Below are 71,270 nucleotides of genomic sequence, written 5' to 3' on the forward strand. Positions count from 1 at the left end.
TAGCTATATATAATCATTGGTTGGATATAACAAAAAATAATAATAATAATTTAAAAAATATAGTCCAAATAAAAAATGCCATAGCATGCAGTTGATAGCACATAAGCAAAGCATAAGTACACCAAAAATAAAGTATTATACAATTACTCAATTTTTTTCCTGTTTACTTTTTTTTTTCTTATTTTTTACTGTTTACTCCCATGTACCATGTGTCAGCCATGTCCAAAGGTAATTTAAACACAGTTTTCAATTAAGTGAATGAGCATCAGTTACCATAATCCGAGCCTTAACCAGCATGAAATGAAAGACATGACTGCATTTTAAATGCATTAATTACAAGCTGGGGTCATGGGACCTTCATAAGAACTTGAGATTTTACTGTGAACAGGTCAGTGGCTGCAGTAATTCTTAAGTACAATAACTGTTTATTTTCTTTGGAAAATGTATCAGGAGAACTTTGTGCAGTTTGCTAAGGATACACAGTAAATTCAGAACAAAAAGTACTGTGTTTAAAGTGGATAAAGTCCCATTTAATGACAGCATCAGAAGCAGTACACAAGTATGAAATGAGGACCATCTGGCTTTTAGGATGAATTATATATACAATATGTATATTATGTACAGTATGTATAATTGCTGCCATGCTCGTAGCCTTAATTATTTGTCAAAGGAACATTTTTCACCCAACCTTCTCTCTGTCACCTACAATTTATATATAAGTCTATAAGCATTGCTTCCCTCTATAAAAATATTGTATATATTGTATATATAGAGACATATATAATAAAAAATTTACCTTCCTTAAATTGCAGAAAATACTTACAGATTGCCTAAACTGTCGCAGGCACATGATACCTGATCAGGCATACAGGCATTCCTCTGGACGGACCTATAATAACAGGTGATTAAGACCCACATGTGTCTTATTGCTTTGAGCACCAAGGGTGTAGAGAAGAAGAGAAAAACAGAGGGGGGTGGATTATCATGAGCCTAAACTCATCTTTAGAGAAGCTTGAGTTTGCCTATTGTCTGAAAACAGGAACGAACCCCACTCTGTGGCGCCAAGCTGACATGGCAGAATGCTGTCTGGGTCAGCAAGTCACCTGGCACCAGGCGTAATGGCAGGCAGGGGTGTGTTATGTACAGTCGCAGCCGGGCACCAGGGGCCACAATGGCGACACTGAAACACTCCCCTCCTCGTGCGATGACAGGCCAATCTTTGCACAACAATGCCGTATAATTTGTGAGAGGGCCCCGCTGTGAGAGCAAAAATGGGTAATTAAAGCAAGAGAGGACGGTCTGAGATACACGCAAACCAGCTCTGATGACAACCATCAGCTGACTGTTGTATAGAGCCTTGTTATACGCTCCATCGTCGTGGAACTAAATGAGCTCTTTAACTTTGAGCTGAGCTCAGTGGCAGTGGAGAGTGAAGAGTGTGTTTTCTGTGTGTGTGTGTATGTGTCACATGTCCGAGAAAGGAGCCAGGGGAGTATTGTCCTCTGGTGCTCGCTTTCGTGGGAACAGCTTTCTGATCATGGAAAGGGGAAGTTATTACCAGGGTTCGTTCAGCTCACCTATTAACGATACATGTCAACAAAGCAGGCTCAGTCCTACTGTCATCATAAGGGCCAAGCACTCTGTGCAGCCCTAACTGCTAAATTAGGAAAGTTCATTTGGCTATTAACTCATGAATGCTGTCTTCTCTCTGCTTAGCCTTTTAATGTGAAGGTCTTTATGCTCTCCAGGAAGGTTTAGACTTTACACTGTGGGGAATATGATTGCCTCTTTTGTGGGTCAAGATAATCTGCCTTGTCACTTAACAGTTTGGTCTGTGGTCAAAAAGACAGCACAAACCTGCCTCAGAGTAATGGGCATTAATAACGTCAATAGAGAACGCCCATTTATGCACTTGATGGTCATTAAGCTGCTTAAGAACTGAATATGATAGGCCTTAAAGTTAAAAGGGAAGTGACTGATACTATTTCTGTCATTAATGTGATGAGTGACTTAGCAACAATGGCAGATTTCCATTGTGAATTTATAAGGAGCCTATTTTCTATATTTGCGTTTGAGTTTCAGGCTTGAATATTAAACTCTATGCCAAATATTTTCTCTGCTTAGTCACACATTTTTACACTTCAGTGCTTCAGATTGCTGTATAACTTCTAAAATTACTCCCAGCTTAATATGTGAGCCATGAGCTCCATCAGGCCACATTGATAAAATACTAATTGGATTGGTCATTTCTTTGTTCTACGTTCCAGGCTCAGGAATTTTCGTACTTCACACTTCACTAATGTCTTCATAAGTTGTTGCCCCACACAGCTGCAGTGGGGTTTGATCATTTCTATCTTCACCCAATGCAGATGTGGCTGATACACAAAATGTGTGTGTATGTGTAAGAGAGAGAGAGAGAGAGAGAGAGAGAGAGAGTGGGTCGCTGGAACCACTTGGCACAGCCTCAAGCAGACTGTGGCTTCCCCTTGCAGACAGCACACTTCTAGCTACACTCTAGCACTCATATTCACTCTGAGGCAGCCAGTCTGCTGACAGACACTTGATTTACGACCGCTTTGCTGAGTTTTACTGCAAATGTTAATGTGACAGAAACTATTGACTCTGGGAAGTAATTCTGCTGTGGGTCATAAAGTGTAGTGTAAAAGTGGTTGTGCTTTCATGAGAAGTGCCCTTGATGATATGTTTATAACATTATCATAAAACTTTCTTCACTAGTCCTTTTTTGCGTGACTCAGACAAATAAATTTACCATACCCTGTTGAATCACCGGAAACACACTGAACACTCAGTAACCTGTCAATACCTATTTAAGTGGAATATATAGTAATTAATGGCAAGGCAACAGACACTCACACTGACAACCAACATATGACTATGAATATAAAATGATAATAATAAACATTAGGAATTATTTTTAAACTGAAGCTAAATAAAAAATCAAATACATACTGTTGAAACTGAGTTCAAAAGTTATTTTAACTAGATTATAATAAATTGCCTAATTCTCTCTCTCTCTCACACACACATACAAACACACCTATACGCTCCCTCACATAAACACATGCATCAACATCTGGTAACAGTTAAATTGGTTTAAAAGATATTTACTGTGATCTGTACTTTTTTTATTTTAACACATTTTCCACTCTGCTAATGCTAATGTTTCATAAAAGCCCCATTTCTAAATTAGATTATTGTTGTGCCAATCATTTAGAACATTAAGTGTTACACATTCATGTATAGTGATGCACTTAAGGCTTGGAAACAGTCAAAGAACTGTTTGTGTTATTTGTGATGTCGGGTTGTCAGTCCTTCCTCTTCCTAACAGCCTTGGGCAAGCTTTAATGATAAATGCAATGATCCCAGTTAGAGAATATGCAGGAATCATGCAGTTTTAATAAACAGACATGAGAGCTGGCCAGGCTACAGTTCTGAGGTCAGCTGTGGTTCTGTCATCTCCATCGAGGCTGAAGCGCTGCGCACCAAAAAGCCCCTCTGCTTCGAAACCTGACACTTCACCGGCACAACGGGACATGTGTTCGCTCTTACTCTAATGTGAAAATGGACACTCAAACATTCAACTGTGACCTGTTTTATGGTTTTACACACTCACAAAGCCCTATAACCTCTAATAGGACACACAAAGCTAGGCTATAGAGACAAAGCGCTTTTCCAGCTGGATCAGAATAGAGAACAGTTTCATTATTATTATTATTATTATTATTATTATTATTATTATTATTTTTATTATAGGGGTATGTTAATAAACATTGCTGGACTGAACCAATAATCAGTCAAATTAGCATTTTCTTTTAAGATCACTTAAATGCTTTTTAAGTTGCATTAAAAAAATCAACAATAAAAATCAAATATATGTTTAATAAGATTATTCCCACACATGCAACATGACAAGAACTCACAGGTTTGGGACTAAACAGCTGTGTGTCCATAAGAAAGCCACAGGTTATTGAGAATAACCAAAAAAATGGACATAAAGTGATGCAACCATCAGGCATAATGTACAAGCCTTTGGAGGCAGTGTTTTGATAAGAGGTTGCTTCACTTGGTCGGGTCTAGGTTCAGCAAAAATATTTAGCAAAAAAAAAAAAAACTCTGCTTATGACCTGCATGTACTGTATGACCAGGTTATCCCATAAATAGATTCTTTTCATCCCTAATGGCAGAGGCTATTCTAGGACTTAAATTGTAAAAGGATGGTTTCTGGGAGCATCATTTTCACACATGAATTCCATAATAAATGTTAAGGCATGTCAAAAACATCTTACAGTGTGTGACTTTGACCTCACAGTTTTGGTCAGGCAGTGGATGATAAGAGGCCATGAACTGCTGCTTTGGTAGTGATCATAAAATTTAAAGAGTGAAATAAGTAAGTCTGCAAATGAAGTAAGTTGTAATTATGTTAAGCACATAATAAATTCAGACTTACACGAGACAGATTAAGCAAATCCTAAAAGGATTTCGACAAGATCCATGCCCAGACTTTTTTAGACAAGTAACATCATGTTTACATGCACTTTAAAACATGTATTATGTGTTAAAAAAAACACTTTGAAAAACCTGAGCAGTGAGATTATTATCTAATCTCACTGCTTGTCCACACAACTCACACAAACTCCATGCCAAAGCACTTAGCTCTGCAGTAAACTGCATCTCATAAGGGAAAAGCCTTTGTCTGTTATGGATTTTCTGCTTTGTGTTTTGGCAGCAGAGCAACAGCTGGCAGGCTGGACGCCCCTCGTTCGGTTGTCAGAGTGAGATGAACACACTTCTTTTTAAGATAATTACTCCATTCAGGGGTTTGACAAGTACATAATTGATATGAAATGAGTGACTCATTGTTAATTGGTCTTGGTTGACTTTATGCCAAGTGTAAAGACAAAGAAAATAAAAGTTTTTTTATTTTTATTTTATATAATCCCTGTGATTGAACTGTTTTGAAAATGCAATAAGTCTAATGGCTTCTAATATTCCAAAAAGTAATATCTCAATTACTATTCAGTGATAAGCTAATAACACATTCATTCATGGTTTATATTTGTTTTGATAGAAATACTAACAGGTTTGAGATAACAAAACATGCACTTACAATACATGTCATCTGCATATTTCTATTTCTCTAAAACATTTCTCTAAAAAAATAATAAGTGAAGCAACCTTACATTGCTGCACTAAACAGTGGAATGTGGCTGCAATCCATCAGTGATAAACACAAGTTATGTCCTTTTGGCTAAGAAAAATATGCAACTTTTGAGGGCACCATTTTTCATGTTGTTGACAGATGATGAACAGATATTTTCCAAGATTCAAGTCAGTTTTACACAAGGGTTTAAACTGCTACAGCTCTGGCTGATTTCCTGAGTTTTATTGCACTCAATTGGGCCACTCAGAAAAAGCTTCCCAGATTCCAGGTAATTCCAGGAAATGCTAGATTCTATGAGAGTAATTAATTGCTGATTGTGAATAAATTAATGATTGAGTACAATGCCGTTTGATGGGTCAAACTACACATTCAACTATTGTGACATCCATCACAGTAAAGCATGACTTAGACTTTGAATTTTTGACCTAGAGCTAATAATGGAGTTCACAGTTTGTATATCATAAAAGAGAGAGAGTATAATACCTCTAAGAGTGGAGCAATAAGTCAAAGTGAACGCCCACTCTGTTTTTTTTGCGCCTGATCTCTCAGCTCTTTCAGATGAGGCCAGAGGCAGCGTGGGGTGGGACACATGGCCAGCGCTTAGTCAGGTGAAAGTGTCTCCCCCGCACTGGCGTCTGAAAGGCCCGTCTCCAGGTCCCACTGTGTGCCTGCCTGCCAGCTGGAGCCCCCTGACCCTTCCAGTCCAGTCAGTGAGCCGAGCTCTGCCAGCAGGAGCACCTCTTTAGGGTCACTGAACCCACTGTGAGAGTATGGCTGGACTCTTAATACACTGCTCTAATAATGCCTGACATTTAATGCAGTATAGCATACATTGCTTTGTAGGGGTCACTGAACTCATTATGTGTACACAAATGACCAAGAAATATGATACATTTGCTAGATTCTTTTTCTAAACATGGCTTGGGGACAATTATATTTTCTTCTGTTATATTTCTTACTTTTGTGCCTGCTAAGTTATAACTGTGTGTATAGCTTAAAATATCCCTGCAAGGTTATTATTCAATCAGGATATTTCTGTTGTAATTACTATGTTGTTTGTTAAAGAGCAAAGAGTCATGACTTGAGTAAATTACACACTGTTTGTGTAATTCAAATGGACTGCAAATGCAAAACTTTTTTTTTTTTAAAGTCTTTCAGAATAATGCCCACCAATGTCATATACTGTCATACATTTTTTAATCAATACCAAATATTATTCATGTTTGCATGTGAGTTATGTATTTTAAATAATAGAGACACAAGATTTGTTACTGTACTTATATCTCAATTGTAATCAAAGCAGAGGAGTATTATAGTGACATACAAGTTATATCAGAACATTAATTAATTAGATTACTCCCATGAGTTTGGCCTGTGGTATAAAAACTCATCAGTCAACTGGTTTACAGGCTTGGTATAGTGGACCTTGCATATTGGTCTAAACTTAACAAACTTACTTTCCATATTTAAAAGTGCATATTTTAAGATGTGGAATCAGATGCAAGGAATGGCAGCAGCACAGGTATGCATTCCAACACGGTAGGATCATTAAACTAATTTAATATTAGACCTCTACCACTGCCACTTTGATGTTTGTTTTATATCTGGTTTAGTAGTTGTTAGTTTTCTTTTTTATTAATATTATTTTTTTTATTATCTTATTTCTGTTTTATGTGTATTAAACATGCCACAGTTCATATGTTTTAGATATGGCCATAATGACCGTAATTAAAAAAGACATCAAACATTTTTAATCGTATTTCACAAGCATACAATCTGTGCTTACTTACAACCAAGTCTTATTATACTTCATTTTGTCATAAATCTTTACACACAAAGACTTCCAACAAAAAAGAAGCAAAATCAATTGGATACAGCAGGCCAAATACACTGCAGCGAATTCAGCTCTGGGAAGCAGACCTGCAGAAGCAGACAGCAGTAAATCTCCTCTACTTGAAGACCCCTCTTTCCTGTACTAATATCACCCTCTCAGGTACTAAATCTTTACAGCTAAGTTGGGGCCATTAGAACCAAACCCAGGGATTGCTGACTAATTGATAAGGTTACGATTTGAAACATTCTCCAAAGCTCTAATTGAAACCATTAGGAAGGAAGACTGGAGATGTCTGGAGAACGAGCACGGGGAATCGAAGGGGGTCTTTGATCTTGGAGCTTGTCTGCCATCCTGTTTTCCTTCAAGGTTTCCTGGTTTGTTTCAGAAGACAGAGTCAGACTCTTGGGGACAGGATGTTAATGGATCACTTAAAAGAGGCCTATTCTTTACGAGAAGGCTAAAGCATTATCAGCTGGGTTAAAGACAGTCAGCATTTGCAGAAGGGAGGGAGGGCAGTGACAGATAACCTTGCTGAGTATTACAGTAGCATTTCTTGCCAAGATAGTAAATGCACTATGCAGTGATAAAAGACGTGGATAAAACATTTCAAAAAGTCTAAATTTGACTGCAAACATTTTGGTGGATTGGTGAAAAAGAGTGAAAATTAGTTCTGTTTTCACCTGTGAGACCTGTTTAAGTTATTGGGACTCAATAGCTTATTTTCAATAACTACATACCAACCGGATTCAGGAATTAATATAATATTAATATAAATTAACATATAATAGTTGGAGTCTTCTCAGGCCATGTAAAATATGTCTATTCATAATATAAGATTTATGTCTATTATGTTGATGGATAATTAGCAGGGTATGTTATTAAACAGCCTCACAAGTTTTACTATGGCTTGCTAAATTAAAGGTTATTTTGTAAAGCAGGCTGAATTAAATGACCTGTTTCTATCAAGCCCTAAGAAGAGCTACGTTTTTTCACACTGTGTAGCTCCAGGTTCATACAGAGAACAGGCAAGACAAAATAAAAAATCATAAGCCTTATTTTTATGGACCAACCCTCTTAACCTTATTCAAAAGGAACGAAAATAAATGACACAGCCAAAGATGTGGAGACTGAGTGAATTTGACCCTGCATTTCTGTTGTCTTAGCAATATGAAACAAATCTAATAAGACCACATTTTTTTTACCCCTACGCTGATCACTAGGATGCAGCCGCATCAAACATACAGTAAATCTTTTGACAGACTATCTTGACTATAATCTTAAGAGTAACTCCCGTAAGCTCAGAGCCTTTGTCCTTGATTATCTGTAATCAACCTATCTTAGATCTTCATTACTAAATGTAATGTCTGCTTTGATCTAGAGCACTAGCAATGAACATTTCCACAAAACTGTGCACTCTGATTAGACTCATGAGTGGTTTGGATTGTGCCATAGCAGCAGTGACTTCACTAACAGTCATGAATTCACAGGACTCCTCTAAGTGCTCAACAAAATATGAATCACCAAGCTCTCGAGACCATGGAGAACAGTTGGCTTTGATAATGCTATTCCAATTCACATTTGGCTCTGAACAGAAACATTTACTTTAGAAATTTTTTTTTTGTTTGCGTGTCAAAGTCCCATCCATTCCAAAGGCTCTGAATTATTGTGGAGATCATGCTGTTCCAGCATGAAATGGTGCCTGCTACAGAAAGATCAGATTTCATGAATTTTGGTCTTTCATCCTTATGAAATAAATATGTGCGTCCTCTCCCAAAGCTATGAACTGGGGCTTATTTCTCTCATTTCAAGTTTACAAAATAAATATTATTTTTCATCTTGTTCAGAATATTAAGAAAAAACAAATAATCATTAGAACGACAAATGCTTAAACAATTTTGCTTCACAGTTGTACTAAAGATATATGGGTATGATCATATTTGAAAAGCAATAAGTTAAATGGAATGTTAAAACATATCATTAAAATTATTATTTATCAGCCTGTCCAATATATTAAAAACAGACATGTTGCCTCAACTTCCCCAGTTCCTTTATTTTATGGTCTGATTACTGTTTCCACTGTGTATGGCTTATACATGGTATATGATATATTTCATGTTATCAGAATGGAACTCATAACCTTCATTTTTTGGCATTATTATCTGAGTAAAGAAATGTGCTTTAGGGTAAATAAGCCTAACCTGCTCATGATGCCATTGCTGCAGAGCTGCATACTCCCTGAGGACTTCACACTTTAATTGGCCCGGTGCCACAGTCTCTGAGTGGCTGGAGATCAATAGACTGCATGGGTAGTGCAGTGGCAGTGACCCGTAGAGCTGGAATCTCCCTGAGCGTCTGTCTCTCCTGCTCTGCCTCACACCCCTACCAGCGATTGTATTGGGGGCTTCTGAGAGACCACTCAGTCCAGTCAGACAGGCGCTAGTGGAGCCAGAGTCAATAAGCAAAACTGAGCCGCGATCCGATTCACTATCATGATTTTGACATCCTGTGTTATACATATCTCATTTGTACTGGCATGGTGGCTCCTTCATATACCATCAGCACAGAGCACTGTGTTTTAGTGTATGCCATGTGCAGGTACACTGGAAAAAATACAAGATGCAAATATGAGATTATGTCATCTTGGATGTTTTCGTCATTATAATACTTTATTATTTATAATCCCATTGTAGAAATCGGCAAATATCTATATCTGCAAAATGCTGAGTTGAAAGTGCCCACGCTGTCTGTTTTTGAACTCAGGCTTTAATGTGGGTCTGTTTGGAGGTGTAGTGCTGAGGTGTGGGATGATATTACAGCCTGAGAGAGTGAGTGTGTTTGCTCTCTGCTTATTATGGAGAGGAGCCAGTCTTCTCAGAGGCCATGGGGGGAAGATGGCAGCGCTGATAGTGGCCACATGGGTTCCATCAGGGTAATTGAAGCAGTCTGCCTTGCACCAAAACGGAGCCCTGAAGGACGCGACAAAACCAATTGATTTAAAGGCAATAGAGCCTGTGCTCAAAAGATGACATTTTTATTAACATCCCTTAATGCAAAGCAGGGCTGTTTATGGCCACATAGGTGTCCTCTGAATATATATTTTCTATTTTTAAATGATTAGAGAAGTTTGGGCATGCCACAGGGTCAGAGGAACAAACCTTCAGAGGCAGGATATGATAAACCTACAATATTCCACAGGGTTACAGGTCAGTTCGTATAAAAAATGATTTTAAAAATGTTGTGCTTGGTATATTTGGAGACAATTATCAAAAGAACCAAAATGACATGTTCCTTACTTTCAAATTTAGTCTTAAGTAAAAATCGACATCATGAGGTCACTGCTTTAAACTGCTGTACAGTAGTTTATGACTAATTGTAAGTCTACAAAGATCATCAAGATTTGGCCTACCCAAGGCTCTCACTTTCTCGCTCCTCACTCATGTTTTAAGTCTGAAAGAAAAAAATTATAACCGGGTCTGTGTTTGCACAATATATGATGCAGACTGACATAACAATATGGGCTTTGATTAACCCTGGGGTTCAAGGGAGATTACTGTGGAGCCTTCCTACAGCCAGATTTAGCCTTCATGCCAGGCTAAAGACACAGCAGTCAAAACAAATGCCTCATCCAAACTATACTTTCATGATTCAAGATTCTAGATTCGAGAACTGTATTTTCATTGAGTGAATACAATGAAATTGCAGATTATCCTTTCTCTAATTGTGTGCCATTTCTTTTATGCTTCTCATTAGACATCTTTCTGTGATATGGGGATGAAGGAAGAAAAGGTTTACATCTCAGTCCTGTATATTGTTAAGCGTCATTGTCCTCGGGATCGCCTGGCTCCAGACCACAGAAGCTATAATTACACTTCTGCCAAAACCACATACAATACCAGAGTAATAAGGCAACCTATCACTCACAACTCTCCATGCAGACATTGGGTTTGTTTTGCACCTCTCAGTATATCTTATGTCATTTGTAAATGGAAACATACCATAAGTTTATTTACTGTAACAAATAACAAGCAAACAATGAGATGCAGATTGTTGGATATGTTTTCTTTGGTATAAATGGAGCAGATTAAGCCTTTGTCACAGTGTTTGAAATCTGAAAGCATCATTCATGCTAAATTGGAAATAGTCTGTATGATTCTTCAGACATTTTACAGACATCCTGTATGTTGAGGGAATTTTACAGTGTCTTGTTTTGCATATTATTCAAAGAGAAAAATACCTTAGATCACACACACACACACATATGCTTTTATTTAAATAAGATATTGTAATTTTCCATCTTGAATAGTATGATTGAGGTACAGAGATCACGAAAGAGCAATGGGATTGGACCTATAGATTACCCTTACTTGCATTTACTTCCTCCACTGCTGTACCACTAGACCTTTAAAGTCTTTTAGTCCATAATAAGACATGACACACAAAGGAAAACATACAACCAAGGTCAAATATGGTCCTCGTTATGGTAACGAACAGCCCATGAGGACACTAGTCTACACTGTTCTCACATGGCCCTTCACGTGAAACTTAGGCAAAATAATAACCACATCTGCACTGAAATAAATGTGTGACCTCAAATGCTATCTTCATTGAGACATGACAGTCCAAGACTGAATGTTGCTGTTCACTGAAACAATTCAATTTCCCAACAATCTCTATAAGCACAGTTCATTTACTAAAACGTTTAGCTTGTGTTAAAATGGTTACCACATGCAATTTCACTAACAGCACCAATGTTTAGATAATGGATCTGATTCCTTGCCCAGTCATACAGACATTCAAAAACCATTCAAACACTCAAACCATTATGGTTTCATGTTGACATGTTGGCACACTAAATCGCAACATGACTGATACAAGGTCTGCCAAAAGATGGTGCATTCCACCAAGGCATTCCAAATTAAAAGAAGGTTTTATTGAAAAGTTTTAAAATAACACAGCTACTAAAAGTCATCAGAGTAGCTTGGCTTCTTTGTAAACCCTTCCTTATATAAATAATGCAGAACTTAGTGATTCTTGCTAAACTGGATCATAATTACATTATTGGTTTACATAATCTCCCAAAGGAAAATCTTTGGCAAAGATTTGCTTTAATATGTCTTGAAATTGTTACCAGCTGGTTTGGCTACACGAAATGCTCCTCTCTCTTAAAAACCTCAAAGCAAAAAAAAAAAAAAAAAAAAAAAAAAACAAGTAGCATGCAATATTCAAAACACTTTTTTGTTTTATTGTCTTTCATCCAACACCAACATGTTGATCTGACCTCTTTGTATTTTATTTCATGTCTTACTGTATAATGCCTTGCATATAGCCTGTGATATCATCCAGTCCAATCTTCTGAAGCTTACTTTTCCCCATTCTCTTATGAAAGCATCCCTGACCTTCTAACCCCACTGACACTAGCATCAGAATCAAGTCATATCTGACCCATAATAACCCATGTACTAATAAGGTCAGGAAAGATGGTAACTTTCTCGCCTGCCATGCAGAAAGCCTGAGTTCGATTTTTAGTCGCTTGATGTAATGCTGGTCCCAAGCCTGGATAAAATGGGCGGACATCTGGTGCCTAGTTGCGTGCAGATCAGATTGTCCGCTGTTGTGACCCCTTGATGGGAGCGCCCAAAATACAAACAACTGATCAGGACACTGAATAAACTGATTATTGAATGAACTTTAACTATTATCATAAATTCATCTTTAATTCCTCAACATTGGATATGAACTGTGGGAACAGTTTTTTGATTTTTGTTTTCACAGAGTAATGCACAGTATGCTAAAGTGGTGACATCATGGAGGTTGAGGAATTTAAAGGGACCAAGGGATAGTGTCTGTCTGTCTACAGTTTACCTGGTTTCCATCTTCTTCATCAAAGAAGACAAGACCCACTCTGAGGGTAATGCTGCAGGGGTTTCTAAGATATAAGAGGTTAAATAATTTATAGTCTCATGAAACATGAGTGATTTGTTAAAAATTGTACTGGTTTTAGCCATAATAGACACACACATATATATATATATTTTTTTATATATTTATATATATAAACAATAAGAACCTGATTGACATTTACAGAGGATTTTAAGTAGAGTATGGTGATGAAACTCTTAGCTGTGGTAAAACATTTGAATGGAGCAAACATTTTGACAATTCCAGCTGTGGCTCGTACCCATGAGCATTCAGCAAGTACTGTAGAACATTCTCAGAAAAAAAATTCCAAAGGCATTCTGTTCTTGTGGAACAATACCTCATACTGCCCACCATATGAATGTGTATATATATGAGTGTGAATAAGTGATTAAATGAAGGTGATGCCCTGTAATAGATAGTTTGGATGAGACAGGTTACAGTAAGTGGTTACTAATGAGGCAATTCATAGCATCACTGTACAGTACTTGTTTAAAAAATCCTAAATAATCATCTATAGAATATTGGATCTAAGTATATTGGATGTGTCAGATCAGTCAGTTTTATTAAAATGTTATTGATCAATTAGAAGCAGATCCTTAATTTGTCTCCCTTAAAACTCTAAAATATTTTTTCTTATCACTATTGGGCTTAATAGGCTTATATTAGCACTACTGGATTAATTACTATGGTTTAGTCCTAACAGTGAGACAGAGTATTTAGGCTCACTGCCAAAAACAATGTGTAATATTCCAGGATAACCACTCAATACTCCAGTAATTCTCCTTATCAAATTCTGAATGTAATTAAGAGCAAAGCAAACACCCTGGGGCAGACAATAACAAAAACTGGAGTTAATAGAAGAAAAGCCTCCAACACTGCTTGAAATTAGACTGGTTTTGATAACATCTACTTACTAAACTTAATTAGTTCAGGCACTCAGTTCTGCATGTGTGGTAAAACTTTGCATCAGCGTGTAACTTTTCTGATAGCACATTTATCTTTCATAACCTTGTGCATTAACAAAGGACATAACACATCTTTAAATGTGTCTCTGAACGTAGCTACATTATAATACAAAAAAATGGCACATTTAAGGGAAGATCTGTGGTTTGGGGGAACGGGAAACATTTGCAGAGAATACCGTATCTTCTTTCAAATAAAACTGTGGTCGCAGCTTCTTAATTAATGTGACCTAATTGTAATGCCCTTAAGATGTATTAAAGTTCTTCTGATCAAGATATATACGGCATGCCTTGGCATGATCCAAAGGAGATTTTCTCAGTTACTGCCAATGAGATATGAAACATAAAAGGGGAAGGGCAATAGGCCTACTAGTGTGAATTCAACAAACAGTGTTTTTTCAATATGGCCTCTGCTCCAAACTCCATTGATGTTGAGGAAGCACTCCAGTGACTTTCGGCCACTGGCGTCAGGGAGCCCTCCTCCCTTGTCCACTGCGAGCTTGATGTGAGCGTGAAAGCTGTTGCTAATAAAAGTTTCAAAGAAAGGGATGAAAAGGAGGAGAAATTGAGCAGCCAGGGCTGCATTATCCTTGCTCTGTATGGTGGCTGCCCCGGCGGAGGTGTTCTGCCAATGGCAGGGGCTCGAAGAGGTCGCTGGAGATGTCACCAGCATTGCTTGAGGGCAGGGGCAAAATCACTCGCTTCTCACAGGCTTCAAAGTGCAAGGCAATTACACTCAAGTAGCCAAATGAATAGATGTATCAGCTTGCCAGCAGTTTCTTGAGCAAAACAGAAAGGGCCTTTGAGAAAGAGAGAGGAGGGCAGAGCCACACCTTATGAGTAATGCGTAACAGCTCATGATAATTACTAGGAGGGGGAAAAAAAGTTGCCTATGCACCATCCAAAAAAGGAACTTACTGCAATCATTGGTTCTGATCATGGAGAGAAAAATATTAATAGCAAAAGAGCTAGAATGGCTGCACTCCATATGAGCAACACTGTTTAGAGAAGGCACTCATTGTGAATGCTTCTCTCGGGCAGTGGCACATACGAAGTCAGATTCCCATTGAGTGTACTGAAAAGAGTCTTTGATTGGAAATTGCTTTGGCAGGAGAGCTCACCTGTGGAGAGTAGTCTATAGCCTCTTTTGGAGAGCCCAGCAGCTGCCAGAGCTGTAAGTCTGGGCACCTAGTGGGCCAAAGAATGGAGGATGCAGAGTCTTTCAATACAAAGCCACTTAGTAACAGAAGGCATGTGCCAAGCTTGCAAAGCCAGAATAAAAAGTGCCCTTCGGAGTTGACTAAATATCAGGGGCCACTTTTTTCACTTTCTCCCAGTCCCCACTCCTCAGCCCCCACTCACACTTCTATCACAAGTACAATAGCAGACCTGAGGAGCCCTAACCGCAGAAATATACCAACAATTGCCAGGGAAAGGGCTGAGGAACTCCGCCGGAGTGTGGAAGCCATCAATTACATAGAGCAAAAGTTAAAAACCCAGCAGGGCCCACACATTAGAATGCAGAGATATGCAGGCCTGCAGGCAGTAGAAGCCTGAACTGTGGCCAGGCTAACAGAAGCCCGCAAAATGAAAGTGTGGAGTATGAATCATGAGTGAGAAAGTTTTACCACACGTCTCATTTTTTCCCACTGATTGGAAAGATATGAATTGGATAATTGTGTAAATTTGCAACTGAAATCCAAGTGCATGAAATTTCATTGGTGCTGTATAAATATAGCGCATTTACTGTTTCCAAAATAAAAATCCGATAATCTCCAAAAACAATATAAATGTGCAGACGAATTGTAAACAAAACCTGTTGCATCTTATTATAACAGCAAAGGCATACCACATAGCCATGTGTTACAGAATACAGATTCTCTGCCTGAAAGCCTTCACAAACAGCAGAGGGCCTAAAAAGGATGAAAAGCACTTGACTGTCCGAACACTGAGAGCGTGAATTCCACTGTGCCTTTTTGGCCATGTCTCTCAGAAGGCGCCGCCTGACACACTGAGAGCAATGCGCAGGGATCACACAAAGCCTCGTCAATTCAACCATCTCCCAGCAGCTAATTTATGATGCCCTCAAAGCAATTTTCACAGTCAGAAAAGTGCAATTGTATTTTCCAGCTCATTAAACCCAAGCACAACAAAGCTTTCATCCTCCCGCTGCCCCCTCCCATTCCAGCCCTCCATCCCACAGTCTGCATTTCAAAAGAAGCATCGTGAAAACACAAGCCTCTGTAAAGTGTAAAATAAACATTTTGCTCTCTCTCTTTTTTAACATTTTTGGTCAATGCCTAAAGAGAAATTTGTCAACACATAAGGCCAGGATAAGAGCGCTCCAAATTAAAGCATTTATAAACTCAGATTGCCCAAGTTTCAGTGAGAATTTAAGGCTTGTTTATTCAGAGGGCCTCTTCACTCTCCTCCCTCTTCTTTGTTCTGCGTTTCATGGGAGGACTTGGAAATTGTAATCTCAGGACAATCAGGCTGACTTATTTGTTCAGCTCCTGTCTCACTTGTAATAGCAGGAAAACCTTTAAATCACATGAGTACCTGTCAAACAGCTCCACTTTGCCTCAGTTGCCCAACCTCACGAACCTTAATAAACAAACTCCTATGGGGCTAATAAAAAAATTAGTTGTCCAATTGAGCTTGTACAACAGAGTTCTGACAAAGCATGATGCTGGAGTACTTCAGCGCTTCAGTATTACCTGCCTCAATACACCCATATTGATTTAGGAAAGGACTTAGTTAATTAGTTGGATTACATGTATAAGAACAACCTTTAGGGCCAGGATTGAGAACTCCTTACATTACTGGATTTAATTATACCCAGGCAGTTCTTTTTAATCTATGCTTTAAAATTATGAAAACAGTTTAATCCTCTAATATTTTCCTCTCTGTTTGTGCATTATGCCAATTCATTAATAGAATAAGAAAGTTGAGTGATGAATGCTTTTATGTTACCATAGAGAATCTGCTGTTACAGTACTATGCAAGGAAGGTTTTAAGCTTGAGCAAATAAAGTAATTGCTACAAACATAGGGTTTAAGAAGTGTAGCTGTAGAAAGTAGGGGTTATAGTTTAAGGATTATATTTTAACTTTATAATAGCAGAGTCCTTTAAATATTTTTCACAAAAAAAAAAAGCTTGATCGTTTGAGCTTGTCAGCGAATTAGACAGGGAGATTGCTCAATGAGATTGCCCTTGATAAAACAGTCAGCTCGGTTGTAGTGACTTTGCCCTGAAAACATTTCTGTGCTAAGCAATTTGGCCACAGTCTAACTTGGACTCATGTGAAGGGGAATACTGACGCTACAGCAGAAGCTTTTGTGAAAACTCATTGTATGTCTGGCCACTGGAGGGAGGCTGGGAGGGGAGAGGAGATTTGAATGTGTGGTCAGAGGTTTTGGTCGCTCACTAAAACCACAAAGATGCCACAATTAGTTCTTGTCCCTACAGAGAAGGCCATGTGACCACTTTCATTGTATCTGGCCTTCACTCAAAAATCCTGGTTCCAGTCTGCAATCAAAGCCCAGAAAATGACCCCAATTGTTAGTGTTAACTCTGTGGTATACCTTTAAAGCCATTTGTAAAATATGTTCTAAATTTTTTATGTTTGAACACAGAATTTGGCATAATTGAAAATTAAAGTTTCATATACTTAATCACTTCTGAAAATAATGATTCTTTTTTTTTTACCATGTAAACTGATATAGCATCAGATACAGATTGCCTTATAAAATGTAAAGAGGAAAAAAGCTAGTAAGTGGTAGGTTAGATTTCCCAACAGGGCAGCTCGGTAGTTCATGGGTAGCTTACCTTTATAATTGCTTAAAAACAAGGACTTGGCAATTGAGCTAAAGCAGACAATGCCTTTTTTTTGTGAAAGTCAAGGGACTCTAGGACTGGGGCCATGTTGGGCCACGTTAGCCTAAAATGATTAGGTCAGGTCAAGCTCTTGTTAAGTCAAATAAAAGGTCAACATACTTTCTACTTATCCGTGTCACCCGAGGCCTCTACTTTAAGTGGCCCCTCAGGGCTCAGTAAAAAAAAAATCCTAAGGAAACCTTATGCGCATGGATGTAAACCCAAAGCTGACTTGCTAAAGCAGTTTCCCTTTCGAGAAAGTTAAGTATTTATGGTGCCTGACCTCTGCCTGTTTCACTCTTAGTTCAGTGTGTTCAGTTTTTAAAAAAATTTGATGGTCATTTAGTTATGAAGTAAAAGGATACAGCTACTGAAATAAATTCAACATTTGTTGTAATTTAACTGTGTTATTTTTAACTTAAACAGTGACTGCTTTTAAATTCTATATCAAATCCAAAATAAGGGGAAAAAATGTGAGGCATGTACCTGGTTATATCATAGATACATGAGACATGTGTAATTTTTTTACTGCCTACAAATATTGCTATAAATACTTGGGTTTTCCTAAATTAACACTTAGGTTTTAATTTAAGAGGTTTAATAACTCTAACACCGATCTTAACACAATCATAAGATTCTCTTTTACTTGCGTTAAATTGAATACAAAATGACAATGAACATTAAGAGTAAAAAATTAAAAATATATTTAAAGAGAATCTCAGTGACAGGTTTATAAGATCACTACAGAGATCAAAATCCTTTCAGTCTTGCAATAATGCACACATGTAACCCTGTTCAGGCGGATACAGAGCATCCTTCAGAAAATCTTGCATTCTGCTAAAGGACATCTTGTTACACGGCTAAATTTTACTTGATGCTAGCTTTGGTTATTTGCCTGCTAGTATGGTTCAGCATCCTTTCACACATATAGAGTAGTTCCTTTTTCTTTTAATATAAGGTAATAAACATGCATATATTCAAATAAGTTAATACATATTTAATGTTAGGCAAGTTTTATTTGCATTCATTGTTTGCATTATGCATTAAATACATATAATATTCATAGTTTTCTGAATGCAAAAACTTCTTTAGAATGTTTTTCTTCCTATTTCTTTTTTATTCCTAAAAAATGTGAAATGCCCTCATCCACTTTGTGAAAATGGCCATCCCACTTGAGGGTGACCTTGAGGGACAGATCTGCTTTCATGCTCTGTAATGACTTCTGACATGGTTTACTTGCCTCCACGCTGTGACAGAAATGTTTGCTGGAGTCTGAAGAGGAAATATTTGAAACAAGGCACCACTAAAGGGAGCCTGAAGCAAAACAGTAAGATTACACTTCAAGAGCAAGTTTTTGAAATAAAGGTGCTTGTGTGAAAAGGTACGGTACGTATATGAATTAACACAACAAGCCTATTACTGCCACACGTTATCCTAACATTAAAATAAAAATCATATGAACATTTACAGTGGACCAGGATGTATATAACTACCCAGAATTTAAATGGAGTCTGTTTAATACGGAGCTATTTTACAATGAATTCCAGATGAAAAAGGTTCGAGTGAACAGCTCAGTGTGACACAACATGATGCTCATATGCATGCAGAATTAGGCTTTAATAATTTACGTAAATTTATGTTCACTAGCCAGGTTAGGAATTTGATGATATAATTGAAGGCAGTTTTTGATCTCTATGTCTAAATCAACTTTTACAGTTAATTAGAATCAAAACAGTTGGAACACTTAAAATATAATGTAGGTTTTAGTTTAAAAATGTCGTGTGAGTTTTGCACCTTTCCATGTATCAAGCTCTCATATTTAAAATGAGCACATGTTTGATTACAATTCTTATTACAGAAAACGTTCTTAAATTTAAAAGTAAAAGAAAAAAGATTTTTTTATCATAAATATGACATTAGATAATTATTACAATCTGTTTAAAATACTGTACCTGCACAAAAATTAAATACCAATGATAAAACAGAGTAATGACAAGAAACCCTGCAGGTATAGGGAGTGGTTTTGTGTGCTCGGTATGTGATGGACGTGCATGTGAAAACTTGTGTGGGGTACTAATTATCATTATCTAATTACAGACATCCATGCCAAGAGGATTATATGACCCTGCTGATGACTTTCAGTCATGAACTAGTGCAATGCAAAGTTGGGTAAAGTTAAAGCCATAAAAAAATAAATAATATAAACATTTGCTAAAAATTGCAGTGTTCCACATTTTTTCACAGAGACAAGTAAAAACACTATGCTTTTCTCCCAGTAGTTTTTAGGGAATGGATATATGTACCACTCAGTGGTTGGTTTGACCACTTGAGTAATTTCTTTACAATGTCCATTTCTGCTATTTCTTTTTATGAGAATCAGGGCGGAGGATGCATGAGAAATCTATGTAACCCCCCTTGGACACAGACAAACATTCCATCCAAAATCAGATCTTTACAAAACTTTGAACTCACACACAAAGATCTAACATAAACAGTACTGCAGTGCACCAAAGCGACTGCTCCACTGGCAAAGCAATAGTGAAATCATGAGGGATTCCCAAAGAAAAACATTTTGTGTTGATGTTTCAAGCAATTATACTAAGCCCAAGAAAAGCAACAGGAAAAATTAACTATTAAATAAAAGTGGCTGAGATGGATAGTTGGGGAGAGGAGGACATGGTTTCCAGAATGACATTAAATTGAATTCCCAAGAGGTAAATTAATGCCTTTAGATGACTGCAAAGGAAATTACTTAATAGCTGTTATGAAGTGAGGAGGAACATCAGTGTTGTTAGATGCAATGTATAATGTAGATGTTTAACTACTGAGGCCTGACCTTTTGTAGCTTTCCACTGAACAACAGCAGAGGAAAGTGATTATACTGCAGGGACGTTTATTTACTGCTTGTTTTAATATTGTGCAGATGACAAACTATTGGCACCAAATGCTATTATACATATATGCTAAATTTTAATGAGTGGTGCTGATTTATAATGATAAACAAATCACATAAAAGCACTATAATTAGATGCATGATTATACTCATTAAAAACTTACAACACATTAATTTACTGATTCTAAAGACTGGGTCAGTGCAATATGTCTAGCAAAATACTAATAATTGAGCAATAAAGTAATTTACATTGCATTAAGATACTCTTTAGACATAAACCATGCACAATTCACAAAGTCAAGAAAAAAACAAATGGAAATTATTTTGGATAATATTCTGAGAGGTGGAACAAAAAAGTCATATTGGGAAAGTTATTGTTTGGTTATTGTTTACTGAGGCACAAATCTGAAAAACTCACGATAATCATGTTGGCATATTAAATCTCCAAACATTTAGTAGAGTAATAAGGCGCAGACCTAAACAATTAAACTCTAAAATGCCTTTGCCAGAGACAAATTCACTAGGCTCTTTTAATAAGTAAGCCTCCTGTCATTTTCTGTCATTTTGAGTTAAGGAGCAGTACACTGTTTACAGTATTCTGCTTTGTAATAAATCAGAAGACCACTTCCTTCAGGGAAGTAAACACTTCAATATGTGCACTGGTTTTTGAAGAACATTCACAAGTGCTCTCATTAGAGGAGGATACATGGGCGAGCCATTACACTGACACGCCACCTTCTTAAAAGCGATCCGAGACACACTTAAAGCTCCCAGGCTACTTTAACATTGACAGAAGGAAAAATGCTTTTCATTGTTTTATTAAATTAGATTTTCTAGAAAATTGTTTAGTCATGAATTGCCACCTAGAATTTTCACTCGAAATTTTGTTTTGGTTTAAAGTTTCAATTATGATAAAACAGTTCGATGGAGATAGATATTACAGTCGGTGTTAAGAAGAAGCGTCTACCTTAAATTTTAACTATAACCCGAAGTTTAAAGCTTATTATAAATCGACTTTTGAGCACATTAATTTATTAGTATAAATCAAATGTTTAAATTTATTAAACCCATTTGAATGTATTACTTAGCATAATGCAGTTTTTTTTATGAAGGCTAAAAATGCTTTTGTGAAATAAATGTTGTCTTTAAATTGCAGTATGGAGCTGTTCCACGAATATTAAAACGCTTTCGCTTTACCGAAAATCCAAAAAATAAATATACCTAATATCAATTATTTAGGTATATTTACCTTTCTCTCATATAAAATGATTCCAAGCAGCAATCAATGTAATTAAATGCATTGTTAAATATTTAACTTCCCTCGGGCAAATAGTTTGCTTAACAAGCTGACAAGATAAAATATAAATCGCATGCAAAAGTTTTGTTGTGCGTCTATTCGTCGTAGAAAAAAAATAATAATCATCATCGATTGCGTGTGTTTCGATCGAACAGTCATTATCTCGGAGCTTGGGGAAGTTTGAGCGTGTAGCAGTAATGTGGCAGTGTGTGGGAACCGTTCTCTCTTCAGTTATTTCCCTGCCATTAAAGTGCTGCAGGAGAGAATTGGTTAAGTGGAGCTACCCGCTGCCTTACTCTCCCCGAGGTAGCTTCCTTTTTGATCTCGCCGAGACTGGCGCCTTCCAAAGCACGACTTGTCTGCCTTATGAAATGCTTTGACTTACGGTGAAGGCTTGCCAGTTGCGTTTCAATAGACGCTTTTTTGCAATCTTAAAGGGCCAAGACAAGCTTTAAACTGCTGTAATTTGGCGTGACACAATCGTCATTCATTCATTCCCATCGTTTATCAATTGTCCCTGAAGATCTAGCTAAACATGGTATAATTGGTGCAGTTTATTTTGTCTTTACTACTTAAATTGTAGTTTATGTATAGCCCATATTTCTCCGAAACATTCTGCTGGGAAAACAAATGTTTACAAATAAGCTTACATAGTCATCATTTTTTTATACAGTCCATGGCTGAAATGAGCTAAAAGTAAATAATCAAACGTGTTTTATAAGAGATTAAAATAGATTTCCCACAAATAAATAAACAGAGGAAGAAAGGCCAAGGAAGTGGCTAGTTGTCTTGTGTATGGTTTCAATAAGGGTTAAGCTAATGAGAGCGGAGACTCTCTCTCTCTCTCTCCCGCTCTCTCTCTCTCTTTTCACAGACGGCCCCTCCGGTTAATTGCAACAAAAGTTCTCAAATAGCTCAAACACTGGAGCCCTGGAGCCATCAATAAACCACAGCGGCAAGACAAGTATGATTGACCACGCACATTTCTTTCAAAATCACTTTGCAGTCCATCTCTAGGAAAGTTTACTGTCCAATCAAAAAGCGGACACGAGGAGTCATGTGGGCATAATGAAGCGCTGATTGGAGGGCGGCAAAGAAGAAAGAGAACTTTTGGGAGTTTTATAGCTGGGAGAGCTTTGGGCTATACAAGAGACAAGGGAGCGTCGCAGAGACGCGGCGAATGACAGAAAGGAAACGAAGCGAGGACGAGTTAAATTGAGAGGGCCTGGCATTTGGAAGTTGTATGGCCCCTTTACCCTCCACCATGAGCTCTGTTCAAGGACCGCTTTCCCAAGAAAGTGAAGCACAGAAGCGCGCAAACACGGACGCAGAAGAGACTGAGAGCACCGAGAGAGCGGCGGCCAAGGGATGTAAAAGCAAGGCGTTCAGTCTTCCCTTTAGCGTGGAGTCTCTAATATCGGACAGAGTTACCTCCAGGACTTCATATTCCGCATCTGACTCAGGGCTTATATCCCCTTCCGAGGAGCGATCACAACTCTCACCCATGGCTCTTTACACAGACAGAAAACTGCCGCTGGAGACCGTCTCAAACTTAGCTGTGGGGAAAAGAGGAGACGCGGAGGAGAAGGGACAGGGCGGATGGTTTCAGACACCATCGTACACTTCTCCGCCAAGTGAGTGACAGTTCAAAACAAAGTCTGGCTATTCGTTACGTGCCTTTTAACATACTATTGCTACACATATGCTTATAGTTTTTCATGTAGTAGCGGTACATCACACATAAACCGTAGTGATGATTCGGAATAGATTTCCTCATGGGGAACATTTTACATGAAATTACATGTTGTCACTAGTGGGCCTAAATGTTACAAAGTCAAACAATAAATATCCGGTAATGTACTTTTAATTTGACCGAATTGTGTGTCACTTTCTTCACCCTATTCTATCATTCACACGTTTTGTTTTGTTTTACAGGACACGCGAGTCCGACTCCATGCGCGCTCCGAAAACACAAGAACAACAGAAAACCGAGGACCCCGTTCACCACCTCGCAGCTGCTCGCTTTAGAGAGGAAGTTTCGCCAGAAGCAGTACCTCTCCATTGCGGAAAGAGCGGAGTTTTCGAATTCACTGAATCTAACAGAGACACAAGTGAAGATATGGTTCCAAAACAGGAGAGCGAAAGCGAAGAGACTTCAAGAAGCAGAGTTAGAGAAACTAAAACTCGCCTCGAAGCCCCTGCTGCCAGCGTTCGCCTTTCCCTTCGCGCTGGGAGCGCACGTGCCTTCTCCCGGTCTGTACGCAGCCTCGAGCTCTTTCCCGCGGCCCTCACTACCCGTGCCGGGGCTCTTCGGCGGACCTGTTACCTATGGGATGTATTATTTGTCTTAAACGTGTTCAGTGTAATTAACTGCAGGACTGCTGTTCTTGACATTCAGAAACGGACAAGTAAAATGTCTGATTTTTTGCGAGGCTATACACACAACTCTGAGAGCGACAGTTTATATTAGAGATAACATTCCGTTCTACCCTAAAAATAAGTTACCTGTGGCTTACTGGCCATTCTCTTTATAAAATAAAATAAAAAAAACCCTGTAAAAATCTGCAGCAAAATTAATTTTAAAGTTAAAGTAATCTCTGAGCAAATTAGTGTTTAAATACAGTATGTTATTCAACATACACTTGTAAAATATAGATAGTCCTGAAGGCCAGAACCATCTGTGTCAGAGTGAATATCATTCAAGCATCGCTAAATTTCAAATTATTGTCATACCAAGGGGGAAAAAAGTTCAGTAAGACTGCATTTGCAAAAAAAAAAAAAAAAAGTATTTGTAATGTTATTTGTGTACTGTTTTCGGGGGCTTTTAGCCGCTGCAGTCGCGCCCTGTTTTCGCTTTTCTCAGAGCCGATGGTTTAATAGTGAAGCATATATCGCTCCTTGGGTTTACATTCGCTCACAGTGATGACTTTTATTCGGTTTTTCGTTTAACCACAATACCCTTATGCTACATGTACTATGCTGTAGTTTGATAGATTGTAAAATTAACCTCTAGACGTTTTTTTATAACTGTAAATAAGCGTATATTTTAGCGTACAGATATTTTCAACTTCATTCGAAATTATGAATAGAACTGATATTTATATACTGTTTACATTTACCTCCTGTAAATTATTGTATATATTTGTACATAAAATAGAAAAAAAAATCTTTTGTATTAAAAAATACATTTTGAACATGATGAGTGTGCCTTGTTTTACTAGAGACTGAACTGCAGACCCGACCTGTAGGATTGTAGTATTTTCTAAGCATCAAACGGTTATTAATAAGAAAGCTAATTATTTATTCTTCATATTTGATTTATTTCCAACTAATTTATAAAATAGAAAAATAAAAATCTTAAATGTCAAATATGGTCTTTATTTGGGTTTCATTTAAGAACTGAACTTCAAGGATAAAACCAGTGCCTTCTTTTAATTTAGATTACAATGTAAATTTATGCAATAATGCATGCAACTGGAATCATTTACTTGACAAAATGCTGACCAAAGGTTTGTTTCAATGTATTCAATTAATTACATGATTTGCAATTTAGCCGAAGAATAATGTTTATAGAATAAATGACACCATCAGAAAGGTTCAGGATTTTATTTTTTAATTGTAAAAATAGCACTCCAATATCAGGTCCCACATAAATGTGTGCACATATATAAAATATGAAGTATGTAAAAAATGCAAGCTTCACTCTACTTCTTTTTCCTTCTACCTCTGAAGCCTCTGACTGAGCCATGGCCAAAGCAAATAGTTGGTGGCACCCTAGAAAAATAATTGACATTAAATAAACATTGAAAATATTAACACACTGTCATATTTTGTCATGTCGCTTAGACTGAAGAGTTAATAAACACTTACTTGTATGAATAATGTGGCTTTTGTTGCTCAGGAAGGACAGGCTCATGGCCCTCTGACTCTTGCGACAGAGAAAAATCCATCTCACAATTTTCTAATTCTTTTTGACTAACTACATTTCCAGGCCTTGTCAGACACATTTTCTCCTGCTGAGAAATCTTTTCCTCATTTTTTCCTCTGAAAGATGAATAAAAAGAGTTATTACAACCTGTAAGCCTATTTCATTACATGAGTATTGAAAGTAAAAAATGGACACAGTTAATCATGGTAGTAAATTAAAATTTCTATGGACACACCTTTTGATTTTCTTTGGTTTGTCAAATCTGAAGTCTGACGGATAGCTGTGAGTTGTGATCAGATGCTCTTTCCTTTCTTTGCTGGTTTGGAATTTCAGTCCACATCCCTCAACCAAACACTGATACTGAAAAACGATATTACATTGGACAACTTAACAAGAACCGAGTTGTTCCCAGTTGTGTAGTAAGAGTGGACTGTTTCCAGTTTGCATGTGGTCATGCTATTTTAAGTCTTTAACAAGTAGGATACAATACAAAGCAAGAACACATTTAATATTTTCCTAAACAATGCATGCCGACAAAAGACAAAGGAGTAAACACAGACTGAAAGATTTTTCCCTCTTAAAATACACTTAACAGACAGCCAAAAGATGGCGGCACAACAGATCAGATATTTTCTGATAATAACCACACAGTGAATTATTATCTGTTGGCATTTACTGTAAAGACTGCATGCTTCTTTTAAAAGTGTGCCAGGGGAAAAATGTTTACTTTTAAGTGAGCCTATAAAGTAAAAGATTCACTACTGAACATTAGGAGTGTCTTCATGTAGCCTACTGTATCTAATTTCTGCAAAAGTGATATCTTTAAAACATGTTCAACAAGTTCTTCCTGCATTATGTGCTTTCATAATGTGGGGGATTTAACCGATTCAGAGCTTTAACAAATACCAAAAGCAGAGCTAATGCTCAATCTAAATTAATTGTATTCTAACTATTTAGTTATATGAGGCTGGTAATGTTGGTTCACGAATAATTTAATTATTAGCTGCTGTTCACTTAAACGCTGAATGAATCACAGAAAAGTTTCCAGCATTGTTTTAATCGTTCAAGTGTTTGTAAATGCTGTAGGTGTTAAATCAATACTGGGAATTCGACTTTGCAGGTATATGACAACAAATATGTGGTTGAAAATTTTTTATCTGTAAATGCAAATGTAATGTATAGACTTCATACAAATGTACTGTTTATACTTCATAATTATCAAGAAAAAAATCTGGTGCAGACATTACCATGCACTCTCTCTCTGCCATGACCTGAAAGAGAGAGTCATGCCACTCTAAAATGTGTATATCCAGCAGACGGTTAGATGGAAAGGAGCGCTTGCAGCTGGAGCACACATGGCGATGAAGTGAATTGTAATGGTGCTCGTATCCTTCAAGAGTGTCGAAGAGCTGCTTACAGCCAGCAATGTGACACTGGAATTCTGAAATGCTTAAAGGATGTTAAAGACTGATTAATGCTAATCATAATCATAACTTGATCTCAAATTACTATGAAAAACTGGCATTGCACAATATAACACAGTACTGCTATCAAACAAGGTTAGGACAGAATGTTCGATACTGGTATTGTATTTCAAAAAACACTGAACAATGTTTACTGAAATAAAATTTACACTAATTATTAAGAGAATGGAAACAATTAAAAGTGTTTTACTGATCAAACTTAAACTGTATTATGGCAAAATGTTAACCCATTATTTTATTTTTCATAAATTGTTTTTACTATTAAACAGTTACATTTGGTAAAGTTTAAGGGAAATGCATTTTTTCATCTGGTAAATTATTTTGGTTATAAGTCCCCTGCATAAAACATACAAATTTAATAAATATTACACACTGGGAAAAAAAGTTTGCATGTGTTTCTACAATATTTCTACTATACTATTTATCATGCAAAAAATACTAAATTCATTGTGTGAAAAATGTGTGACTGTGTAAAAAAAAACAAAAACAATAATATTCACCAGGAAACATAATTCCTTTTTACAGGATGACTGTAACACCAATACATGCGAGATGGTTTCAGTGCTGTTTTGTACATTTAACTAAATTAATAGCACTAACTTTAATAGTGGAGACTCGTCTGTAAGAGCTGTCACAAGATCCTGCAAGTACAAGTGTCGGTGCACATCGCCGTCCTGTAGGAGGAAAGTGGACAACTTAGTATAGAAACCAATTGCAAATAAAAGAAAAGAAAAGAAAACATTTGCAATCAGGGATAACTTAGATTTTGGAGAGAAAAAAAAAAAGAAAAGCAAAAAAGAGATCCAAACATGATAACAGCAATGCAGTAAAATCTGTTGATATGACAGGTATAATAATAATAAGATACTTGTTTTTTAAGTTATTAAACTTTAATGTAATACCATTTAATTTCAGTCATTTAATTTGTTATTGTTTTTACAACTACCAACAGTTATGTATACATGCTCCTATTGCCTCCGTTGGCAAGGTAACACACCCCTGGCAGTCACTGGACTTCACTTATAGAAATGTTACATCAGCTGATTGCTAGATAAACCCTGTATATTTAAATAGAGATTAAAACGTCTACATTCCTACTGCCCACAGCTGGATGGCGTGTAATGAAAAGCAAACACCTTGTGCAAGGAACAACTAATAAAATTTGACAGTAACACAGTTTTGCAGCACCATACATCACACTTTTTAAAAATCTGAATCAAAGCCTTTACGGGCCTAAACAACTGTGTGTCTCCAGGGTTGCTGGAATAGATTTTTTTTTTTTACTTTTGTTTTTTCTGGATAAAATTTTTCAGACTTTTAATGACTGTTTTACAATGTGAAGGCCATTAACTGAATTGTTAAAAGCAAATCATCAAATATTGTATGTATTAAGGAAATTGCATTAATAAGGGCGACCACTTTTCCAGAGCAGCCAAAAGACCAACAACAATAACAATAAGGAAGGGACTGACAAGTAATTGAGAAATAAATTTTTGTGATTATTTACATGTTTTTACAAAGATATTTGTTCGATTGCCTGTTTGTTTATCAGTTGTATTAGCAAAAAAATAAAAATAAAAAAAAACAGCTGTGCTCATAAACACTGAAACTAGGACAAAATATGGATTTGGCTACTCTTACCGAGCTAACTCGTTTGTTGTTGTGTTACAAATGTACATTTTCGTCCACCCCCCCCTTTTTTTTAAACCAGTCATTTCTATCCTACACTCCTTCATATCGTAAACATGAGAAAAGAAAACATACCGCAAAGAACTCATCGTCTCTGTCTAACCGAATTCTCTGAGGTGTGAATTTAAACGCTGAACTGGTCTCCTCCGCTCCATCGCCTCTTCTGGCTAACTGCTGAGAATAGAAATCGCTAGAATTTTCGAACACGGGTACTGTACAAATATCGATTCTCGGTCCATCACATATAGCCAGAAGTTGTGTCAAATTAGCAGGCTGCAGCATAGCTCTATACATGGTATACTTGGCTGTCACTACACGCTCATTCTCGCATGTACTTCCTTAAACGTCATCGATATGTCACTGCAGTCGGTGTCTCACGGGTCCTAAACTCCGTCCAAATTCGAGGACATTTAATAATAATTTGCACCTCCAAAATATAGCCACAGGAGGGCAGCAAAGCCCGCATGCCGAGACTGCAAACGCATTGAGAAATATTTAAGCAATGTTACCCTCGAGGTCGTGCTGTTGTGCTGGATATAAACACGGCTGTGATGCGGTCTTAGGGACGATGGCGGATTTGTAATTAACAGATTTGTTTTTTAAAACATATTGTTTCCATAAAATATGAAAGAGGTGGACAGTCCTGTAAATTTATGTAAGTTTCTCTTTATATTTTCACTTATTTTGCTTTAGAATATCAACTATTTAAACTTCCAGGATTGAAAATTAAATCCCATGAAAAAAAAACACTGTGGAGAACTACAGGTTTATGATGTCATTAGCATGCACGTAAACTCTGAGAGGCGGCACTATGGTGCAGTTGTTAGCACTGTCGCCTTGCACCTCCAGGGTCTGGGCTCGATTCCCGTCTCTGTGTGCATGGAGTTTGCATGTTCTCCCTGTGCTTGGTGGGTTTCTTCCGGGTACTCCGGTTTCCTCCCACTGGCCAAAGATATGCTGGACTGTTCCCAAATTGCCCGTAGTGTGTGAGTGTGTGCATGTGTGTGTGCCCTGCGATGGATTGGCACGCTGTCCAGGGTGTACCCTGCCTCGTGCCCTAAGGCTCCTGGAATAGTCTCCAGGTCCCCATGACCCTGAATACAGGATAAAGTGGTATAGAAGATGAGTAAGTGAGTAAACTCTGAGATACCAGTTATCAACACTTTACTAAAAGCTCCTTTATTAATATTAAAGTTACAGCACTAATATTAATATAATTCAATACAACTTTAACAATCTTAAAGGTTTCTAAATGACTCAGTTCTGCAGATTTCTTATAAAGACGCAGAAATGGTGAATCATACACTTAATGACTGTGCCAGATAAGGGATCATACACTACATGCCATGTTGCTACAACTTGACTGTACATTCGCTTGGTCTTTCTTTTTTTTACACCTGTCTTCACACAATAAATGAATGAATGGATGAAGACCCAAGCATGGGGGAGTGAATGATCCGGCCTCCTCTATGTTCATTGGTTATTGACAGTACACATTTACGGTCAAGTCAGTGACCAGTGTGCACTATGCGACAATGTCCAGCTCTGAAAAATCAAATGTTTGATATATTACGATTTATGTTAAGAAGAGTCTGTTCTCAGTCTGTTCTTCTCACTCACTTGATGATTTGAGCCTCATACACTTATAGATTTCTGTGCTAGCTTGCCACACTAACTGGCTGCAACTTGTGCTGACTGGTGCAGACATACTTTGACATATTACATCCACTGGTGCAGACGTACTTGTCATGATTTCAAAACCTCTACAAAATCTTGTCTTAAGTCATGTAGTGTGGCCTCACCTTAAGCAGAAGCCATTGTCTGTTGAAAATAAATATATTTGAATTAAACAGGTGGAGTCAAATGTGGATCCTTTTGAACTGGAATATAAACCTCTCAACCCTTTAAGATCAGACTAATAGGATTGGACACTGCTTTGGTGTAAATAAACAAAAGAACAATTCAGCCAGGTGACCACATGCAGCTCATCCTTACTGTACATACATTGTCTAGAAATTATTGCAATGTTTGTTATAGGACTGCTGGAAGTATTTTCCAAGAATCTAGGATGTGTTTATGACCTCTGGATCAATTGACATAAAAGCGCATAAGCAACTTTTTTAATCTCCATCCTGACACCTTTTACTACTCTTAACAGTTTGATGCACATCATGAACAGTCCTGTATATCAACCAATTATGTGACTAAATGTTTGTGATCACTTGACCATGAGCTTTTTTTACAAGATTTAAGATTCATGATTCAGACCTCCAGTTCCCCCTTTCCTAATAACCTTCAGTTCTCTGGCAAGGCTTTCCACTGGATTTTGAAGTGTGGCTGAAGTATGTCAGGCAAGGAGAAGGGGCATTAGTGGCTCAGTGGTAGGTTTCTCACCTACCATGCAGAAAGCCTGGGTTCAATTCTCAGCCAATGCTCAGCAATTGGTCCGCTGTGGCAACCCCTCCACGGAAGCAGCCGAAAGACTAACAACTTATTAGTTGGTTAAAGAGGCTTGGGATGCAGTGTTCCAGTTATTCCCAAAGTTGTTTAGAACTTCTTTTACACATCAACCTTTGCAGAAATAATCCTTAATAGATGGCACAGGAGCGGCACAGTGATGTAGTGGTCAGCACTGTTGCCTTGCACCTCCAGGGTCCAGGTTCGATTTCCGGCCTGTGATGGATCGACACCCTCTCCAGGGTGTACCCTGCCTCGGGCCCTAAGTCTCCTGGAATAGGCTTCAGGTCCCAGTGGCCCTGAATACAGGATAAAGCGGTATAGAAGATGAGTGAGTGAGAGATTGCACATACGGAAACAGCGAAGAAAATGTGACACTACAACATCCATTAGAGGCAGTGATAGCTTAGGGGGCTAAGGTACTGAGTTACTGATCGGAAGAACAGCGGTTCGATTCTCAGCTCCACCATGTTACCACTCTTGATTCTTTGAGCAAGGCCCTTAACCCTATCTGCTCCAGGGGCGCTGACCCTGTGCTCTAACCCCAATTACGCTGGGATATGCGAAGAAAGAATTTCACTGAGCTGTAATGTATATGTGACAAAAAAAAGCTTAACATCCAAAGATAACTGTATGCAAATCAGCTCTTTATATAATGAACCTTATGTGATTTACTGTTGTGAATGTCCCATCACTCTTATTTTATCATATTTTGCATGTAAGGCATGTATTCCTGTAGATGGCGTTTATGGTTTAAACGGGAAATCCAGTTTAAAAAAAAAATCCCTGACTCAACGATGTGTGGCTCTTCCCGGATACAGGACTCACACACTCTCTTCATGCTAATGGTGATTCTCAGCATATTCTCACTCAGGGGCGGAGCGTTAATCAAACTCGCAAGAAAAGTCCAAGGAGTCGGAGGTTTCTTCATTAAAGTGTTAGGAGGCACAACAAGACAACCATGCGCTATCCTGGATTATTTCTATTATTGTGTTCGTACATTTCAGTCTGGGGTGAGTACAAAGATAACAATGACATCTTAAGGGTTTTTTTGTCAGTGCAAACTTTTTAAACTTTTATATAGATATAGTGGCTGTACGCCTTTATATGAAGCTAGCTGGGTGTGGATTGGAGATAAAATAGTTGTTAGCGACACACTATGTTTCTACATTTAAACATTAGAAACAGCATAAAAACTAACAATTCAACTGGTTGAATAGAGATTTGTGGAACTGCGCATGCGCCTCTCCCCCACGTCGCGCGCTACGATGTGGTGCGGCTGAGGACAGGGAGAGTAAAGAGGAGCGCCGATCTTCAAGAGGTGCGAACATTGTGGTGTCATACTATAGCCTATATTTAATGTCCGTTTAATCACTATGCAATAAACAGATAACATATTTTTCCTTATTTATTTATGATTTTATACAGAGTCAGCCAAAAATGTATACACATTGTATACACAGGAATAGAAAAAACTTGTATAAATATTTGAATACTAATTTCTTTGCTGTACGTTATATATTAATATGCATGATAATAATATGATAATATTATTAATATTATAATACTATAACATACATCATACGAATTTTCTTTTCCTGAAGTGTTTATAATTTTATATATATATATAAATTATAGAGTACAAATTGATAAAAAAAACAACTCTTTTAATAGAATTCTAATGTATTTTAAAATGTATTTTATGCCCCAATAGACATATCCTACATCAGTTGAATATGCCTTGAACATTGATGGAAAAACCTTCACACTTTCTCTGGAAAAGAATAGGTGGGCAAACATTAAAAGCAAATGTATAAATAATCAATAAAAAAAGGTTTTATTAAAAACTAGAACTTTTTTTTAATCATGCATTTTAAATTTAGGGAGTTGTTAGGGAGGAATTACTCTCTAACGTATTATACAGAAGATGGGATAAAAGAGATTACATATCCATCCAATGTGGTAAGAAGGTTTAATATCTAATAACCCTTGCCTTTAGTTGCTTGTATAGTACAGATGTAAGTGATCTCTTTGCTTTCTAGGATCACTGCTACTATCAAGGACATATTCTAAATATAAATGACTCCTCAGTCAGTGTTGGCATGTGCTCAGGAATGCGGTAAGCAAAGTTATGTTGTGATTCCTACACACTTTCAGTTAATTATATGTAATTATTAAACATGTACAAAAGTTCAGTGACTGTCCAATGTAATTGTCTTAAAATAATTTTTATTATATTGTTTAGTTGGTAGACTTGATTGGCTTTTGATTTTTCAAATTTGTATAAAGTATGAATCTATAAAGTATCTAAAGTATAAAGAGAATAAAGTATGCTTAGAGTCAGTGCATTTGGGTTTACTCAATATACAAGAATCAATAAAGTATACTTACTTTAATCCTGTTGTTTCATTGAACAAACATGATGTTAATATTTTTCAGAGGGTTTTTGAAAGCAGAAAAGCAGGTTTATCTAATTGAACCACTGGAGAATTCTGTAAATGGGGATCATGCAGTTTACAAACAAGAGCACTTGAGGACTAAGCGGGCAACTTATGGATACATCAATGATACTGTCAATGATTATGAAGCCACACCAAGGCTTGCTGGACTGTATAATAGTAAAAACATGGTACTGAGAGTATAATTAATATTTTGAAATTGTTTTAATTGAGTAAAAAATATATATAGAAACTGCACTCTTATGTAAAAAAGTAAGTTCTTAAAGACTTCTTGAATGAATTAACTGTGCTTAGCTTCTAATTTTTTTTTTCATGGAATTGTTAGGAGTAACATGTTCTGCTAAGCAAATACTTTGTTGTAGCATTTTAATGGTTCCACAGTCAATGTTTCTCTTTTTTTAAATGTGGATTGCTCTTATTAAAAATAAATAAATAAATAAATAAATAAAAATAATCCTGAAACAATTTTCATGTCCCTAGAAAATCAAAGTGCCCAGAGAAGGACGATATATTGAGATGGTTATAGTGGTTGATCATAAAGAGGTATGGTTTTTGTGTTTGCATTCTGTATAAAGCCTTGTCAGGTCCTCCTTTATTTTGTCTTTTAAAAAATAATATATTTTTATATTTTAGTACATGACTTATGGAAGCTTGAAGAATGTAGAGACAAGAATGCTGGAAGTTGCTAATCATGTGAACAAGGTATTTTATTGTGTGACTTTACTTGTGCTAGGAACTGTAACAATATAAATATAGATTCATATATTTTAAAATGTTTTACTGAATACATTATCTTGTAACTTTTTCGTAGCTATATCGTCCTTTGAACATCCGTGTTATGTTAGTGGGATTAGAAGTCTGGAAAAATCAAGATCAGATTGATGTTAGCGAAGTGCCTGATCATACTCTGGACCGGTTTTTAAAGTGGCGTCAGACACATCTCCTGCCAAGAAAGAAGCATGATAATGCCCAATTCGTTACGTGAGTAATAAATAATAAAAAAAAATCCTTCATTTGAAACGTGACATTGATTCAACTTTAGAACTAACTAGGATGGGTAAAAATTTATACAAAATAAAGAACACACGCAGTGAGTGCTAGTTGGTCTCTCTCTTTCTCTCTCTCTCTCTCTCTCTCTCCATATTCTGTATGTAAACAAATGCTGGTTTAAGATAACCACTAACCAAACCTCTTTCATACTGTATACATATATGGGTCCATCTATGCACTATTCTGAACCTCCTGCTAGAGACAATTTTTAGTACTTTGCCAACAATATTTACAAAAGCTCCAAGACAGTATCCCTTAAACAGTCCAAAAGTATAAATCACCCACCATCCATTTTACAGTGGGTATTTTGCATGTATTAAATCATCTTTTTTACCACCAAAAATACTTAAAGTGTGCATGACCATACATTTTAATTTAGGGTCAATTGACCACAACGCAAATGTTTAATGTTTAATTAATTTAGGTACTTTTTCTGTCTATTCTATAAGAATATTTTTGGTTATTCTTCTGACAGGGGTGACTGTTTCATGCTCCCCTAATTGTAACCTGAACATTCTGACTATATTGTGCATACACTAATATACATTTTGCAGAAATTTACCAGTTTGTTATTTTTCCTGTTTTTAATTGATGCAGAGCGGTGGATTTTCAAGGATCGACTGTTGGCTTGGCACCCCTGAGGTCCATGTGCTATCCTTCATCTGGTGCTGTGAATCAGGTTTGTTTACATGATCAACTTTCAGCACTGGTAGAATAATTGATTGATTGATTGATTGATTGATTACTTGAATAATGTATGTATGTTTGTAGTTACTGTATTTTGTTTTTCATTTATTGTATATGACTTTAGTGAGATAGTCATAGAGGAATTAGGTGGACCAACTAAAAGCATTGTTATTTCTTCAGGACCATGAGAGAAGTCCTCTTGGTGTTGCCTCCACTATTGCACATGAAATGGGACATAACTTGGGTATGACACATGATACAGCAAATTGTGACTGTTCAAAAACACAACCTGAACAGAACTGTGTCATGGCAGATAGCATTGGGTAAGATTTTTTTTTTTTTAACTATGCTTATAAAGTAGCCTGGTTTTTGCTGTAATTTTTCTTTTAACTCCTTTTCATAGGCCTGTGCTTCCAGAGAGTTTCAGCAGTTGTAGCAAAAGGGATTTGGAGATATTTTTACAGAACAATGATGTCCGCTGCCTTCTAAATGTTCCAAATGAAGATGATCTGATTGGCGGCCCAGTATGTGGTAATGCCATTGTGGAAAAAGGCGAGGAATGTGACTGTGGAACAATTGAGGTAAAACATACATGCAATCATTTTGTAGCTTAGTCTTTTCATTTATCTGTCATTGTGTTGTTTTTTTAAGACGTTCTGGTTATTTTTAGGAATGTGAAAACAAATGCTGTAATGCCACCACCTGCCGACTAACTGAAGGTTCTCAGTGTGCACATGGGGAGTGCTGTGACCAGTGCAAGGTAATGACAAAATCTATTTTGCTATAGCCCAAGCTTTAGGTGATGATGCTCTCCTGAAGCTTTTTATTTTCGTTCCACTTATTGCAAGAACTGAGCAGAGAGGTGTGTGTTGGACAAATGGTCCAGTCATACAGTAGTGGCCAGCATGTTTTGCCGACAGATGCTTGGACTGCATACTCTTTGAAGAAAGTTCCTCTTAAGCGGTTGATTGATTTGTATCCCGAAAGGACACTTGGGTGTGAATGTCAGAGTGACACATATTTCTAAGATACCTTGTTAGCATTTGGGTGCTTAGCAAATTTATTTCATTATTTTTAATTGTCTAAAATGAGCTACTACTGATGGAATAAATGTTTTGCTCCTATATTATTTACCATAATTTATTACATACAGAGTGCTTCATTGTTTTAACTTTTAATACTTAACCATCCCTACAGATAAAGCAAGCAGGAAGTGTGTGTAGACCAAGTGCTCATGACTGTGATCTGGAGGAATATTGCACTGGCAAATTAGCCCAGTGTCCCAAAGATGATTATAAGATGAATGGGCTTCCATGTAACTCTAACCAAGGCTACTGCTACAATGGCGAATGTCCAACACACCAGGAGCACTGCAACCTGCTATGGGGGCCAGGTACAGTTTTCCCTTTATATTTAATTTCGGACACTTGTAAATACGTATATATTTAATAATATTTTTATTTGAGATGGCATTGCTGTTTTGTTGTCTGTGATTTAAACCTGAGCTTGATCCTGAGGTTGGTTGGTCCAGGTCCTCTGGTTTCCTTCCACCTCCCAAAAATATGGCAGTAAAATTATTATGTTAATGTGTGCATGATGGCCTCTGATGAACTGAAATCACGTCCAGGCTGTATTCCCACCTCAAGCCCAGTATTACTGGGAAAGCTTCCAGATCCACCAAACCCTGACTACAATAAAGTACAGAGGGCACATTAATACATGAATATGTATTCAATTTAAGATCTTTTTTTCTTTCTAGATGCTGATGTCGCTGATGATATATGCTTTAACAACAACTGTCAACGGTCTAACAGATGTTCGCAGGAGTAAGTTTGCTTTTGCTACCTTTGCTTTACTTTTAGTATCATTGTGTTTACTACAAAATAACAGTAATCCTTTTTTTCTATAGAAATAAGAAATGCGGGAAAATATACTGCTCAGGTGGAAATGAATTTCCAGTAACAAAAAAGAAAAGTGAAATAAATATGTTACGGACGACCTGCAAAGTGGCTGTTGATGAACATGGGTCAGGTGACATAGGGCTGGTGCCAACAGGTACTAAATGTGGAACAAACAAGGTTAGTGAATAAAAAGTGTTTACTTCATTCATTAATTAATTCATTTATTTATTCATTTGCCTACCATAATAATATTTTTTAATTTTGAAAATTTTATATTTTTTGTTAACAGGTGTGTTACCACAACACTTGCCAGGATGTAGCAGTCTATGGAACTGCTAACTGCTCTGCAAAATGCAATAATCATGGCGTATGTATACGTATACACTATTTCTGATTATGTCATCTGTTTCAATTCAGCAGAATTTAAAAGGGAATGCCATAAAATAACATAATAGAAGAAGTTAGGTTTTCAATGAATCGAAATTGAATTTTTAAAGGTCTTTTAAAGAATAGAAGTAGATGCAATTTTCAACCTGACCTTTATTCCATTGTTTAAGATATTTAGTTGACATTACCCAGCTGATGTGGCGATACCATGTGTGACTGTGCTATTTTAATCATAGGTGTGTAACCATGAGAGGCAATGCCACTGTGATCCAGGCTGGGCTCCCCCCTTCTGTGACACGAAGCTCTATGAGCTTTCAAGCTGTATGTCTATTGTTTTTTAATGTACAACCAAACCAATTGTTGGAATAGTAGACTGATTTTGGCATGTCTAATCTCTGATTTTGTCTAATAGGGCAAGATGTGGTCATTGGTGTGACCACTGTTATAGGCATCCTGCTGCTGATTACTATAATTATTGGAGGACTGATGTATTGTAAAAAAAAACAGATATTCAGCAAGAAAAGGTTTGAACAAGGTTTTTTTAATTTGTTAATTGTCATTGGGAATCAACTGTCATATTTCTTGTATAACTAATAAATATGTGTGTTTTTCACCCACAAGGTCCTTTATGGATGTGAATGCATACCCAGGTCAGTGCAACCCAGCATTTCAGCCAGTCAGTGCAAAGAACAGCCCCAAATGTGGACCCCCTCGTATCAGCCAGCCTACATTTGTAGAATCATCTGTTACACAGACTCTGTTTACTTCTATTTCACCTAGCAGAGCTCCTCCACAGGTTAGATTATTTAACATTTTTTACCTGTACATACATTTATACTAATTATAACAGAAAACTTATAACCGCTTATATTTTACCTGCAGCCTCCATCAGTAGGAGAGCGATCCAGGATGGAACAGGTGATTAATTTATTCTCATTATAAAACCAAAGATTCAGCAAAACAAAAAAAAAAAAAATATGTTGCCTAAATGTTATAATTTCTTTTCATTAATGTGCACATTGGCCTTAAAGACATGTGTGCAGTGATTGTTTTTCAGACTAAAGAATGTTATGCTGTACCCTATACCACACTGTCAAGTCTGTGTGACATTACTGCTAAATTAGATTAGACACAATTTTATAGGAATACCTTTAGTAAAATGATTAATAACTTGTTAGCAACATTTGCCACAAAAGAACAAAACAACATTTTTTTTTCCAAATTCACATTCCTTTTATGGTTTATATTCTAGGTTTGGAAGACTTCGGGTCCATGTCCTGTTGTTCCTAACAATATAAATTTCCCTCAGGTATGGATCAAAATAATCATTTATGATATATTCATATTAAAGGATATTAACCATGTAGGGTTTTTTAGATTTTTCAGAATTTAATACCTTTCTTTGAATCCAGGACAAGCCTCCACTTTCTGGAACTAAACCACTACCTCCATCAAGACCTTTACCTCCACTCATTACCAAGCCTGTAAGTCTTTACATTCCAGTGCTTGTTACTGACATGCTGCTGTTTTTCCCCCTTCTGCTGTGTACTATATGTTTTCTATGTTACTGTTTTCTAAAGATTGCGCTTTCTTAATGTTTGTAGGTGAATAAACCAAAACCCCCTCCAGTGCCTCCTGTGAAACCATCAAGTACAAACCCCACATGGAATCTCCCTCAGGTGAGTTTTTTTTTTTAACATAAAAGAATTTATAAAATTTTCTGAATTAATCTGAAAACAATTGGTTGAGTCTTTTATTTATTCTTCGTGCATATTAGGCAGCTGCAGTACCAAAGGTTCCTCTCAAACCGCCTCAGAAGTTCAGATGATTGGAAGCAGAGTGACTTTCTCTGAATCACTGAGAGCTTCAGAAGAAGCTTTATGAGTAATCATTAATGCCTCTACAAGGAACACAGCTGTGATTATTCAGAATTTTCTGTGCACTTTGGCAGGGAGAAACAGGATGGGCTTTAGAATAATAGGGAAATATCCCATGAAGAAAAGAACTTTTTATGCTCTTTGTGATGCACTCCTTTTTTCCTGGATGTCCTACTTGACATAGTTGCTTGAAGAATGTTACGGTACATCTTGGTGTACTTCTTTAATGAGTTTAGTTATAAACAAAGAAAATTTGCAACAAAAAAAATGTAATTTAATTCAATCAGTGTTTTTATTTAAATCGAGTTTTGTCAAGTTTTGTCATTTTGTCAAGTTTTATGTGATAACGTGCTCGGTTATCTTTTAGTTCTATTATTTAAAAGTCTCTTAAGTGTTTTGTATCATTGTTTGTGTTGTTTTGGTTGTTTTGTCCGCCCATGGACATGTTGATATTAATATTATTTTGGCATGATGTTAACATTGCTCAGCGGGTCTGAGAGACCGAAGACTTCTCTAAAGTCCCTAAGTTTCTAGAACTTATTCATTTTTTTTTAAATATTTAATTAACGAAATGTTCTTTGTAGTTTTAAGATCAAATAAACGATTATGATTGTTTTTACAATGTTGTCTGTAGCACTGGTTCCCATTCCAACTTTCATACATTCATAACTTTTACATTTAGCTACAGTGGTGGAAATCACAGCCTACAGCTGTCAAAAGGTTTTATTTCCTTTGTTGAGGTATTTGCGTTATTATACTGTTTGACTGGTCCCTTAAATTAGATTTTTAAAATCCAAACCTCTTTTTATTTACAAAATAATATAGACTTAGAGCTGATGTGTTCTGAAAGTTACAAATGTATTAGTAGAAATGTTTGTAATTAAAGAGAGAAAATACTACTTTATGCATTCAGAGACTGTTGAGGTGTCCGTGGGATGTATTTTACCGGTAAAACGGTCTCTGCTTGTTAAGATGACATTTTTACTGTTACTGAATTTTGAATCGCTTTTCTGTTTTGGCCATTCTCACGTGCCGTATTTTGGTTGCCTAGAAACCGATCAAAACAACGCGTGAGGTGCAGAGCTGAAGGGCTCGCGGATAGAGACATATGTGTAGATTTTCTAAATCTAAACCTAAAACGTAAGTGCGCCTTATGATGAATAGGGAGCTGAATGAAGAAGCACTGCAGGAACTCTACGCATGGATCGATAAAATCAAACTCTCCAGACCTAAAAGAAATATCTCACGCGACTTCAGTGATGGAGGTAACTCAGATAACGACGCTGCTAGCAAGTGCAATAACTATCATCCAATGAAGCTGAGCAGCAGTGTGTACATACTTCACTCATTACTCTATATACAGCTTTTAGAAATCAAGGAACTTTGAATATAAACCTTCTTTTCATTGACACTACCAGTCAAAAGTTTGTAAAACAGTGTTGAAGGCATTAACAATATGCACTAATCTCCTTTGAACAGTTTATATTGAGATTTTTCTGCTACCTATGTTCCGTAAAGCTCTAATCTGAGGTGATTATTTTTCTAATTGGTGATTTTTGAGGTTGGTAACTCTAAATGAACTTCTCCTCTTCAGCAGAGGTAGGTTTTGGTCTTGCTTTCCTGGGCAGGTCTCCATAACAGCCAGTTTCATCATGGTGCTTTATGGGTTTTGCTACCATAACACCTGACTTTTATTGTTGTTGTTACTTATTTACATATTACACATTAGGGTGACATCAGGGAAATTGGGCCACTTTTTGGTAAATCACTTGGTAAAGCTCCAAAAAAGCAGACTGATTTGTGTTTTTATTTTTAATGTGGTTTGTTTTTAACATGAATATGCTAAATTTATTGAATAAATTATTATTTGTTAGGCGCTATAACTTTTAAAACATCAGTTGTTGCACATTTTTTAGCTGAGCAGCGTTCAGGTAAAGTGGGCCACCCCTTCAAGTAAAATGAGCCACTCATCAGCTAAAATGAGCCATTTAAAATGCAAAGGAAACCAGTCATTTCTGATAAAACAAATCAATTTAATTTAATTTAAACTCATTTTAACAAACATAACACACTCAACACACAAGTGTTGATCTAATAATTCATGAACTACAACACACAGACTAAAAAACTTTTTGTTTTAATATATTCAATGTGTTGCTCACTTGTGAGGTTATATGATGGTGGCTTAGCTCTCTTTCTGATGGCCCTTTTCTCTTTGCGGCACTGAAATCAAGTCAGAGAATGTGACCGATCTCACAGACTGAACAGAAAGAAGTAACAAAAAGAGCCTATGTTATTGCAAGAAACAGAATAAATAACTGGTGTACATTTTATATGATTAGGGACTAAATTGTGTGTGTGTGTGTGTGTGTGCATGAATGTGCATGTGTATATTTGCGTGAGCATGCATGTGTAACATGTCATGTAGCCTAAGTTTAAAAGAAGCCTAGTAGCCTAAAAAATATCACTTACTGTGGAAGTGGAAGGCCCCTCATCCTGAGAGTGGGTTTTTTTCCTGTGGTGTGAACTGATTAAAGAGGTCATTATCTTCTTCCGGTACGTCCTCCAGCACAACCTCTTCAAACACCTTATCATCTACTGGGAAAAAGTACAGTAGTTCTGTACTTTTGGTACAGTGGTGCTGGCGGGCAGAGTGGGTCTAGGTCAGCAGGGGCGACCGTGGTCCAGTGGGCGGGGGTGGGAGAGACTGTGGTCATAACCCTTCGGTCGGTATGTGAGTGTGTGGGTGCGTGTGTGTGTGTGTGTGTGTGTGTACGCACATATGCACACACACCCTCACAGACACACTCTCCCTAACACACACACAGACACTCTCTCTCTTTCTCTCTCTCTCTCACACACACACACACACACACACACACACACACACACACACACACACACACACATATGTATGTGTGTTTGTGAGTGACACAGATGATGGCCCATTTTAGCTGAAACATGTGGCCCATTTTACCTCAGTGCGTTAAGGTAAATTGGGCCACCAAGAGAAACATAAAATTTTCAAAACATATGTTTATATACCAAACTAACAGCATTATTTCCGATTTATGTCATCAAGAGATATATTATGCATAATATTTTTATGTCCATGTTTTTTTTTTATAGAGTTATCATCCTTATAATGGTTTAGTTAGATTTGGTATGCCAGGCTACTTACTATGCAGCTTTTTGGTGCAGTCTTGATTTGAATTATTGCCCCGCCCACCATAGCAACCATAAACAGTTCGAAATGCTTTGCAGTGATTGGCTCTAAATTCCAGAGGCGCTGGGCCCCCCAAACCTTAAATGGCCCATTTTACCTGATGGCCTATTTTACCTGATATCACCCTAGTTCATAGTTTTTTTAAATCCATCTTTGTTCTAAAATGGAAATCCAAACTTGTGTCTATACCTCTGACTGGTGTGTCGAAACATTTAACTGGTACTATGCATAAATATCATCTGGCTGATTTCCCCTGTTCATTGAGTTATAAGATGTAATGAAAAAAGGTACTTTAGGGAAGTCGGTTTGGGGGCATTGTTGGCTCAGTAGTTGGTTTCTCGCCACCCATGTAGTAAACCCTGATTCAATTTTCATCTAATGCCCAAACCCAGCCACTGGATGCACTGCCGGTCCCAAGCCTGGATAAAATGGAAGGGTTGTGTCAAGAAGGGCATACAGTGTAAATCTGTGCCAAGCTGAGTGTATATCAGATAGTCAGCTGTGGCAACTTCTTGACGGGTACAGCTAAGAACTATTTTGGGGGAGTGGAGTTAAGAAACACATTTTGCTGAGGTTTTTATAAACATCTGGACATATTTTTTTCTTGATGTAATGCAGTGTGGTTGTGGGTCTGTTTTAGAGAAATACCCCAGTGCCCTACAAACACTGCATGAAAAATAAGTGCAGATAGGTCTATGGAATAGGTTTTTCAATTGTTGGGGTCCTGGCTGCAAAATGTTTTAGATTTACTGAGCTATATCGCTAAAAATGCTCTGCATTATTCTGGCTTTCACATCTGTAGTTATGGCTGCTGAAGTTGTGAAGCACTTTTTCCCCAAGATGGTGGAACTACACAACTACACACCCGCACACTCCACTCAACAAAAACTGATTAACTGGAACACACTGAACAGGCAAGTTTTTGGTCTTTTTTGCAGATAAAAAAACATTGCTTATTTTACCCTGCCATTGATTCATACACTCCCAGGGGAATAAATGAGAGTTTCAGCAACATTTCTGCTTTAGCATTAATGAGGGATGGGAAAGATGGGGCTGAATATTATTATTATTATTTTTATCTAATGCCTTTCCTAAAATAGGCATATTCGATTTAGGATAATATAATACATTTTATATTATTATTAGTAGTAGTAGTAGTAATAGTAGTATTAGTATTCAATATGTCATATTTTGTGTTTTTAAATTACAATATCCATTAAAATTATTCCCTGCTATCCCTGCTATCACTTTCACTTTCTCTAAAATTAGAAAAACAACTTTTTCTATTTTGAAAACTCTTCTGTGTCGGGCAATTTACTGACTGTGTAATGCTGGAGATCCCTTCCCTAAATGTAAAATTAACATCCCATTAAAGAACATTTCATCTTGATTAAATGTTTCTCTTTGTTGAATCTGTTTATAGTATGTAGATTGTGCACTGAATCTCTGTGAATGAGTAGTTACAACAGAAACAATAACATTTTAGAATGCACATTGTAATGTAAAACTGTCATTTGGATTACAACAGGTACTTAATGTCAGGGCTACGGGTTATTGCTTGTTTGGCATAAAAATGTACAGCGACTAACTGAAATGCAGAAAATGTTGAATGTGGTTGTTTTTTCAGGAAGGTTTTTTCCAAGCTGAATTTCCATGTACCAGTAGACACTTTAAAAAAGATCACACTCAGCACCCCCGGCAGCATAGAGCCGGTTCTGTGTGCTCTCAGAGAGAGATTAGAGGACAAACAAGTTTCAGATGGCACTCAGGTTAGTTACTGTAACTTCATCTGTGTGTGTGTGTGTGTGTGTCTCTGTTGTTTGTTTTTCAAATTCAGTCAATGACCACATGAATAATGAATTGTCCTTGTCTCCTTTAGAATTTGGAGTACTACAGCACTGTAAATGAGAAAGCACAAACAGGTAGGTTTATATGCACTTTCCTGAAGTTTATTATTATTATTTTTTATTAGGCTATATTTTTATCAGAACAATGTACATTGAAAACATTCAGTATTAGAAACACTGTCAAAGGCATTCATTTTTTTTTAGTTTTTTACCCACAAAATCAAAACCAACATAAAACTGAACAAGAAAATACATAAAATAATAATAATAATAAATAAATAAATAAATAAATAAGAAGAAAAATACATTTAAAAAAGGGGATATAAAACTATTTTGGGGACAAGGATGAGGACTCAAGGTTGGAGGGGCACATTCTTCTCGATAAAAATTATTAAAGGATCCCATGTTTTATAAAATGTTCTATCCTTTGAGAAAATATTAAAATTTTTCGGTTTTTAGAAATGTCATTATATCATTAAGCCATAGTGACAGTTTAGGTGTCATTGGTGATTTCTATTCTAAAAGAATTTTTCTTCTAGCTATTAATGTTGCAAATGCCAGGGCATTTTTTTTTTCTTTTGTTATATGAATGTCATCACATGTGACACCGTATAGAGCAGTTATTGGGTTAGGGCGAATTCTTAAATTAAATGCAGAGTTTAGGATGTCAAATTAGGATGTCAAATATTAAAAGCCAAAATTGTCTCAGTTTAGAACATGACCAGAACATATGGGTCAAATCAGCCTTGCTTGCATTGCACCGGTCACATGTTTCATCTGTATTTGAGTATATTTTAGCCAGTTTGGTTTTACTATAATGAATACAGTAGAAAACTTCATCTAAATCAAACTAAGACTTGCACAGGAAGAAGTCCTGTTTATTCTGTCAACAGCTTTATCCCAAGGGTCTCTGGATATGTCAATTCCTAGCTCTTTTATCCATTCCTTTTTAATCTTATCAATTGATATATTTTTAAGTGTCATAATAAGGTTATATATTCTGGAAATTAGGCCCTTGAGGTGTATAGGGGTCTTGAGGACTAGGTCCAGTCCCAATTCAGAGGGCATTTGAGGAAACTCAGAGCAATGGGCCTGAATATAGTGACGAACCTGAAGAAATCTAAAAAAGTCAGACTTTTGGAGGTTAAATTTTCATGTCAAATCGTTGTAATTAGCGAAAATATTATCAATAAAAAAGTCACTACATTTAGCTAAACCAAGGTGCTGCCATTGCTCGTAAATAGCATCTACAGTAGCTTGGCAGCTGGGAAAAGGTGATTATTACATATAGGGGTTTCCAGGAAAAAGTCTGTTAGTTGAAATGTTTGTCTAAATTGATTATAAATTTTGAGGGTTGAAATTACAACTGGATTTGGGGAAAACTGCGAGGGTGAGAATGGTGACTTCATTGTAATCAACACTGCCAGTGATGTTGATTTGCAAGATTTTGCCTCCACTTCACACCATTCTGTATGTGGAGATTAAAACCAATAAATAACTTTTTGCAAGTTTGCTGCCCAGTAATAATTTAACAAATTTGGGTGAGCCAGTCCACTGTCCTTCTTGGAAAGGACTTTCCTGAAGTTTAAAACGTCACAAGTCACATTGTGTCCATCATCCCTATACGGCTTAGCTGTTATGTGGTTATGCATGACAATTCCTCCAGTTTCACCACAGTGTAACCTCAAAACCTTTATTGTTTCAGTTCTACTGCTTGCTCATCCCGTTTGTTCCACAGAAACACAGCAGATTAAAGCCCTTACTAACATATTCTTAGAAAATCAAGATGCTGTGTAAAATGATCTCATTGTCATACTACTTTAATACCTTTAACCCAGACGTCAGCAAACACTAAATATATAATCTTGCTCTTTAGAAAACCATACCGAAATGCAGAAGTTGTGGACATGATTTTTACTTGTGCACCCAGTCATTTTGTTCAACTGTGTGTTTTTCATTGCACCATGACATGTTTTGTTCTGAACCCCACAGCATTTATATTACTTTATTAAATTCATATCTGAAGATGATCACTCACTGATAAAGGGGCATTAGCTCAGTTGCATTCCTATTTTATGTCAACATGTAAATTAGGACCAGTGTTTTAGCCTTGCTGGCCTTCAACAGGACAAAGGACAGATGTAGAAGAACAAATATTTGTTATAGATTTTTAAATATCTCACAGTAATATGAGTTTATATTTATAGTCAAATATCAAAATCAAATACAACAATGTAAGTTTATTGATAACAAACTTGTCTACGCCAGCCATTTCAGCTCTCAGTTTCCCACTCCTCAATCTTATCTCTCCACTATGTCCTAAGGTCAGCCCAACTCCCACTTTTCATGTAGAAAAAACTTCTCCTATCAGTTCCTTTCACCAGATGGCCCTTATCACTATCCACAGACTCGGCCCAAGACTTATCGCTGCTGTTAGCACAAAGCAGAATGTCGCAGTTGCAATCAGGAAAACTATGTTAAATCTTACATAGGCACAAATGCTCATATTAAGGGAGACTAAATATACTATTACTTTTATTACCTGTTGCTTTGTCTTAGTTTGTTCATTTCCTTCTGTTATGGGACCCTGTAAAGGTTAAACCTTATTGGTGTTAATGACTCAAAGCTTTAAGCCAAATAAAAGTCTTTCGCTCAACTGCTCTGTAGTCTGGTGTTCTCCATCACCATTCTTTTGATCATTTGACACCAATGTGTTTATTAGGTTCACATAGAGGCTAATTAGATTAGCTTTGCCAGCTAGGATCAAATAAAACCAACTGGCAGGAAAGGATTATTTTTTCAGCTTGCAAATGATTCTTGAAGGAATCAGAAGGCATGTTTTACTGAGATTCTTAAAGTGACCAATTTTAGTTATTTTTAAAACATGTAAACATAAGTACATGCATCTATCAGTGTTTTAACCATTTTTACATTACAGTATTTATCACTTTAACACTTTGGCTTTATAATTGATTATTCTTTGAAGATAATTAATGATTATTGTTTCATGGTATACTCTTCCGTATATTAGCAAAAATGTATGTATGTATTTATTAAAAATTTTTTTTCATTTCTCTTGCAGAAAATGACCACAGTGCTCTTGAGAAAATTCATAGGACAGCAGGTCCTTTTAAAAAGTCACAGAAATCTAAGTATTACCTATATTGTTTTTATTAGTATTTTCATATTATCACTGTTATTAAAGAATTGGACAGCTTTTATGACTGCGCTTATTATTTTACAGCCCTCTTATAATACCAAGTGAAAATGTAGATCCGGCTATCCTCTTGCTTTTGGAGGAGAAGGAGCAGGCTCTGTTGGCTTTACAGGAGACTGTAGAGGTAAGGCTTAAAAAACATTTACACCACTTAGAATTTCTGTTTCAATTCATTAGGAAGATCAAGAAGGGGCAAATGTGAACACTACTGTTTTTTTTTTTTGTTTGTTTTTTTTATCATGACCTGTGGACAAACTTGTACGTATGGTAACAAGTAACACCCTAATTGCTAATTTATAACTTCTTAAACACTATGGAAGGGAATTATTGCTATCTTGTGGGATTTTTGGATTTTTATTTATTACTTTTTTCTTAATTAGTTCAAGCTGTCAAATTTTCAAAGCTGTCAGCCCTAAAAGGAAACCATCTTGCTTCTGTCAATATTCTACACTTTAGCTTAAATTAATTTGCATTTTATCTAATGGGTTGAAACTAATATCGGCCATCTGACAAAAGACTTCGTAAACAAACTCCTGATACACAGGATACCCCCCTGATACCCCCCTTTCAGGCGCAATTAACAAAACACATGAGCTATCCTCATGTACTTCACATAAGAAACACGTCATCTCATCAGCTTGTGTCATCCCGGAATACACGAATAGATGGTAAATGCGAAAGTTCTCTAATGCAAGAGTAAACGTCCTTCCTGTAATTTACTCATATGCAATGGTTATTTTGCAAAAGTACTTCCTCCTGATTTTGCAACTGTAGTGTTGTAATCAGAAGTAGATCAGAGTGTCATTTAAATTGCTCAGTATGTTTTTGCATGTCACAGCTGTTTTGAAACACCTAGTTTTAGGGCTTTTCAATAACACTTTAAAAGTATATTAGTGCAAAATAACTAATAAGTAACACTTCGACACAAACTCGTACAGGTTTGCATGTGTAAAAAGGTGCAAACACATTAACACCCGCAATACATGTGCAAGTTTATTTACTAACAGGGACTACAGAGATCTGCAGCTTTACACGGGCATTATTATGTAAAACTGCCTATGCAACTTTTCACCAGGCTTAAAAACGTACAATGCCATATAAAAGTTTTTTCCCCCTTCCAGATTTGGAGAATCTCAGATTCTCAGATCTCAGATTCTGAGGACTTTGACTAGACCACTCCAAAAAAGTGAATTTTAATTGTTTTGAGCCATTCGCGATGCAGTACCAGTCCCAACACATCCTGAAAAAAAAAAACCTGTGTCAAGTTGTTGTGCAGATCAGTTGGTCCACTGTGGCAACCCCTCGACGGGAGCAGCCGAGAGTCTAACAACAACAATTCAGCGGTGGACATGCTGGTGTGTTTCGGATCATTGTCCTTCTGCATAACCCAAGTGCCCTTGAGCTTGAGGTCACAAAACTGTTTTGTCAGACGTATATGTGCTCAGTGCACAGGCTGTGTGCTCAGTCCCCTGCTGTTCACACTGCTGACTCACGACTGTTTAGTGACACACATTTCGAATCACCTCATCAGGTTTGCTGATGACACGACCGTGGTGGGTCTCATTAGCAAGACTGACGAGTCAGTGTACAGAGAGGAAGTACAGAGACGAATGGACTGGTGTAAAGACAATGACCTCTCTCTGAATGTCGACAAGACAAAGGAGAAGGTTGTTGACTTTAAGAGGACACGAAGCGATTATTCTCCGCTAAGCATCCACGGCTCCTCTGTGGAGATAGTCAACAGCACCAAATTCCTGGGTGTCCACCTGGAGAAGAACGTCATCTGGCCCCTTAACACCAGCTCTCTGCACAATAAAACCCAAAAACGTCTCTTCTTCCTGAGAAGGTTGAGGGTAGATGTTAGGGAACACACACCTTCCAAAAAGTTAAACCTTTGTCTCATCACTCCACGGAATATTTTTCCAAAAGTCTTGGGGATAATCTAGATGATTTTGGCAAATGTAAGACGAGCCTTCATGATCTTTTCGGACAGCAGTGGTTTTTGCCTTGAAACTGTACCATGGAGGCCATTTTTGCCCAGACTCTTTCTTATAGTTGAATCATGAACACTGACCTTAACTTAGGCAAGCAAGTCCTGTAGTTTTTTAGATGTCATTATGTATTCTGTTATGAGACATCATTGTGCACTTGGAGTAATTTTGGCAGGTTGGCCACTCCTGGAAAAGTTTAAAACTGTTCCAAGTTTTTTCCATGGTTTGGTAACCCTTTCCAGACTGATACATGTCAATTACTTTGTTTCTCACTTGTTCTTGAATTTATTTAGATCATGTTGTTTCTTTAGATCTTTTTCTAGATAGTGTCCTTCACTAATCGGGCCTGGGTGTGACAAGTGAAATTTAACTCAGCTTTTATTCATGATTTGGCAAGGGTGCAAATACTTTTTCACATAGGGCCATGTAGGTCTGCACAGCTTTTTTTTTTAGTAAAACCATTTAAAAACTGCATTTTGTAGGCCCTCTGGGTTTTCTCTGGGTTATCTTTGTGTAATATTCAAATTTGTTTGATGATCTAAATCTTATAAGTGTAACAAATAGGCAAAAAGGGGGCAAATATGTTTTCCACAGCACGGTATATATATAAATGATGATAAATAATGATTACTACCTTAAATATCTTAAAGTATTAGATATCCCCCTCATGGTTGCATGTTCAGTGCCAGAAGCAAGGTAGAGATAGTTTATCACATGTATATGTATACATGAACAGAATATACAGTTGTCCGATTTTGGATTTTTATTGTATTTTGAACATTTCTTGATACCCGATGGCACATTGAATAGATAATTTGTCTAGTGTTACAAGGTTCCCTTCAAATTTCCGTGCATAAGAGGAATTAAAAATTCTGTCAAAATGTTACTTTAATTACAAAACATCCTCTACGTGATTGCCATTTCTTGCTTGGTAAATGAAAAAATACTTACAGTCCTTTTGAATTTACTAAATGTTCGGCAACAGTGTTGTGTATTGCTTGTTGTGATGTGCTTGTCATGTTTCCTGTTATAGTACATTTCAACCTTGCAACAGCTTCCTGATCCTGCCATGGGAATGATGTCAATACATTCTTCTTTTGTCAAAAGCATTTTAAAGGTTATCTGTAATACACGTACCTATAAAACTAAGAATAAAATGTATTTTAAGACATTTTGGTAAAAAAAGATTATTTTTAAATTATTTTTAGCAGTGTTGATTTTGGCAGCTTATTGCGATTTAGTTTTCCTCTTACTCTTTTAACGAAAATGTACATTAGTTTTGCTAGTCTATTTTTATTTAACACTGAAAACATTTTTATTTAATTTTAGTCACGTGAACTAACTTTCATAAAAAATAATGTCGAACTTATTTTGCCTTTAAAATACTATAACAGTTAAATTACTTACTGTAAGGCCACATTTTTTAGTCAAATATTTCACAGTGACAATTTCATTAAAAATGTCTTTTGATTTGTCTAAAAAACAGTTTTAGTTCAGTGAACACAAGCTCTTAGACCACTGTAAATCATAAGCAAAGCAGCCCTATTTCAGATGCAATCCTATCTTTTGAGGTATAAAAGTTATTCCACATCCTGTATACACTGCCCGAAAAACATCTTTCTGCAAATTACCTTCTGCAAATAGCTAAAAATAATTTAGTTTGTCAAGCTGAATACCGGTAATTTCTGTCAGTAGTAAAACACAGTGTATTGATCATTCTTATATCCTACTGCTCTTCTTGCAGATTTTACAAATGAAAGTGAACAGACTAGAGCATCTGGTTCATCTGAAGGATCTACGTATTGAAGACCTGACTAAGCACTTGGAGAGGTACAAGGCCGGCAAGAACATTCCATGAATACGAGTACGACAAACACACACAAAAAAAAAAATCATACAAGGGCTGAAAAAGACATCACACTGTTGTGCTTTCTGTCCCTTTTCTTCTTTAAATCATCTTATTCCTCACTCTGTAATGCTGTCACTGATGATCAAAACTACATTCTAAATGTAGTAATCACAATGAATAATGCTTTTGCTTATTATTGATCCACATAATCAGGCTGTATATACTTTAGGGATTACATGAAAATTATTGCATTTAAACTTATTTGTTTTCCAAAATGTTTTTGCATTGTTGTTTTTGCATGTTTCTGTAGCTGCCTGTAATATTTTTGTAAATATAGTGTTTGGCAGTAGATTATGTGACATCAGCTTGTAAATTGAGATTTATTAAATTTGTATGTTTCATTGAAATCTCATTAAGTTGGTTCTTTAGGTTGATTTTATCTAAATTAAAACAGACTAGACAGAACATGATAAAATAAAGACTGCAACTCTATTGTAAATATTTAACTTTTGAAAAATTTTTGTTTATTTAATAAATGTTCATTTATTTTGGTTGTTATATCAATTCAATTCAGTTCAATTCAATTCAAATTTATTTGCAAAGCAGCTTTACGCAATCCAAAGAATTATTTAAGTTTGTATGAGATGTGAATGTTTATGAATCACAATGATAAGACTGTCCCTGATAAGCAAGCCGAGGACGACGCGACAGTAGCAAGGAAAAACTCCCTGAGATTGTAATAGGAAGAAGCCTTGAGAGACTCAACAGGGAACCCATCCTCATATGGGTGAAACAGATAGCAGGGATTGATCTGCATCATACTGTGTGAGACTGGAAGTTCAGTATAACAGGAGATGTGTTTAAGTTAAAATTGAGTCCAGTTCGTTATTGAGGCTCAGGTAGACTCCAGTCCTGAACTATCGAGCGACTGAAGTCACAAATCCTCAGAGACTTGTGACAGCTGTCTGCATCAGCTGAGGACAGGACCGTCTTTGTGGAAAATGGAACCGTCCCCAGTCACCACATGCACCACACGTCCCCCACGTCATTACACGTATCCCAGGCAGACCATGCGACAAGATCTCCAACCAGAAGCAGGACACCAGGACCACTCCAGGGGGCAGAGGGGTCTGGATCACTGACAGCTCAGAAGCAACATGTATAGCTCGACAGAGAGCCAGGTAAAGGGAAAGAGAGAGAGGGAGCGAGAGAGGAGAAGAGAGAGGAGGAGAGAGCAGAAGGGAAGAAGAGATGGCGGTTAGGTATGGTCACAATCAAACAATGTATAATGGGAATGTGATATCACACGATCATTTTGCTTGCCACACAAAATTAATCAGCCTCTAATATAAAAATATAATCAAATGAAATTGTCATTTAATGGTTTATTTAGTGGTTGTGAAGGGCATGTTTTTTCTTTCTTGTAGGAGAATTTTTTTTTTAAGAATGTTCCAAATTGGTTTATTGGCCTGTCTCAGATTTTCTTCAGCCTAATGATGGCCTCCTTCACTTGCATAGACACCTCATTATGAGAGTTCAAGTGCACAGCTACCAAATATAATACTCAGAGCCACCTCCGGTCCTTATATCTTTCTAAATATTTATGGAACAAGGGAATAGGCCACACTTGGTGATGCAACTGCTTAAACAATTTCCCTCTGGGATTAATAAAGTTTGAATTTGAATCTTGAATCGTGTTGCTGTTTGTTACAATATTTATGAGCTCCCAAATATATGAAAATGTCTGTAACTCCTGAGAGGTTAATGCCATACTTTTGTCAAACCTTTTCAATTAAGGCTGAAAATCCTGACTTCACTCTCATCTTGAGTGTTTCATGGATGCAGAATGCATAAAAACTTATATTAGTTCCAAACTTTATGGGCCTGACTGTACATCTATGTACATCTACTCTGCCTTGTTACATGCTTTAAAAAATGTTGGTATGCTGAAGCATTAAGAGTTCCTTTCACCTGAAGTAAGGGGCCGAGTCTGGGGAAATTGACTGATAAACAACCAGTTCCAACATGACTGCGCACCAGTGAACAAAGCAAGTTCCATAAAGAAATCGATAAGCGAATTTAGTGTGCAAGAACTTGACTGGCCTGCACAGAGTCCTGACTTCAGCCCGATAGAAGACCTTTGGGATGAATTAGTATTTACACTTATACTGTTTACTATAACACTGTGACCTCTTGCCTTTACACACACACATACACAAACACACACACGCACGCACACACACACCACTCCTCCTCTCGCCTTCACACTCACACACACACACACACACACACTCTGCACAGAAACACTGCTCTGTCGCGATTCTTTTCAAAGGTAATTTGCAGGTTAATTAGTTTTTTTGTTTTGTTTTACTTTACAGCAGTGATTATGTTAGCGTGCGCTCACGCAAGAGTTATTAGTGATGTTCCTAGCTAATTTTTCTAATAAAACAGTCTTTCCGTTAATGTGTGTGTGTGAAACTCAAATAAGAGAGGAGGAAGGTTTACTGTGTAAGACTAGAAGAGGGAGGGGGCGGGGGGGGGGGGGGGGGGTCTGATTCCTCCTCTACTCTTACTTTAGCTTCGCTCACATACACAAACACACACACACACACACACACACACACACACACACACACACACACACAGCGCCTGCGGGCATAAACATAACATTTTTTCTTCAAGGTAAAATGCAGGTTAATTTTTTTATTTTTACTTTCTATTTTGTATTAATTATTTTTATGTATTTATTTTTTGGGCTGTGGAAAAAAATAATTTGAGTGTCCATTATTTCTCATGGGAAAATTTTAGTGTTTTAAAATACAAGCCCACTTCCTGAATAAATTATGTTCGTAATCCAAAGTTCCACTATATGCGTTTCTATTTTGTCTGACATTACGAACCATATGCAGGAACTATTACAAGTCTCAATGGTTAATTGTGCAAAAAGATTACCAGTAGCTATATATGTATAATACATTTTTTTAGAGTAACATTATAGAATTACAAATCTTGATAGTTATTGGTGCCAAAAGTTGACCAATAGCCATATATGTATAATACAGTTTCTTAGAATAACATAACGAGGCAATGAGACAACAAACCCACATCCTGTGCAGCTATACTTGCTACTTCCCCTGTAAATTACGCCAATGTTTCAGCTTAAAATATCTGCTGCAATAAAATATAAGCTAATTGTGCAGGTCTTTATGCATGTGTGCATATCTTTCTCCAAAGTGTTAGCCCTTTACTTAAGCATCTGCCTCACACAGTGGGATATCTCGGACTGACTCAGAATGGAGGAACAAGCAGCTTGGGAATGTGGGAATGGAATCTTGGTAGGTCAAGCAACAGTAGAGCTCAGTGACTTGCAGGCAGTTTAAACACTGAGCAAAGCCTGGGATAAACAGTTTCTGTCGCTTCTGTAGTCTTATAGTAAAAAAGACAAGGTATAACTTGTACTTGTTTAGGAAACATATTTCTAAAGCATTGTTAAAACACTAAACTTTGATTTTTCTATTCCATACTGTAGTCCAGGGGGGGAAAACTACAGGCGTTACAAATCAGAAAACACTAGTTAACATAAAACCAGAGTGCCTGTGTAACACACTGTCAGGACAAATAAACAACAGCATGAGGCGTTGTAAAAATTTTTGCTGTAAAACAAACGTTTCTGATGATTTTTGATCTAGTAAAGTCAAGCAAGGACAGGAAAAGCTACACTGTAAATGAGTCAGTGCATAAAGAATACATGGTACCATTTCCCGATGACTAAGTCTGTGATCATGACAAGCCCAGTTAGTCAGGCTGAGCCTAAATGTAGAATCCCACAAACCAGAAATGGAGAGATCTAACAGAGGAGCTATTAGGGTGGTGCATTCATGGGTGTACATTAACATCTGAAAGTGAAACAAGCAATAGGGTCTGATATTAGTGTTGTTTTATTCTAAGAGAAGCTGTTAGATAGAAAAAATTGGGAAAAATAAATTTGATTTTATAAGTTAATACAAATACAAGCTTTGATCAGTGTTACAAGGCATGTTCTAATGTTCTTAATATTAACATTTAGTCTGGGACATTGATTTTTAACTTAAAAAAATTACAGCATCAACAACAAAACTGTTGAATAACTATTATTATTGGTTACTCCATGATCCTCTGCAGGAAAAGCAGAAGAGAAAACTAATTCATTAATATTATGTTTCTTATGACTATGGAGTTGTTTTTTCAGGTGCAAATGCCTTCTGGAGCCGTCTCAGTAGCCGTGTCTGTAGCGTCATCACACTGTAATGTAATCTGCAGACAAGCCTTCAGCTGCTGACAAGGACTTCCTATCCATCGCTTAAGACAAATTCTGTCCACTCCCCAGGGACAAATGGAGGAAAAAATCTTGTTTAGACACATTATGGATAAACAACTCCCTTAGACAATGACAATTATATTGTGGATAATAATAATAATAATTATAATAATAATAATAATAATAATAATAATAATAATACAATTTAAAGCCAAGAAAAAATTATGTCCATATCAGAAATTATAGAACTACTGCAATTACAAGTAGTTATTTTAGAGCCTGAGGTCTTATCTAAAGACCCCCTGATAAGCTTTTCTTTTAAATGTAGTGCATAGTTGTCTTTTTTTTTACTTTCAATTTCTTGCCTTCTGCAATAGTAATTAGCCAATTTTGTTTAATTTGAGCAGTTGCATGGTTTTGCACAATCACTGTGAGTACATGGGAAACTAAGGAAATCTTACAGAACATTTTACCAAGCAAACGTTACCTCAACAGACCTCAAAAGATGTTATCAGAGGAGTGTTATCAGGCAACAAGAACAAAAACAAAGCCTGAAAAAAACGTGCGCACACACACACACACAGCTGCTTTGAGGCAGGCAGGGTGAGGGACTGAGTGTCACGGCAATAAGCTATAAGATGACATCTACGTTTCTACTTCCTTCACCTTAGAATGGACACAGACACTTACAATTTTTTTTTCAGTTGGAATGTGAAGATAATATTGCCACAAAAGAATCTTTGAAGATCGATAAAAATGGCTTCATTTTGACTTGGTTATCTTTCGCATGTCATCATTTCCACATATACAATATAACACTTTTGTGTTCTTTCTTATGAACTGCAGTTAGGAATTTATTGGAAGATAGCACTTTCTTTAAATAAGGTTCTGGATTTTGATTTACAAAAGTATTTAAATTAATTTCCGTTTTACTTTGGGAAAATATTAACATACAGTATATTTGTCGTCATATTTATATAAAACTACTGTATATGTGGATGTGTTTGTAACCCACACACCAATATGTATATAAGGATTTGTTTTATAAACATAACTTGACTATTGAAATATTAGCCTCTTTAGGCCTAAATCACTGTATTTAATTAGATCATTTTAAAATGGAGATGTGAAATATTGGGTATTATATTAAGTGTTTCTTCTTTAATTAAAATTGCAAGTAGATATTAATTCAATATCATGGTTCAGCTTATGAGGTGTAAATAAGACAGATTATGTTAAATTGACTAATCAATTAGGCTCCAAATTACAACTAAATAATTACTAAAGTGTAATTATAACTTTACCAGTAGTTGATCATCCTCAGCTAATCCTGAGTTGTGGTCTCCACTACAGTAAAAAAATATATATATTATTGTGGATTCTCTGAAGAGTTTTCATGATGTCATGATAATCATGAGGTATGCAGACAGTCACTGAATCACTTCAATTAATAAATATCCCACTCAAGTTATTGGGAGTGCCATACCAAAGACATCTGAGGAATACTGCATCCGGTCTTTTCACTAAAACACTATTTAAAGAGCATGTTAAGGCACATATAAGCTTCTAGTAATGTCCAGTAAGACCTACTCATTTCATTACACACACGATGACCTGATGTTTTGATTATGATGCTTATCCTGTTACCACAGTTAGTTAATATCAGAAAGATCAGCAGCTACCCTTGATGCACAGGTTATGTACCTCTCTCTCTCTCCCTCTCTCTCTGGGTGGAACAACTTCCTGCAGATTTCCTGTGAAAAAGTGAAGGAAGGAAATGTACCACATCAAGGAAGCTTTGCTGACTCACTGGCATCAGCCACATCTGTCTCACTACAAAGTCTTTATTTAAGACTTAATCATGCCTAATCCACCCCTCCAGATGTGTTTAGGTTACCTTTGAACTCCTAAAAAGTGGTTCACAAAGAACTTTCACAAAGAAAGAAAAAGAAATGCCTTTTTTTTATTTAAGGTGAGTCTGCATAAACCAGAGACATGCAGCTTTGAGAGAATAAAGAAAAACTTTAAAGTCTGACTGTTAACAAAGACAGAAGTGAAATATGCTGAAACATGCTCAAATTGTTTCTAGATCAGCAGACATTTGAAAAATAATTGGGTCAAGGCAGGCCCTTGTCCTATGAACGTCAGTGGGAGTACTATTTTTTTCTGTCGGCTGACTGAAGTGACCACTTCCTTCCTTTTCCCCTGGTCACCTCATGGGCACTGTTTCAGTCCTACACAGAAAAGTCAACACATCATTTAAAAACATTGACATTTCCTGTCTTTAGACAAATAACTGGCTAAAGGAGTTTATATCCTAAATATAGATGGATACATGAGCAATAACAAGCACTACAAGTATTATTATTATTAGTAGTAGTATTAGTAGTAGTTTTTCTGTGACCTTGCAGTTGTTTTCCAAGGCATTACTTTTTTTCTGCTAAACTTTTCATGTTACAAAAGGAAATGAGCAATGCATTAGGTCACTGCATTTAAAACACTTCCTACGACACACTCTTTTTTAGTGTTGTTTTATTTTTATTTTTCTAAATGCTTATTTAGGCACTAAATTGTTAACCTTAACAAAAAGAAAACCTAGTAACACATTTCAAAAGACTTTTTAATAACTTACTGCTAGTAAGTGTCACTCAAAGGCCTACAAGATAAAACATGTTAACAAGTGTTTTTATAAAACATGATGGGGTAGACTCGCTGACTTTTAGGGAAACTCAGGTCTGGTTTGTAGTGGATCTGGAGCCTATTCTGGATGTCCATGTTATTTTTTTATTTTTATAATAATGAGGAGTTTGATGCTGTCAATATATACTTTTTTTCCCATTTTAATGTTTGAAGTAAATCTGAAGTGCAATTGGGCCATAGCTTGAATGTGTAAAAGTACAACTGTTCCTAATATAGTGGACAGTAAGTGTACATCCCGTTAGTATAATAATTTTATAAATATGCTGACTTAACACAATTCTAAACAAAACTTAAATAAGTAAATACATTACCTCTACCATACAGGATGCTGTGCTGTTGGCCAGTGTGACTAGTTTAAAGATCACCACCCGTAGGATAATAGAGGAATGGCAACATTACACCACCTCAAATGCAAATGTGTAAATATGTTTACATTTGCATAAATAAAAAATTTAATGATTTTGTAATATTTGTGGTGATGCATGATTTGCCACATGAAGAACAGCTATAAATCCCTGAATTTACCCTCATCTTTAATAACTTATGATTTCCCTTGCGCCAAACATCATTAAGAATGTTGTTTGATCAATAGTTATTGCATTTTTTGCATCCGTTTTTAAACATTTTGTAGTGTTATTCAACCCAACAGGTATTTATACCTCTTTACCAGTAGGGAAAAGTGAGAGACCGAAATCAGTTTAAAAATCAGACAAAAAGTTACTGTTCAGTTGTTAAAGCACAAAACAGATCATTCGCAAAAAAAAAAATGGCAAACAACTACCTAAATATAAATTGGTGGTATCAAAATAAGTTTTATTTTAGAGAACTGAGCTGTCAAAATGTTACAAATTTTGCATATAAATGTTGGGAAATCAAGAACTCAACTTATGCATACGTATAAAAGTCACATTCACAGAGTAACTTCATTTTACCCATTTTAAATGATCGGCACTGAAATTCATATCCACCACTAGTAATTAGTTTCAAAAAAGTATGGATTTCTTTATAATCATTTTAAACATTTAATTACATTTAACCAAATAATGCATTTCCCTTAAAATTGTTATATATTTTCTGAACCCTTTAAGAATATGTACTTTAAAATCACAAGGGAAAAAAGTTTAATGTTAACAGAGAAGAGAAGGAAGCCCACATGAATGGCCAACACTTATGATGGAATTATGACAGTGACTTGATGAAATCTCAGCTCTTCGACTTATCCTACAACAACTCAAAGAAAACAGGTCAGACACAAAAGATACCATTAACAAAAAAAAAAAGCATTACACATCTGAATGCCATTACAGGCCTGATGAATCACCAAAGAAATATTCTTTTTAAATGAACAGAGAGGGGAAAAAGTCCTAAAAGCCAAGCCAAGTTTGACTAATCAACCAGGCAGAAAATCCTGAAACCCACAACCTACTGAAAATGAAGAAGACTTGAGAAGATACTTTTGGTAAACTCATTCTGCATGTCTCTTTCCTGAGAATTAGCACCTATACACTCAACAGGTTATAGCCATAACCACTGTAAGTGCTTACAACATTTCATTTAATGCACACAAACTATTCACATGGGAAACTAAGACAATCTAAATCTAACAAAGCTGAAACTGTGTTCTTTGAGGCTCAATTAGTATTTTCCTCTAGTCTATATCTACTAAAGAACCCATACTCCCCCCTAGTGGTGAACTGAAACATAACAGCAAAAGTGAGTTTAAAGTGTTCTTTACCCCAAACTAACAGTTCTAGGAAGTCTATTAACTGGTACAACTTTACTAAAAATGTAATAGCCCTTTCATTAGGTCAGTAGTTTCCGTAAGTATTATTTTTTACTTTCCACATACATAAGCCCTTGTCAAATTCCCGTTGCAGGTTCCTGCTGGATTACTGGAGGTTACCATTTTGCACATCACTCATGCTGTGAAATCAAAGTAAAACTAAACTAGTTGTGTTTAAATCATGGCAGCAAATGGCATGTCGGGTTTTTAAGCCCATGCTATGAAAATTAATTGAATGCAAGCGTCGTTACATTTCTCACACAATTCAACAATCACCCACAATTTAACTTGCACAGGAGAAAAGTCAAGAACTATACTGTTTACATTAATCTGTGCATTCCCAATTTACAGAACAGATGAACACAATGCAAAACCTTTTCATTCACAGAACCAACTAAATCAAACATAAACTATACATATCATTTCAACTCAACATTATTTCAGTGATGATCACTGTCTTAACCGTGTTTAATATGGGCCCACAGTCACACTAAAGGTTGTATAGACTTTGGGCCTGTGTTACGACTGTGTTATGAATCTTTTAAGCTAACTTTTTGCAAATAAAATCTTACAGCTGCATAATAGATTTCCCTGTCTCAATTAGCATGAATTTTTATATTTCCAGTTATGCAAACAAAATTTGTCCAGATGCAAACCTTTCATATATTAATCCACAAATAAAACAAAAGGCCAAAAGGAAGCAAAGGTGGGAAATTCATGCCATGTGATCACAGCAGCATCACTGATTTATTAACGCACTATAGATCTCAGTCTCTCGTTAAGACATTTGAGTCCTACCCCAAACCACAGACCTGTGATCATAAAACACAGCCTCTTTGTTGATCAGTGCCCTCAAGTCAAATGACTAACTACACAGTTAGTTTCGAGCCCTCAGCAGAAATGTATCTATGCAAGCACTCCCAGCCCCAAAGACACAGACAGACAGCCACAGAAGAGAAGCCTTGGACAGGCCCTCTCAGTGGCGCTCTGAGTCTGGTTTAATTTTCCTGGGTTTCTCGGTTTGGGTTAAAGACTCCAGCTGTTCCAACGAGTCAGCCCCTTTGGTCACGGGAGAGGCACTGTTATCGACAAACATGTTGGGAATGTCCTGGCCAAAGTAGATCTTACTGTTCCCAGCGATGGCCTGATATTTCATGAGCTGAAGATACTCCGGTGTCAGCTTTACCTACGAGACAAAGAATACAGGAAGCTGTTTAGAGACATTAATAAAAGGTTGCTTTCATACAATGCCTAGCATCATTTGCATCATACCAATAGATAAAAAAAAACATGTCCAGGCATCTGCTCAGAGTAATATGTTCGTAGTAATACATTTTAACATGCACCAAATGCTTTGTAGTATGCAATGTTTTTACATAGGTTTTAGGAAAAAAAATGTTTACCCTATTGGCTTCAGCAAATTTTGCTGCTGTGTAGAACTCAGCATCTGCTTTAGCTTTCTCTCTGGCCATAAACGCAGCATCTAAGAGACAACAATGATTAGGCAGATTAATATTGAAAACAGTCCATCCAAGAGTAACAAAATGAAACTAAATACATGTTATTATAAGTTCTCCCCACCTTCTATTTCAGAAATCTTCTTCTCAGTTTCTTTTTCCATGATTTTTTGTTTGAATTGGATCTCGGCCACTTGAGCCACTTTTTGAGCCTCTGTAAAAAAAAAAAACAAATGAAAAGGAATAAGAAACACCTCATCACTAAATCACTAAGGCAGAAGGATGCATGTTTTCCTCACCAATGATAGCCTTCTTTCTCTCAGTTTCTGCTTCTTTCTCCACAACTTTCTGGGTCTGAGCTGTGATTAGTAGTCTGGTCTTTTCAGCTTCCCTGTGATGGAGGCAAAATATGTTCTTACACAAGGCAAATGTTTCTAGATATCACAGAAAAAACTGAATTTGTCTTAATTTAAAGGTAACAGTATTTCCATTTATATATAATTGTACAACAGTAAAACATGCATAGTGTTTTAAGGTTTAAGCATTTATTCATTATGCTAACATTTGCTAATGAACCAAAACGTGGAAATTAATTGGCATCTAGTGAGTATGAATTAATTAAATGTGGGAATTAACTATCTTACTTAAATAAATCAAAAGGATAAACCAGACAAAATATTTTGCATCAGGATATGATTCGTTGCTATGCAAAAATAATTATATTTTGTGAGAATGTGCAGTTCATGTCATAGGACTAAGCATTCTATTAATTACAATGTACAATATGAAGAACAGAGATCTCATTCTTTATAAATCACAGTGTTACAATATGTAGAGATCCGACTGTTCCAGCAACAGAGCTCAAATATTTTCAATTCATTATCTTTCCAGGTTAGAGACATTATTCAATAATGAAAACTAACCTGATTTGCTTTACAGCATTTCTGCTGTTCATCATGTTTTGCTTTTCATTCATTTTTATAAACACAAATGCTGTATTTTTATACCGGTTTGCATCATCAATGATTCAAAAATAGGAAAAAGTTTTTGTCATAATTTATTATTACATTTTTTTTTACATAGTATTCTGAGCATTGAATCAAATAAAATTATGAAGCCAGTAACATAAATCAAATTCAACATGTGACAGCAACTATTAAAATAATACCAATCATAACAGACAAGTCAATCATATTTTACATTTCAAAGGTTACTCACATTAGCTCAAAGTTTCTTCTAATCGACTCCGGGATTTTAGGCTTGGTAACACGGACTGCCTGCAAATAGCAAACAACGCCCACAATGAGCTCCAAAAATTACACTACATCATTATGCAGATGCATTCCTTAATCATGTACTGTAGCATTCAATTTCAACATAAACAAGCCAAGCACTGTTATAGACACTTGAAGCCTTGCTTGAAATAAAGTTAAAAAAAAAAAAATCTAAAAAAAAAAAAATCTTTAAAAAAAAAAAAAAAAAACACACACACACATATACACACAATTTTTCCCATATCTCCTAAAAAGTGGATCAAGCAAAAACACATGTGAGCTAAAACATAAAAACTTCCCAGACCAAATGTAATTCCCTCTTCCTAAAAGTATGGATTTTTAAGACATTTTAGACCTTGAATAACAAAAAGAAAATTTAAGACTTTGATAGATGCACTGTAGATATTCTAGGTTAGCACAAGTGTAAATGAGCATTCACAAATCTAACACCCAATGTGGCTTTAAAGCTTAGAAGGTAAGGAACTCTGAAAAATTCAACGCTAGAGTATAGACAAACTGGTTATTTTTAGGTTCAACTGTATATCATATAACTCCATGGTTCTCAAAGTGTGGGGCGCGCCCCACTAGTGGGGAATACAGACATGACAGGTGGGGCGCAATGAACGGGAGCAAATGAGTGGAAAATAATAGAAAAGTACTTATTCTAATTCATGCTTTTCTTTACTGACAACGTACACTCAAAACTAAAATTTTTTTAAATAAAATCACACACAAAGAAATGGATTATTAATACAAGTAAATTAAAATAAGATCAGTTGAGGGCTGGGAGAAAAAGTGGAACCATAGTGCAACAATAACGGGTTAATGTCAGCATATTAATTGCAAAGGAACAATATAAGAAAACTTTCTGTATTATATATGTAATTATCATTCATTCCAAAGTGTATGCTAGATGTTTCTGTATTTTTGTTCAAAATTAATATTTTAACAGGCAGTGCTAGTCTGGCATTTTCTAGTTTTTTGGGCATTTTGATCCTTCAGGCGCTGAACAGAAGGGAAGATTAATATCGTTCTACGCTTTTTGTGTGTGGCATTTTGCTATGATCCCTAAATCATTGTGGTGCTGTAGAGAATAATGATGTTTATGCTTTTAAACATGTATAATTTAGGTGCGTAATCGAGAAAAAAGGCGGGTGTAGCTTAAAGACAATGTAGAGAGGAAATGCATGTGGGTATCTTATTTGCGGGTTTATTTACGCAGCTATTAATTTGTTACATGGACCACAAAAAAGCAGGGATTCAGCACCATCAGTCTAATCAACCAAAAAGCCAGCCGAAAAAAGAAAATATGATGAAGCCTATCTTGCGCCTGGATTCATGGTGGGAATGGTGGGGGCAGAGGAGAGACCCATTTTTTTTGTTTATGATTGAAATTTCTAAATGTATTAAATAACAAGAAGCCATATTTCAATCAATTTTTAGATATGTTTAACATTGTAGAATACCCTAAAGTCAGTTATAAGTCTTCCCCTCACCAGTGTTGTCATCTCTCTTTTTTTAAAGCTAATAAAAAGGTGGCTTAAAGCATAACTAAGACCTTGTCTGCTTATAAATATTTTATAAATCTCCTTACAGGAAGCTTTGCAAGTGCAAACTCAAATTTTGCTGTTATATAACAAGTTTTTAACCTGCTTATTTTTAGCTTTAAACTGTGTAGGCCTCTGTTATACAAGTCCCTGTATTATCTGCTACTATAGAAATGATAAGGTATTAGACCAAGTGTGTTAATACAAGGCTAGGTTTTCCATCAGCACCATCGGTGCTGCTGTTAGAAAAGATTAATCACCACCTTCTGACCAATCAGAATTAAGGCATCATCACTTTTATAAGGTTTATTATTTTTATGGCCGAGTCGCTATAAAGGTGTCAGGATCGTGCTCTCTCTCTCTTTTTCTCACTCACTCACGAGCACAGGGCATGAATGTTCCCAGCAGGACAAGTACTTTTATTGGTTTTAAAATGCCACAAATGAAGAAAAAAAAAAAAAGAACAAAATAAATAAATAAATAAATAAAACACTGCAGATGATAGTGATATCACACCTGGATAGTGAGACCTGGGGCCATTGAATTCAGATCCTTCTGCAGAGCGGTCTTAAGATTTTCATCGATTATATCTGTGGCACAGTAGATTACAAACAAAAATCCATGACAAAACAAATTTTACACAACTGATCTGAAATTCAGCTTGAAAAAGTGCGATGAACTTCAGGCAAATAGTTTGAACTCGTCCAGGATACACACACTATGTCCTGTAGCTGAAGTCATGTAAACATTAAGCCAGCACATAACGAGCAGAATAAACTGTTTGACATTGCTGAAACTCACCGAAGAGCTCGATGTAGACTTCCTGTAGTGTGTGAACACTGCAGAACTGATTCAGCTCGTGGTGGATTTTGTTGAATATTAGTGTCTTGTCGTAGTCTGCAGTATAATTCCTCACAATGTCCACCACTGAAAGCGGCAAAAGTCACAGTCAACTTAAAAGTTTACTTTGCTGTATCTTTAACCAAATGCAAGTTGTCATTACCTGCTAATGGCACCAGCATGTTGACCACCTCAATACGGTCAAAATAGATCATGACACCACCACTGAAGACAGGAAAAAAAATCCTTATTTTAAAAACACATATTTGTCAATATTTAGGTAAAAAAAACTCTAATGTTTTACATTGAGAACTGTTTCATGTAACGATTACTCAATACAAACTCTTATCAGTGGTTAAAGTTTTACCTCGTTCCACAAGGCACATTTTTTATTTCATCAGTTTGCAGTGTCGTCTGCAACACAGAGAACATCAGAAATTAGATTAGACTAGAAATGGATATTACAGGATTCTACATGCCTGGAATAACCAGATAAAATCCATGATTACTATTTTTAAAATCTTTAAGCTTTCAAGTTGAATAAACCAAGTTCTCCTTTTTAGCCTGTCAACTGAAAACTGAAAGAAGAAACTCTTATAAAAACAAGAGCTAAGGTTAAGCTGACTACAACAAAACAACAAATTATATTTTGCTCTTAATTTCACAAGTGGTACTTTTCTGCAGACCTGCACTGATCTGTAGGTTGTGATAAAAGGCAGCATAATGTGGTAGCCTGGGCCATTAGGAGAAGTCAGCAAAGCCCCACCTCTGGAAAAAATGAAGAATGGCAGCATTGTCTTTCACAATAAGTTTCAATTATGATGCAAAGCCACACTATGTATACATTTCTAAAGACATACCTGTAATAAACTGCTAAATGGCCTTCTTCAATCTTGTGTATGGAAGAGTGAAGCATTATGGCCATCACAGCTGTGATCGCAGCAACCACTGCCCCTACGTGCGCCATTGTCATCCTTCTTCCCAGCCCTCACCTGTTGCAAGAGCAGACCGAGAAACTAAATAATTATGCATCTAAAAATTGTACTGTACAAACAATTATTTTTTTAAAAGTACTACCTACACCATTACCAGAAATCATCTAACCTTGTGAAGTAACCAATCTCACAGGGACAAATTGACCAATATGCATTATATGATTACACAACCACATTAGAGCTCTTCAGGACCCCAGCACCACTGAAATGCAACGCCTGAAAAAATTGTGTTAATGCGACATTTTAAACGCTTTGTCGCCATTCAAAATAATCCTGAGAATCGAATTGAGAAAACAAGTGAATCAAATCAAGACCAATGTGTATCCTTATACCACTAATCATATGTCATAAAAGGGCATAAATATAATGCATGTGAATGCAGGGTATGATTTTTTTCCTCCCTCCTCTGAAGCATTCATGGGAATATCATCACCAACATCGGTATTGCATCATAAATGACCAAACTGGGATTAGTGCACCATTATTAGAGATGGGGATCAATTCTGTTATGAGTATAATCAGTATTGTCTCACTGACACTGAAATTGATTGGAAATAAAAAAAGAAAAATATTTTTACATTTATAATTGAAATGCACCAGTCGATTGGCCAGGACACTTAAAAAAGCTTTAACTTAGTCTTTCTCTCCAAACTCTGCAAGCGAATTAGTCTCAAACTCGCTCATTACACACGCTTACATAAGTCTCAGCATGTGCTAATTTATCTTGAAAATTGTGTGCTCAGTAAAAATCTAGCTTTTTTTTTTGTTTCATTTAATTTTAAGTAAAATCTTAAACTCTTCTATTTCAGGTTAATTTGAAAAGGACTCCATTTAAGTACTTATGTTCAATTCAGTTGTGAAGCTGTTGAATAAAGGTAGGGTCTAAAATTTAAGTTAGCACTCACTTTTAATGGGTAAAATGTTTTGTTTTTTTTAAATTGAGGAAAAAATATCATTGATTTTGATATTTATAAAATCGAAGATCAGCCTGGATATCGTGTTAAAATCATATTGGTGGTGACTAGTGATGCCTGTCACTAATCATTACTACCCCAAAAGATTTTCTAAAGCAAACAGAACTTTTGCTTAACTTCTACAAACTACGTCCTGCTTAATATTAACCAGAAACTCTATTCTGACACTTCCATTACAGACAGAACAGAAATCATGATCAGTTTTTAGAAGAAAAAAAAAATCAACAAACCCCAAGACTACAATGGCATATTAAATGAAATAAAAGATAAAAAAAAAAAATATAAATCCTATACTACAGGGGTTAGGCATGTACAGCGCATTACAGACCAGCTCGTTATGTCTGAATAGACTTTAATCAGATTTGAGAACAGCAGTGTAAACCTGCTCTAATGCATCACTGACAGACCCAGAGCTCATCTCTCATTTCTTTACTTGGCATTTTTACACACACACACACACACACACACACACACATATCATGGCGCGCAGGAGCGACATCCAGTGCTATATTTGGTCACGGAAAAGCACACAGCTTTGTGTCTGACCAAACTCCCCTCAGTGTAAGAGACAGATGAAATATAATGTCGAATAAATAACCAGCTAAGTTAATGGTTAGCCAAGTAGCTAACGCTAATCTTGTAGCTACGGGTACTTCCTCCCTGTGCACAGTTAGCCGAGTCATTACCAAACTGTCTATTATGGTCTACGGCTAGTATTACCTCGGAATATCAGAGCTTAACGTGTAACTATTAATTGTAGGCGCGATAGGAAGCAGTTAAGTAGTTGATTCGCTCAGTGAACTCCAGCACAATCTCCAGCAGAGCTTTCATGGTAGCTAGAAAACAACCTTAAGGCGAATGCTAGCAGCACAGTGTTAGCTTAGCTATCATTCTTGCTAATCACATACACACATTCTGATTCGAAGCCGGACCGAACTCATGTCTAATAATGTCCTACCATAGCAGTCAAAATGATCCGAGTAATATAATCACCTGTCAGTCACTGAGCACCCTGGAGCATTTCACTTTAGCTCAAATACAGACATGCCTCTTCCGTCAGCGCGCCTCTCCCACTCCTGTGAATTTGCATCAAAAGCTGAACAAGCAGAGAGGCTCGTAATTACTTCAGCAGTCTTCAAATTAAAAGTCAATCACCAAGCTGTTTAAGTACAAAGTACTTAAGTTCTATTTTAGTTTTGCAAAGAATTGAACTTTGAGAGTTGAACCATTAAAAAAAAAATCAGTGATTTACGGTAATCAAAAGATAAAAAACAAACATAGTAGTTATTAAACAAGTGCCTGAAAGAACATAAATTTATACAAGTTTTATTTTTCAAATACACAACCATACACAGTAAAATATGCAGTCAAATGCTTATACAACTGTTCATGACCTAAGAAAAGAAAGATAAGATAAAATAGTAAGATGTAATTTTATTGCAGTAGGGAAACTTGCACTATGAGAAATGTAAAACTTTAAAATAAGTAATGAATGTACAAATCTACATTTTACAGATTTACAATCTCAAGTTCCAATTGAAAAAAATAATTAAAATAGAAATATATAAAATGTACTGCATAAAATACTATAGGATGTGCAGTATTTGCAACATATAATGTGGCGAGTAATGTAGGGTGATCCAACACAGGTGTAAAAGAAAAGGTATGGAAGTCTGGTCAGTTTAGTTCTATGTGCTGTTCTGGTTAAAGATGAATACATAATAATACAATTTATAAGGTAAATTAAAAACACCAAAATCAAGCCACACACGTTAAGAACTATTTATTAAAATCAAAGTCTCTTAGTTTTAAGAGAGACTTAAAAGATTCCAAATTACAAGCTGATCTTAGACTATGGCAGAGGCCTGATAAGACGTCTGGTTTTAACATTTAGACCTTGGTATGTGTAAAAGGAGCTGAAGATCTAAGCAATAGACTTAAGAGGAAAGACTGCAATAAATCAACAAGATATTTTGATGGCAGATAATTAAACTTATTGGAAGCCAGTACAGGGAAGCCAATAACTATCTAAGAGTATCTGGATTTACTATCTAAACTTCCACTGAGGTTTAATTATCAATAAATACTCATTGTATTACATTGGCTAAACTGTGCTACTGTAAACTGCACTAAAACACAATGAACCAGATGCTGCCATTGTGCTGTAGGATTGGCTTGCGTTCAGTCACAAAGCAGAAGGCAGGACTTGCAAAAAAAAAAGGGAAATACATAACAAATCTAACCTTAGTTACATTCATTTATTCATTCATTCATCTATACCACTTATCCTGTACATGGTCACAGGGCCGTGGAGCCTATCTCAGGAGACTTTGGGCACAAGGTGAGGCACACACTGGACAGGGTGCCAATCCATCACAGTTGACATACTTACAATAAGGGCAATTTGTAAATTAGCCCAATCTTCATGTCTTTCGCCTGTTGAAGGAAACCGGAATATACAGAGGAAATCCACCAAGAGAACATGCAGACTGCATGCACACAATGCTTACTGGTGCACGTTAATGCCGTGTAGTCTGACCCAATAAAAGCACCGGTGTAGATCAAACTGATGAAAAGGTTAATGCTGGTTGCGATAGAAATGTGTCAGAACACTCAGTTGCATCACTGTTTTAGTGGCAAAAAAGGGACCTATTAATATTTTTTAATAACCGTTATGTCTGATCTGTGTATGTAGAACTCAGTCTCACTTTTCACTGGCAGCCACAAGCTTACATCACCTACATGTTGGCCATTATCATCTGTCTTTCTGCAATTCATGTATTTAAATATTTAATAGTCAATATAGAGTTTAAAATATGAATTCGGCGTTATTTTAACCTCAATATTGCACGTGAACGGAATTGTGCGCCGAAACTTGTTTCGTTTTTCTTTTCTTTCTGCACCTACAACCAATGGGAGACAAACAATGGTACCACATGATCCCGAAGTTTGGCTTCTGGTTACCATGGCGAGGAAGACGCGCAGCTACAAGTCGTGTACTACTGTAAGTACGAGCTGCGCTTTTCATTCTGCGATGGATGTTACAGAGAGTTTGGAGGTCAGGTTAGTATCTGAAAAGCCATCATTATTTATATCGAGTTCAAAAATAGAAAAAGTTCACCGATGCATTCTCTAATTTCAGATCGACGTTTTCTTGACCTTTATTGGTACTTGTATACTGTGCTCCTAAATATCGAGCAAAGAAAGAAGGGGAAAAAAACTTGATGAGGAATGACTTACTAAATAAGGAAAAATTGACTTGCTTGAAAAATCTGACAGCGACAAAGAGTCGAGCTCCACCTGTTAGACTATTAATGCCCGCTGTTTCCGCACTGTTGATGATCCCTGTGTTCTGTCTCACTAGGTGGGCGCAGGGACTCACCAGCAGCAA

General features: G+C 36.5%; 6 protein-coding genes across 7 annotated transcripts in view; 4 read left to right on the forward strand and 2 right to left on the reverse strand.

Annotated features, from left to right (window-relative positions):
• The first annotated feature begins 22,984 nt into the window (after positions 1–22,984).
• On the forward strand, positions 22,985–25,157 carry msx3 (muscle segment homeobox 3). Its single transcript, XM_053502624.1, has 2 exons — positions 22,985–23,597; positions 23,899–25,157. Exons 1-2 carry the CDS (start codon positions 23,207–23,209, stop codon positions 24,312–24,314), a joined length of 807 nt encoding a protein of 268 aa, XP_053358599.1. The 5' UTR covers positions 22,985–23,206; the 3' UTR covers positions 24,315–25,157.
• A 402-nt stretch (positions 25,158–25,559) lies between these two features.
• Positions 25,560–29,410, reverse strand: znf511 (zinc finger protein 511). Its single transcript, XM_053502623.1, has 6 exons — positions 29,140–29,410; positions 27,976–28,049; positions 27,139–27,340; positions 26,127–26,251; positions 25,834–26,007; positions 25,560–25,737 (listed from the first exon to the last, which is right to left on the reverse strand). Exons 1-6 carry the CDS (start codon positions 29,356–29,358, stop codon positions 25,668–25,670), a joined length of 864 nt encoding a protein of 287 aa, XP_053358598.1. The 5' UTR covers positions 29,359–29,410; the 3' UTR covers positions 25,560–25,667.
• A 2,967-nt stretch (positions 29,411–32,377) lies between these two features.
• On the forward strand, positions 32,378–40,504 carry adam8a (ADAM metallopeptidase domain 8a). Its single transcript, XM_053502910.1, has 25 exons — positions 32,378–32,534; positions 32,742–32,842; positions 33,236–33,309; positions 33,405–33,483; positions 33,564–33,640; positions 33,961–34,150; positions 34,461–34,523; positions 34,614–34,682; positions 34,792–34,961; positions 35,628–35,709; positions 35,898–36,040; positions 36,121–36,298; positions 36,388–36,477; positions 36,915–37,110; positions 37,477–37,543; positions 37,627–37,795; positions 37,908–37,985; positions 38,242–38,326; positions 38,418–38,529; positions 38,627–38,801; positions 38,888–38,923; positions 39,258–39,314; positions 39,418–39,489; positions 39,610–39,684; positions 39,783–40,504. The coding sequence occupies exons 1-25, from the start codon at positions 32,483–32,485 to the stop codon at positions 39,831–39,833; spliced, it is 2,541 nt and encodes an 846-aa protein (XP_053358885.1). The 5' UTR covers positions 32,378–32,482; the 3' UTR covers positions 39,834–40,504.
• A 491-nt stretch (positions 40,505–40,995) lies between these two features.
• spef1 (sperm flagellar 1) lies at positions 40,996–52,492 on the forward strand. Its single transcript, XM_053501471.1, has 7 exons — positions 40,996–41,147; positions 43,911–44,026; positions 44,740–44,877; positions 44,988–45,030; positions 48,038–48,107; positions 48,200–48,296; positions 51,908–52,492. The coding sequence occupies exons 1-7, from the start codon at positions 41,036–41,038 to the stop codon at positions 52,019–52,021; spliced, it is 690 nt and encodes a 229-aa protein (XP_053357446.1). The 5' UTR covers positions 40,996–41,035; the 3' UTR covers positions 52,022–52,492.
• Positions 52,493–59,797: 7,305 nt separating this feature from the next.
• On the reverse strand, positions 59,798–68,999 carry erlin1 (ER lipid raft associated 1). Of its 2 annotated transcripts, none has more exons than XM_053502688.1 (12): positions 68,873–68,999; positions 66,771–66,902; positions 66,597–66,678; positions 66,278–66,324; positions 66,074–66,135; positions 65,872–65,997; positions 65,587–65,660; positions 63,468–63,526; positions 62,549–62,640; positions 62,374–62,463; positions 62,196–62,275; positions 59,798–61,978 (listed from the first exon to the last, which is right to left on the reverse strand). In XM_053502688.1, the coding sequence occupies exons 2-12, from the start codon at positions 66,881–66,883 to the stop codon at positions 61,769–61,771; spliced, it is 1,035 nt and encodes a 344-aa protein (XP_053358663.1). In that variant the 5' UTR covers positions 66,884–66,902; positions 68,873–68,999; the 3' UTR covers positions 59,798–61,768. The 2 variants fall into 2 exon arrangements, with proteins under 2 accessions (XP_053358663.1, XP_053358662.1); XM_053502687.1 differs by having other exon boundaries at positions 68,838–68,905.
• A 1,816-nt stretch (positions 69,000–70,815) lies between these two features.
• Positions 70,816–71,270, forward strand: part of cfap43 (cilia and flagella associated protein 43) — a 22,935-nt gene continuing 22,480 nt past the window's right edge. The window contains 3 exon segments of the mRNA XM_053501303.1: positions 70,816–70,884; positions 70,887–70,942; positions 71,244–71,270. The exon segment at positions 71,244–71,270 is cut by the window's right edge and continues 227 nt beyond it. Coding sequence (XP_053357278.1) covers positions 70,816–70,884; positions 70,887–70,942; positions 71,244–71,270 — 152 coding nt within the window.

Source organism: Clarias gariepinus, chromosome 8 (genome assembly GCF_024256425.1).
Source record: "Clarias gariepinus isolate MV-2021 ecotype Netherlands chromosome 8, CGAR_prim_01v2, whole genome shotgun sequence".
NCBI classification, from domain to species: Eukaryota; Metazoa; Chordata; class Actinopteri; order Siluriformes; family Clariidae; genus Clarias; species Clarias gariepinus.

What these genes read in the sequence shown, in the direction of transcription:
- msx3 (XM_053502624.1), top strand. Translation starts at nt 23,207, where the DNA reads ATGGCCCCTTTACCCTCCACCATGAGCTCTGTTCAAGGACCGCTTTCC. An exon ending in ATCGTACACTTCTCCGCCAA is followed by an intron (nt 23,598 to 23,898) that starts GTGAGTGACAGT and finishes TTTGTTTTACAG; the next exon opens with GACACGCGAGTCCGACTCCA.
- znf511 (XM_053502623.1), bottom strand. Translation starts at nt 29,358, where the DNA reads ATGTATAGAGCTATGCTGCAGCCTGCTAATTTGACACAACTTCTGGCT. An exon ending in AAACCAAAGAAAATCAAAAG is followed by an intron (nt 26,008 to 26,126) that starts GTGTGTCCATAG and finishes TTCATCTTTCAG; the next exon opens with AGGAAAAAATGAGGAAAAGA. An exon ending in AAGCCACATTATTCATACAA is followed by an intron (nt 25,738 to 25,833) that starts GTAAGTGTTTAT and finishes TTATTTTTCTAG; the next exon opens with GGTGCCACCAACTATTTGCT.
- adam8a (XM_053502910.1), top strand. Translation starts at nt 32,483, where the DNA reads ATGCGCTATCCTGGATTATTTCTATTATTGTGTTCGTACATTTCAGTC. An exon ending in GGCATGTGCTCAGGAATGCG is followed by an intron (nt 33,641 to 33,960) that starts GTAAGCAAAGTT and finishes AATATTTTTCAG; the next exon opens with AGGGTTTTTGAAAGCAGAAA. An exon ending in CAACCTGCTATGGGGGCCAG is followed by an intron (nt 37,111 to 37,476) that starts GTACAGTTTTCC and finishes TTTTCTTTCTAG; the next exon opens with ATGCTGATGTCGCTGATGAT.
- spef1 (XM_053501471.1), top strand. Translation starts at nt 41,036, where the DNA reads ATGATGAATAGGGAGCTGAATGAAGAAGCACTGCAGGAACTCTACGCA. An exon ending in AAATGAGAAAGCACAAACAG is followed by an intron (nt 45,031 to 48,037) that starts GTAGGTTTATAT and finishes TTTCTCTTGCAG; the next exon opens with AAAATGACCACAGTGCTCTT. An exon ending in AAAAAGTCACAGAAATCTAA is followed by an intron (nt 48,108 to 48,199) that starts GTATTACCTATA and finishes ATTATTTTACAG; the next exon opens with CCCTCTTATAATACCAAGTG.
- erlin1 (XM_053502688.1), bottom strand. Translation starts at nt 66,883, where the DNA reads ATGACAATGGCGCACGTAGGGGCAGTGGTTGCTGCGATCACAGCTGTG. An exon ending in AGAAGAAACTTTGAGCTAAT is followed by an intron (nt 62,641 to 63,467) that starts GTGAGTAACCTT and finishes CCTCCATCACAG; the next exon opens with GGAAGCTGAAAAGACCAGAC. An exon ending in AATTTGCTGAAGCCAATAGG is followed by an intron (nt 61,979 to 62,195) that starts GTAAACATTTTT and finishes TTTGTCTCGTAG; the next exon opens with GTAAAGCTGACACCGGAGTA.